The 72,089-nt window shown below is 43.7% G+C and overlaps 1 protein-coding gene across 1 annotated transcript; it reads left to right on the top strand.

The window, feature by feature from the left end:
* Positions 1-23,150: 23,150 nt before the first annotated feature.
* Positions 23,151-49,830, top strand: efhd1 (EF-hand domain family, member D1). The gene is made up of 4 exons (XM_034028128.3): positions 23,151-23,618; positions 42,817-42,964; positions 45,825-45,959; positions 47,189-49,830. Exons 1-4 carry the CDS (start codon positions 23,386-23,388, stop codon positions 47,321-47,323), a joined length of 651 nt encoding a protein of 216 aa, XP_033884019.1. The 5' UTR covers positions 23,151-23,385; the 3' UTR covers positions 47,324-49,830.
* The last annotated feature ends 22,259 nt before the right edge of the window (positions 49,831-72,089 follow it).

Below are 72,089 nucleotides of genomic sequence, written 5' to 3'. Positions count from 1 at the left end.
TCCCGGATTTTATTAAGGAGGTGCAGTCCACCTGGGGAGCCCCGGCCTCCGCCCCTGCGACTTCTCGCAAGGCTTCGGCCTTCACCATGCACGGGGCGAGCGAAGCTGGGTTAGCGTTTTTTCCGCCAGTGGGCGCCGCGTTCGCCGCGCTAGTAAAGACGCCGACACTATCGGGGCTGGCTAAGGACCCTTCCTGCCCTAACAAGCAGTGTAGGATTACGGAGGCCCACCTAAAAAAGGGTTATGCCGCGGCTACAGAGGCAGTTAGACTGTCTAACGTGGCCAGCCTCCTGACAGTCTACCAGGCGGCGCTGATTCGCGACCTGCCTGAGTCCCCATCCGTCGGACTTAGAACCGAGCTGGGTGCAGTTGCACAGCTTTTGGTTAAGCTGGCTCAGCTGAATGCGCGAGCACAGGGCAGGAGCATTGCTTCCCTTGTAGTGGCAAGGAGGCAGCTATGGCTCTCACAGGCCAGGGTACAGGAGCCTGATAAGGCCCCGTTGCTAGATGCTCCTATATCCCCGGGGCACACGTTTGGCCCAGCGGTGGAGGAGATGCTGCAACGCTCCGTCAAGGCGCGTGAGGCGTCGCAGCAGTTGGCTAAGATGTGGCCAAGCAAGCCTTTCCAGCCAAGGCGGCCGCAGGAGCGCCAATGGCGCAGGGCGCCGCCGCAGCAGCAAGCGCACCCACAGGGCAGTAAAAATGCCCCTTTGGGGGTTTCAGCACGCAGCCAACCCGCGTTTGCAAGACCGCAGCGCGGAGGGTGGCGCCCCAGAGGAGGTAGCAGACCACGCCCTCGTGGCTCTGGTCAGGCCCCTCGTGAGCGAGTGCAGCCTAAGCAGCCCTGAGAAACCCCGGCAGCCATTAACCCACCCCTACACTGTTCCACAGCTTCTGTTCTGGCAACAATGCACCAACGACATCTGGGTGCGCAAGACTATACTCACCGGTTAAACCCCCCCCACCTTCAGGGGAGTGGTGGTAACTGCAGTGAAGGACTCGGTTCAGTCCTCAGCTCTAAATGCAGAAATACAGGCATTGCTCAAGAAGCGTGCCATTCAACTAGTAGACCCTGCTCTGACCGACCAGGGGTTCTACTCCAAGTACTTCCTAGTGCCAAAAAAGGACGGCGGGCTCCGCCCTATTTTAGATCTGCGACTACTGAACAAATACCTACGGGTGTTGTCGTTCAAGATGCTTACGCACAGGCACATTGTCCAGTCTGTCCGGCGGGGAGCGACTGGTTTACCACCGTAGACCTCACAGATGCATACTTTCACGTTCCCATCTGTCCGGGTCACAGGAAGTACCTACGTTTCGCATTTCAGAGCAGGGTCTACGAGTTTTGTGTCCTGCCATTCGGCCTGTCTCTAGCTCCTCGAACCTTTTCGAAGTGTATGGACGCCATTTTAGCCCCCTTGCGGGTTCAAGGCATCCGACTGTTGAACTATCTGGACGACTGGCTCGTCTGCGCGCAGTCAAAGGAGCAGTTGGCACAGCACACAGTGATGGTTACAGACCATCTTCAGCGGCTAGGTCTGAAGGTCAATTCAGAGAAGAGCCGCCTCGTGCCGAGCCAACAGACCGAATTCTTGGGTCTGCATCTGGACTCTGTGTCCATGGAAGCGACCCTGTCGACACAAAGAGTTGCCTCACTGGAGCAGTGTCTCTCCCTGTTCAGGTTGAGAGAAACAGTCAGCATGGAGCTGTGTCAGCGCATGCTGGGTTTGATGGCTGCCGCCTCGCAAGCCCTTCCTTTGGGCTTACTACACCAGAGACCTCCGCAGGCCTGGTTCAATGCCTTCGCGTTGCATCCGCGGAGAGTATCCCGAACCTGCTGGGAAGCACTGCGCTGGTGGAAAGTTCCGTCGAACATCCGCCAGGGCGTACGCTTGGGTCCCATCTTCCGAAGGGAGGTTATTACGACCGACACTTCCAAACAAGGTTGGGGAGCAGTCTGGAACGGGTCGGGGACTCGCGGAGTGTGGTCAGGACCCTGGAGGTCGGCCCACATCAATACTCTGGAACTCAGAGCGGTGGACCTTGCCCTGCGGCACTTCTTGCCAGTGCTTCTAGGCAAGCACGTGTTAGTGCGGTCAGACAACACCACGGTAGTGGCGTATATCAACCGCCAGGGCGGCTTGCGGTCCCCCGGTCTTCACCGGTTGGTAACACGGCTGTTGCTTTGGGCTCAACCGCGTTTAGCCTCTCTGCGGGCGGTTCATCTACTGGGCAGAGTCAATTACGCAGCGGATCTCCTATCCGGAGGAGGTCCTCTTGCAGGCGAATGGCGTCTTCACCCTCGGGTGGTAGAGCGCATTTGGGACTGGTTCGGCACAGCGCAAGTCGATCTCTTCGCTTCGCGAGAGACCACGCACTGCCCCCTATGGTTCTCGGTGAAGGACCTCGACAGCCCCCTAGGAGTCGATGCACTGGCTCACGAATGGCCGCCAGGGCTCCTGTACGCATTTCCACCGATTTCGATGCTCCCCGCCTTCTTGGAGAAGGTCAGGGTAGAGCAAGCGACAGTGATCCTGATCGCTCCTCGGTGGCCTCGGAGGATATGGTTCCCGAGTCTAGTGCAGTTGTTGCACAGTCGCCCGAGGGAGCTCCCTCTGCGAGCGGACCTGTTGTCCCAAGCCCAAGGAGGGCTATGGCATCCGAACCCCAAGCTCATGCAGCTATGGGCTTGGCCCCTGAGCGGGAGCGCCTGTCAGCCTTAGGGCTTTCAACGGCGGTTATATCCACCATTCAGAGTGCCAGAGCGCCCTCTACTCGGTCGCAATATGCGTATAAGTGGCAATTGTTTCAGAGTTGGTGTCTGGCTGAGGGCCATGACCCGGTCTCCTGCCCTATGGCAGTGATATTACAGTTTCTGCAGAAGCTGTTAGATGAGGGTAAGTCTCCCTCTACACTTAAAGTGTATTTGGCCGCTATTTCGGCTTGCCATGTACGCATTGACGGGTTACCACCTGGTTGCCATTTTTTGGCATCTCAGTTTCTGAAAGGCGCAAGACGCTTGCGGCCTCCAAGAACGACCAGTTTGCCGTCGTGGAGCCTTGATGTGGTGCTAGAAGCCCTTGCTAAGGCACCGTTTGAGCCTCTCCACAGCGTGGATATGAAGCTCATATCTATTAAGACTGCATTTTTGCTGGCTGTGGTATCAGCAAAACGCGTGAGCGAGTTACATGCACTTTCAGTGCATCCTTCTTGTACTCGTTTTGCAGGAGACGGTTCTAAGGTCTCCATGCGCCCTAATCCAGCCTTTTTACCAAAGGTTATATCCCCGTTCCACATGAACCAGTCAGTCGAGTTGATGGCGTTCCATCCTCCTCCTTTTTCTTCCCCAGAGGAAGAGCGGTTACACATGCTCTGCCCCGTGAGGGCATTGAGGTGTTATATTGACCGTACAAAGACTGTGAGGCAGACAGAACAGTTGTTCATATGCCATGGTTCTAGATCTTTGGGTCAGCCGCTGTCTAAACAGCGCATTTCCCACTGGATAGTGGATGTTATTAAATTAGCGTATGAATCTGCAGGCCTTCCACCACCAGGGCAGTTGAAGGCGCATTCTACCAGGGGTATGGCGACATCCTGGGCCCTCTTTCGAGGGGTGCCGGTGTCTGATATTTGCGCGGCAGCCAGTTGGGCTACGCCGCATACTTTCATGAGGTTTTACAGGTTAAATGTACTAGAATCCTCTGCTCCGTCATTTGGAGCATCTGTGTTGCACTCTATGACGCATCAGGTTGCGGACGTCTAGAGTGGTTGACAATATGGTGTGACTATTCCACCTTGGGACAGGTGTCATTGCGAGCATAGACGCTGAGGCGCAGCTCCGCATATGTGTAGATGTACTGCCTACGCAGTTGCGTTATGACGTAAGGCTGTCCTACTGCCGAGAATCCTCCCTCGCGACGGCTTGGGTACACTGTTCCCATACCTTGATGGTTATTTTCGACTTGAAAGGGAACGATAGGTTGCGGATGCAACCCCGGTTCCCTGAAAGAGAAAATAACCATCAAGCCGCGAGGTCGCTCTGGAGGCCTTCACGGCCTGAAGGGCAAAAGAGGAAGTGACTCTCCGCACGCTGCGTATAGTAAGCTCCCAGGGGGGCGGGCTTACACGCCAGCTTGCGCGGAGGCCTATCGGCAGCTTTGACATAAAGCTCAGCCAATCCCTGCTGCCTGACGGCAATGTCCCATACCTTGATGGTTATTTTCTCTTTCAGGGAACCGGGGTTGCATCCGCAACCTATCGTTCATGTTCATAGGACAGGTAGGAGGTTATCTATTTTAAAAACGATTGTTTTGTTATATGATTTTATACCTCAAGTTAATACATACAATGTACTCATGAGCCTATGTGCAATAATTAAACTACACATGTTATTTGGGTAGCAGACGTTCTCCTTTGTTTTTTGTCTTGCTAAATTGCATTTCTTGTACATTTTTATTTAAACAAATCAAATTGACGTTGTTTAGAAAGCATCGCTGTATTTGTATTTTGTGTCGTATTTGTAAAAGGAGATTTTTTAAAAAAGAGTTGAGGTCTACACCATTTTTTAGAACCACGCCATACCGTTTTTGTAAAGGAGGGCTATATAAAATTCTATAAAATGAACATAACATTTTAAAATTACTCCAATAATTTATTGATGTACAAACAGCAACTTTTCTTATAAACTTGAATTTGCTGTAGCCTGTGGTTGGAAAAGAGTAAATACAGTATTGAAAATCGTGCTCGAAATGTTAAAATTTGAAGCGGGTAGTGAGTCTGAGTCGTGTGTAGTGACGCGGTCTAATCCAGCACAGCAGGTAAGGACAAATAAAAAAAAGTATAGCAGGGTATGTAGTTATGTGTTGGCTACCTTGATTCATGTGGATTCAAAATTTGCGATGATCATTTTTTGGAATTCCTTATTTTATGGACATAACTCTGAAAATAAAGCATTTTTTCTGTGTATTCATAGTAATAATATAATAATTAACATATTAATAACAGCTCAACTTCACGCTGTTTTTCATGACATTCAGTAACTAAGAAAAATACAAAAATCAACGGGGAACTTGAATACTACATCCTCAGTAGTGTAGAGAAACGAACGTCATATCACACCGAGTCCGCCTCGTGCTCTAAATTAGACAAAATTTGGACCGACATGCAGGATTCGGTATGCAGTTTCATAACGTTATAAATGAGCTGATCCCCTACAACCTATCTGCTGCAAAAAGTGCAAAATAGCCCTGACGCAGGAATAGCACTGCAGATTTTTTTTTATTCTAATTCTACAACTTGTCAATGGATACAGTATTTAAACCTGTTTTTTTTTAAAAATTTTATATTGATATCAGTAGGCCAATGTTGCTGTTTATATTTATATAGGGGTGCGTCAAAGAGGGCTGGCCTCATATCTCCACAGACAGCCACGCGGAGCGTCCGTTCGCCACCCCCGTGTCCCGGGGCGGCGACGAGGGTTTTCCCCACTCATGTGTGATGATCTTCCAGTGGCGGGTTTCCTCTGGGTCTGCTTTTAGGGGAGCGGAAGTCCCCTGCGACAGCCCTAGCCGCGCCGGAGACCCCTGCCGGGCAGGTGATTGATGGCAAAACGACCCTAAGGCAGACGTAGCTGCCAAGTGCATTCAAAGTGTTGACGATCAACGTGTCCTGCAATTCACATTAATTCTTGCACAAAACACTTTTTTTTGTTTCTTGGCCCGTCACACACATTGTACTGCTTATGAAAAACTTTGAATTGGGAGATTGGTTTTAAAAAATAATACAGCCCAGAGAGTTGGCTAAACACCTGTAGCATATTTGCTACATAAATGGGTATAATAGGGTTAAAGTGCCTTTCAGGGCAAAACTTAAAAGTAAATAGCAAATAAAAGATGAACACTATTACGCCTAAATCATGAGCTGAATTCATTGACAAAAATAGAACACTGGTAAGGAGGGACAGTAGACTACTAAGAATTGTATAAACTGGTACCTTGAGTAGCACTGAGGTGTTTAACTGCTCACTACAGTATGGCCTATTTGAAATAATATTATCTTGTTGATTTTTAAGCTTAAAAATGTTTTATGAGGAAATTTAGGAAATAGGACTCCTATTACATGTATTTATTTAAGTAGGTCTGTGAAGAACATATGTATCTATTATTAACATCATAGGGTTACTATTTTACATGTTACATATTTGGGTATTACCGGTATCTCAATGTATGCCAGCATAAAATGTGCGTTTCTAATGATATAATTAAGAAGTGTTTTCAATGTACTGTAACTGATAAAAATTTAGAATGTATGCATTTCTTTCTTAATATTATACATGTTTTGTTAGGGTGCGTCTACTTTTTGTGATGTGTTTGGTTCACCCTTTTTATTTGATTCTTTTTTTGCTACATTGGTTCGCAGAGTGCCTGTTTTTTCCCTGCAATGTCAATCCTTTCAGTCTTACATATTTCTGAATTTAGATTACAAATCATTCCTATACCTGTGTTCTCAAATGTGAGTGCAGCTGTCTATATATTTAGACAAATACATCACTTCCTGTCCATTTCCATACATTATAATAATCTGCCTAGACAGAGGACAGACAAATGTCTCACACTCTTAAATCGCATCAATTGCTAGTCGTTTAAATCCAATGTAACCGTATGGCGGGTCTGTCTGCTCAAATAGCACCTCTAGACATTATAAAAGTCACTTTGAAAAATCGCAACTCCAATAAGCCAGTCTAAGAAAAAGTGTAACCTTAGACTTCTGGCTAAAATTTAGTAACCTTTGAAAATTTACCCAGTTGAGTCTTGTGGTTCACGTTAGTTTAGTATATGCAATATGGACTATAATTAGCTGCAGCAGCAATGTTCTCTGTTCTTTCCATCTACGTTATCCTCAGAAGTATTCAAACTGTATATACATGCATGTGTAATCTTTCTCTTTTTCAGCTTTGCGCAATGATGAGTATTTTCTTGCTGGTGTGGCTGTTTCACTATCATTAGTGCACGGTGGGCCTGCTCCAAATTTCATCTCTCCAGTTTTATACCATGCTCTCACATGTGGTTCAAAAAATGCTACCCTTGCATTACATGGTCTTGGAAATGTGGAAGCAATTGGAAATGTGGAGATGCTTTTTTGCTTTTTATCATTGCACAGTGTTACCAAGTTCCTGCATAAGTGTTTATATTTATTAACATGTTTTTAATATTTTTTGCCTAGAGATAATCTTTGAATTAAGATTTATTTGAGATGTTCAGCATTTTATCTTAGAATTGCCTTTTTGCTTCATTCTCAATTGTAGGGCCAAGAAGGCCACTTACCACATTAGTTGAAGGACATAACGCAGTCTTCACCTTAGGATTTACACTAAATGACTAATAAACTCATTTTTTAGTAATTTGTTTTTAATGTAGATTATGAATGCTTCTCTTTTGAGATGCTTCGAGAAGAAGTGTATGAAAACAGCACGCTCCTTCATCTTGCTGGCTGTATCCGTGTAATACAATGAGTTGAAGACAAACACCAGTTGATTCAGGACTACTTGCATTGGTATTTACTAGACAGAACAATGCATTCCCAAAAAAGGTAAATACATTCTCACACATTTATATAATGTAATTTATGGAGTTTTCTATGCAAATAAGTCACTTTTGATAAAGGTTTTAGCCAAATTTCTACATATTTTAGGTACATTTTGGTAAAGGTAAAATTGTATATGTATTATAATGAAATATTTACAAGACTAATATGTATTCATGATTATATTTGTATGCAATATTTTTGAAAGTTTAAAGAGGGACTGAAGACACTAGGTGTGCTTGATGCAATGACTGCGCATCCTGAAATGTTCAAGAATGCATTCATCTGGAAGAAGGTAGTGATGACTTCAGAAATTATGGCCAGTCTCTTCCAAATCACCTACAGTCCACTGGGCAGCAATGGGAGAATACTTCAAGAGAGACTTATTGGCTACTGGTGAGATTTTCTACAGGATTGTGAAGGTTGGTTTTGGAGGGGGTAAAGTTTGTAAATTTAGACTGTGACAGTATTGATTATACTTACCAGTATTTAAAGGGATGGTAAACTCATTTTACACAAGCTATTGGGTTGATAGATTATGACATTCATAATCGATACATACCAAATGAAAACATTTGGTCATTCATAATATATATATATATATATATATATATATATATATATATATATATATATATATATATATATATAGGGGATTAAATAGTGCATTTGCATTGGTAATTGGAAGCTGACATGACAGATAGTCCGTGACGTCTTGTCGGTACAGTCCGGTGATTGCAGCCTACTGTAGCACAAGCAAGCATGTTTCAAGTCGGGAGCTCTATTCCAATAAACTGATGACCGATAGATCTATGCTTGTGTTTTGGTGCTTTTGGCTAAAAAATAATCTGTCAAACTAGAAAAATATAGGTCTGACGATAGCTTCTAAACATTTGGAATTGCACTAGCTGCATTGTAATTGATGCTAGCTAGGACCTCTGGCGAATCATGAACTAGCATGTGGAATGTCTGATTGGTTAAAAAAAATAATGGCTGTGCAAATGAAAGTGAAGCATTTCCACAATATTTACACATTCCAGACCAAATATCTTTCTGTGATAGGGTACACCTCGTCCCTGTATTATTATTTTTATATTTCGTATTATTATTATTATATTTGTATTTGACGGTGGGAAAGCCGTGTTTTCTTATTGTTCGTTTTGTTTATTAATTTAAAAAACCTGTGTGAATGTGGCTGGAGCCTCAATAAGGTAATTGTTTTATTGATAATTAATTAAGGCTCCAGCCACAGCTTAAAAGAACGAGCTCCAGGGTAATGGGGGAAGATTTTCCTTTGAGTTAGAGACGGGAGGACGGTTTAGAACGAGATCATACTTCCGAAGCAACTGCTACCGCTGTACCACTCGGTATTTGTTTCTTTATGTATTTTTGGCCATCGAGCCCTTTTGTTTGATGTAAAGTGTTTTGTTTATTGTTTGATTTATTATTAAAACCCGAGCGCAAACGCGTCTCGTTTTCCCTACCTACCTTTGCCTTTGTTTTTGTATTGCTTCTTCCTGGTCCGGGACGTCAGTACTGCAACCGCTCTGTCACATATGGTGTCCTGCGTGGGATAAACGCCTCCAGGAGCCGGACCAGGAAGACAAAGGGCGTTTTTTTTTATTATTTTTTTCGAAAATTGTTTTTTGTGGAAAAGTAAATAAAAAAAAAAAAATGGAAGGCTGGAACTGGAGAGACGGCTGCAGTGAGCTGGAAGATCTCCTCGGCAGGTTGGAGGACCAAGGTTGGTGCCTTGCCTGCGGGGTGTATGGGCACACGGTGGCTGTCTGCCCCTTCCAGGAAGAGGAGGAGGAACCAGCCCAAAGGAGGAAGGTGAGCAGAAGGAGGCAGAGAGGGGGAAAAGTAAGGAGGAAGCAGAGGGAGCCAAGGTGGTGCACCATGTGCATTGCTTATGGGCATGAGGACGAGGACTGCCCAGAGCAGGAGCCAGGGGAGGAGGAGCCCGAACGTCCTGCGCCTGAGTGGGAGGAGCCCGAACGTCCTGCGCCTGAGTGGGAGGAGCCCGAACGTCCTGCGCCTGAGTGGGAGGAGCCCGAACGTCCTGCGCCTGAGTGGGAGGAGCCCGAACGTCCTGCGCCTGAGTGGGAGGAGCCCGAACGTCCTGCGCCTGAGTGGGAGGAGCCCGAACGTCCTGCGCCTGAGTGGGAGGAGCCCGAACGTCCTGCGCCTGAGTGGGAGGAGCCCGAACGTCCTGCGCCTGAGTGGGAGGAGCCCGAACGTCCTGCGCCTGAGTGGGAGGAGCCCGAACGTCCTGCGCCTGAGTGGGAGGAGCCCGAACGTCCTGCGCCTGAGTGGGAGGAGCCCGAGCGTCCACGTCCCGAGAGGGAGGAGTCGGTGCGTCCACGGCCCGAGAGGGAGGAGTCGGTGCGTCCACGGCCCGAGAGGGAGGAGTCGGTGCGTCCACGGCCCGAGAGGGAGGAGTCGGTGCGTCCACGGCCCGAGAGGGAGGAGTCGGTGCGTCCACGGCCCGAGAGGGAGGAGTCGGTGCGTCCACGGCCCGAGAGGGAGGAGTCGGTGCGTCCTGTGTCCGGAGGGGAGGAGCTGAAGGCCCAAACCCCTATTTTTTTTTGGGAGGGACGAGGGCGTGAAGCTCAGGCTCCACAGCAGCCGCTGTTTTTGCTGCTGAAGGGAGCCCAGCGGAGACGCCCGCCACCAGCCCTAACCCCGCTGGCGAAGGAGCCAGCAGTGCCACCGGAGGGAGATGAGCTGCTGTTCCCGCCGCCACCACCCGAGGGAGAGGAGCAGGAGCTGCCTCTGCCTCCACCACCACCACCACCCGAGGGAGAGGAGCAGGAGCTGCCTCTGCCTCCACCACCACCCGAGGGAGAGGAGCAGGAGCTGCCTCTGCCTCCACCGCCACCACCCGAGGGAGAGGAGCAGGAGCTGCCTCTGCCTCCACCGTCACCACCCGAGGGAGAGGAGCAGGAGCTGCCTCTGCCTCCACCACCCGAGGGAGAGGAGCAGGAGCTGCTTCTGCCTCCACCACCACCACCACCCGAGGGAGAGCAGCAGGAGCTGCCTCTGCCTCCACCACCACCACCTGAGGGAGAGGAGCAGGAGCTGCCTCTGCCTCCACCACCACCACCCGAGGGAGAGGAGCAGGAGCTGCCTCTGCCTCCCGAGGGTCCGCTGCTGCTGCCGTCGCCTGGGGTCGCAAGGGATCCTGCTTCGCCTGGGGTCGCCAGGGATCCTGCTTCGCCTGGGGTCGTTGAGGGTCCTGCTTCGCCTGGGATTGCTATACTGTGGCCGGAGCCCCACGGAGGGGAGCTGCCGGCCATGAAGAAGGGGGGGGAGGTCAGGAGACCAGTTCCCCTCGCAGCAGTTTCGCTGCCGGAGATCGTGTGGTCGGAGCCCCACGGAGGGGAAATGCCGGCCATGAAGAAGGGGGGGGAGGTCAGGAGACCAGCTTCCCCAGCCGCACGTTTGCGGCAGGATAGTGTGTGGCGGGAGCCCTGGAAGAGGGAGCTGCCGGCCACGAAGAGTTGGGGGGTGCCGGACCTCCCACCATGGCCACCCCCATGGACACTGTGCTTCCCCCTCTTCCGGGACGTTGAGACTGAGGGGGGAGGTGGCCATTGAGGCCATGTGTGCTACGCACAAGGGGGGGCGTGTGTGATAGGGTACACCTCGTCCCTGTATTATTATTTTTATATTTCATATTATTATTATTATATTTGTATTTGACGGTGGGAAAGCCGTGTTTTCTTATTGTTCGTTTTGTTTATTAATTTAAAAAACCTGTGTGAATGTGGCTGGAGCCTCAATAAGGTAATTGTTTTATTGATAATTAATTAAGGCTCCAGCCACAGCTTAAAAGAACGAGCTCCAGGGTAATGGGGGAAGATTTTCCTTTGAGTTAGAGACGGGAGGACGGTTTAGAACGAGATCATACATCCGAAGCAACTGCTACCGCTGTACCACTCGGTATTTGTTTCTTTATGTATTTTTGGCCATCGAGCCCTTTTGTTTGATGTAAAGTGTTTTGTTTATTGTTTGATTTATTATTAAAACCCGAGCGCAAACGCGTCTCGTTTTCCCTACCTACCTTTGCCTTTGTTTTTGTATTGCTTCTTCCTGGTCCGGGACGTCAGTACTGCAACCGCTCTGTCACACTTTCATATAAAAAAATTGGAAAAAAATAATCAGAAAATATCGCTTAATGTGCATACTATAAAATATATTTTTTGTTTATTTTATTATTGTTTCAGAGGAGGAATGCAGCACCCAACTACCAGATGTTCTGTCTTTCGTGACTGGAGAAAACCAGATTCCTCCACTTTGTTTCGATCCTCAGCCTTCAATTGAGTTTATCCAAAGTAAGGATGGGAATGATGAGCTTTCCAAGTACCCAGAGGCAAATACGTGTGCCAGTGAGCTAAGACTACCTTTTTCGAAAAGCTATGAGCAGTTCAAAACTAACATGGATTTTGGTATTCAGAACTCTCCAGGATTTGGTCGTGCTTAATTTTGGTGTTGGTTTTATGTAGACTTGGTACTTTTACAGTTTACAGACCTAGGTTGTAGCAATTCCCATGCTACATAATGTGGATGTAAGTCTCACCCACCTGTCCCTTTAAGTAGGGTCAGTAGCCTGGCCAGGTTAAAACGTCATTTCCCATAGTTCCTTGCAACCACCCTCTGTTCATCCTCTCTCCCCATTGGCTCATTCAGATTTCCACCCCTCCAATCTCAGAGCTCCTTAGTAGCCAGCACTTGTATTAAGCTGGCTAATCAGGCCTGAGAGAGACTCCCTTTCTCAGAGGAATCCATTTAACTACAGCATTTTCTCTACTTAAATTTCAGTGAATCCATTAACATCCTTAGATAATTCCAGTGCATCCGTTCATTTTCTTTTGTCGCTGCGCTTTGTCTAAACTGCTCTTTTTGTTTTCACTGTTACTTGTTTAAGTTTAGCTGTTTTTCTAGGTCTGTTTAGTGTTTGTTGTTTTATGTGTGACAGTCTCAATTTTTTCCTGATCCTCCTGATTTTTTCCAAACAACTGTTCACCATTCAACTCAACACTACTGGACAGTCTCAACAATTTCAACGTACTCAATGTTTTTAACTTTCTGCAATCACCATCATTTCGGGACACTTTGCTGGACTGCCTTATTTGTGGGTGAGATCATTTCTTTTTTGTTTGGATTTTTTCTACTTTAATTTGATACTTTGTGGCCTGTATTTTTTGTTATTTTTACTTTGTATGGATTTAAATTACCCTGCTATTACTGGACTTGTTGGGCCTACCTGTCATTTTCCCACCATTGCCTGTTAAATGTAATTGTTTCCACAAGTCACTGTTTTTCATCAGTATCTATTTATTTATCCTTGGTCTTTATCTGTGTGTGTTGTGTTTGTGAGTGTGGGTTTATTGGAGACCCTCCGGACACTATATTCATTTCTGTTTGGTGATACCGTTTAGCCTTCTGTTTGTCCCTACCTACTTATCTGTACCAGCTTTTCTTACCTGTTACCTGCAATTATTTGAATTCCTTTCTTATCATTATTCATCTCATTCATTTGTTCATTTTTTCATTTGTTGACATTATTGCTCACAATAATAAACCGATTGTTCGTGAAATTGACACCTCTGACGTCCCTGCTTTTGCTGTCTGTCACTCTTGCTGACTTATTTAGCTATAGGAATAGGGCCAGTAGTATCTCCTTAGGGAGGACAGTGCAACTGCTTCTCAGTTGTGCAGAGTGATCGTTACAGAATTGGTGGCCCGTACGGGGACCCTTTGTGTCATTAAATTCAAATCTAAATTTATCAGTTTAAATTGTTGGGAACTTAATGTCAGAAATGGAAGATCAGACCTTGACTTCGCTAAACTTCTCTGAGATTGGAGATAGACCCCATGTGACTATCAGAGAACCTATCAGAGAGAGAACCACCCGCATTAGTGACCTGTACAATACACAGGAAGGGGCAGATCTTTCTGGAGGCGATGATGATGAAGGGAACCTTACTGACAGTGTTGTGATAGGGCAATTGACTGAGTACTGTTCCCATCTCCCTGACCGTGTTGAGCAACTGGAAACACAGCTGTCTGAGTTACAGGAGAGCAGCATTAATCGTGAACAGGTCCTGCGAGGTTACATCAAAGGACGCTTCACAAATATGGAGAATCGAAGGCAAGAGGCCCTTGACGAAATGGATCTGGAAGTGGTGAAGTGCCTGAAACGCCACGATGTGCTGTGGGGAGAAGAGCTGAAGAAACTCTTCAAAAAGACCAGCACCCCTCGTCTACCACTTTCTTTGCCGTCTCCCTCCTCTAGAAAGCAGTCTGCACCACAGCAATTCTCCTTTGACGGTGGGTCTGCTGATTACCATGGCTCCACAACTGAAGGAAGTCTTTCCCAAGCAAAGCTGCCCATTAAAATCAACTTCCCAGAGTTTGGCGGGGAGGCCAGCAGCGATGCCATTGACTTCCTGGACAAATGTGATGAATTCCTAGCGCTACGACCCATGACACCAAATGAGATCATGGCAACCATGTCCAGTGTGCTGAAAGGCTCAGCAAAGAGCTGGTGGTTTGTAGAGCGCAAGGGAATCCACTCCTGGGAACAGTTCAAGACTGTCTTCTGTCAAGCCTTTCTGCCATCTGACTTCCAGACCGAAGTGGAAGACCGACTCCGCTCCAGAGTCCAGCTGCCTGACGAGCGAATCCTTGACTTCGCCTATGACTATCGTGCCCTATGTCTGCGCTGGAAGCCAGACTTGGAGGAGTCTGAAGTGGTTCGACGGATTCTCAACAGCTGTAATCCCAAAATGGCAAGCTGTCTGAGGGGAACGGTGAAGACAGTGAAAGAACTGGTGCGCATCGGGACCCAGGTGGAGAGAGACAACGCTGCTCAGCGGGAATACTGGGTCAAGTCAAACTCCAGCAAAGCCGTTCAGGACAAGAGGAGCCAGAAAGGAGCTACGAAGAAGCCGGCAGAGGTCAGCATGATGAGAAGCCAGGAGAAGAAAAATATAGTTCCTGCTGCAAGCCTGACTCTGCTGATCGTGGATGTAGGCGTTCGAGGGCTCCAAGGGCCTGCAGTCCTGGACACTGGGAGCACCTTCATTCTGATGAGAGAGAGTCTCTGGAGGAAGATCGCTCATCCAGGGGAAGAGCTGGAGTCTGCACAGGACCAGTATTTCATGCTGGCGGATGGACAGTCACACCAGGCCAAAGGTCAAGTTCGCCTCACTTACCTTCTCCACGGAGAGATCTGGTTTCTAGGCACATATATCCTACAGGATCATCACCTGACGTTTCCCCTTGTTCTAGGCTTGGATTTCTTGGAGAAAACTCATACCCAGATTGACATTGTCAATAGGCAGTATGGTGTCAAACATCAGAAGGATTTCTCCTACCATCCTTTTTTGCCACGGTATGAGGGGGAAGCTTCCTGGGACAGGTCCTTATCGAGTGTCAGCCTCTACTTCCATACATCTTGCCAGCCACCTACCACCTCTGATCCAAAGCCATGCCAACCGGCGAAGGTGACCATGACCATCACTTCAGCTGAACCATCTCCAGTTGAGCAACAACTCCAGAACCTCCAGCAAAAGTGGTCATTGGTCTGCACTGATCAGTTGGGAATGACCACCGTCACCCATCACTCCATCTCCACTGAGGACGAAGTCCCTGTTCGGGGTCGACTGTATATAGCGTCTCCACTGAAGAAGGCTTTAATCAAGGAACACGTCCAAGACATGCTTCTGGATGGAGTTATAGAACCATCTAACTCCCCATGGTCCTCTCCAGTGGTGCTCACAGAGAAGAAAGATGGTGGTTACAGGTTCTGTGTGGACTACAGAAAGCTGAATGCAAAGACTGTCTTTGATGCATATCCCATGCCCCTCATTCATGACATCCTGGAGTCCCTGAGTGGTGCTGCGGTATTCAGTTCCCTTGACCTACGCTCGGGTTACTGGCAAGTGGCGATGGACTCAGCAAGTAGAGCGAAGACTGCGTTTACTACACCCTTTGGTTTTTATCAATTTAATGTAATGCCATTTGGGTTAAAAAATGCTGCAGCCACTTTTCAACGGCTGATGGAGAGAGTGTTAGGAGACCTCCGAGGGAAGATCTGTTTTGTCTACATAGATGACATCATTGTCTATTCACCAAACTCAGCGCAGCATCTTCAAGACCTCGAAGCTGTCTTCCTCAAACTTCATCTGGCCCGTCTTACTCTCAATCTCAAAAAATACCACTTCTTTAAACACACTCTCCATTTCCTTGGTCATGTGGTTTCAGGTGAGGGTGTAGCTGCTGATCCCCACAAGCTCCAAGCCATCCAGGAATATCCCATTCCTACCAACTTGAAGGAGGTTCAACGGTTCCTAGGTTTGGCAGGGTGGTACCACAAGTACATCCCCAGGTTTGCGGATATTGCTGCCCCACTTAACAACTTGAAAAAGAAAGATGTCCCCTGGAAATGGACAGGAGAGTGCCAGAAGAGTTTCAAACTCCTCCAAGAAGCTTTGATCAGTCCTCCAGTCCTCGCTCACCCGGACATCAACAAGACGTTCCGAGTCTTTACTGATGCCAGCGATGTAGGACTAGGAGCAGTTCTGACTCAGCTAGAAGGAGATGATGAGAAGGTAATAGCCTACGCCTCAAAATTACTGAACTCTGCCAAAAAAAACTACTCCACATCCGAAAAGGAGTGTCTCGCTGTCGTGTGGGCAGTAGAAAAATGGCGGCATTATCTGGAGGGGATAGAGTTTGAGGTTGTCACTGACCACGCTGCACTCTCCTGGGCATTCAATAACCCAAAAACCTCTTCCAGACTGACCCGCTGGACTCTTTGCCTACAACAATTCACTTTTACCGTTATTTACAGGAAAGGTAGTCTGAATCTTGTACCTGATGCACTCTCCAGAGCTCCACTTGTACCACCTTCAACTCCTTCTGCATCAGTATGTGCTAGCAATGCCCCTGCGAGTAGCATGGATCTTCCCACCACCATGGACCAGATTGCGGCCGCTCAGTCCAAAGACCCAGCTATCTCTGACATCATCAATGACATTGCTCCCAATACTGCCAATGATAACCGCATCTCCTTCATCCAACAGCAGGGACTTGTGTATCACCGGGTGCCCATTCCTAAACAAGGATTCCGATACCAGCTGGTTATTCCGGAACAGCTGACGGATTCCTTCCTCCACCACTACCATGACAACCCTTTGGGAGGTCACCTGGGCAGGATGAAGACCCTGTTGCGCATGTTGGAGGTTGTATGGTGGCCCTCCATCCGTAAAGATACATGGAGCCACACAAAGGAGTGTCAAACCTGCCAGAAGTACAAACCGTCCAACACCAAACCTGCAGGTCAACTCCAGTCCACTACTGTGAAGGAGCCCGGAGAGATGCTGGGTCTGGACCTAATGGGACCTTTCCCAAGAAGTAAAAAAGGTAACACTTACATCCTAGTCATTGTTGATTACTTCACAAAGTGGGTTGAGCTGTTTCCATTGCGGGATAGAAGACCACCAAAATTGTGAACATTTTGACGCAGGAAATATTCACTCGATGGGGAACACCGCAACACATTCTTTCAGACCGTGGACCTCAGTTCACGAGCCAGCTACTCGCAGAGGTGTGCAAGACCTGGGGAGTAGTACAAAAACTCACCACCAGCTACCACCCACAGACCAACCTGACAGAACGCGTGAACTGCACCTTAAAGACCATGGTTGCATCTTTCGTCGGGAAAACCCATCAGCTGTGGGATTAGTGGCTACCCGAGTTTCGTTTCGCCCTCAACACCGCCAAACATGAAACCACTGGTTTCTCTCCTGCAATACTAGCGCTCGGAAGGACCATCAGAGGCCCATTGGACCGATTAATCGCTGTTGCTCCTGCTCCATCCACCGATCCCTACCAACTGCTAGATCGCCAGCAGCAGATTGCCGAAGAGGTGAGGGATCACGTTGCCAAAGCTCAGAAACGGCAAGCTCGGAATTACAATGCCCGGAGAGCACACTGTCAGTATGAAGAAGGTGAGTTAGTCTGGATAAGATCTCACCCCTTATCTGATGCCTCCGGAAAGTTTTCCGCAAAACTTGCCCCTAAATGGTTTGGGCCAGCTCTTGTAACCAAGAGACTTGGACCCAACAACTACAAAGTCAAGTGGTGGGAGCCAGATTATTTCAAAGAGGATACCATCAATATTGTTAATTTAAAACGCTACTATGGCGTTCGTCCCTTGCACCTCCAGTGTGGGGGGGGGGGGGGGGGGATATGTAGCAATTCCCATGCTACATAATGTGGATGTAAGTCTCACCCACCTGTCCCTTTAAGTAGGGTCAGTAGCCTGGCCAGGTTAAAACGTCATTTCCCATAGTTCCTTGCAACCACCCTCTGTTCATCCTCTCTCCCCATTGGCTCATTCAGATTTCCACCCCTCCAATCTCAGAGCTCCTTAGTAGCCAGCACTTGTATTAAAGCTGGCTAATCAGGCCTGAGAGAGACTCCCTTTCTCAGAGGAATCCATTTAACTACAGCATTTTCTCTACTTAAATTTCAGTGAATCCATTAACATCCTTAGATAATTCCAGTGCATCCGTTCATTTTCTTTTGTCGCTGCGCTTTGTCTAAACTGCTCTTTTTGTTTTCACTGTTACTTGTTTAAGTTTAGCTGTTTTTCTAGGTCTGTTTAGTGTTTGTTGTTTTATGTGTGACAGTCTCAATTTTTTCCTGATCCTCCTGATTTTTTCCAAACAACTGTTCACCATTCAACTCAACACTACTGGACAGTCTCAACAATTTCAACGTACTCAATGTTTTTAACCTTCTGCAATCACCATCATTTCGGGACACTTTGCTGGACTGCCTTATTTGTGGGTGAGATCATTTCTTTTTTGTTTGGATTTTTTCTACTTTAATTTGATACTTTGTGGCCTGTATTTTTTGTTATTTTTACTTTGTATGGATTTCAATTACCCTGCTATTACTGGACTTGTTGGGCCTACCTGTCATTTTCCCACCATTGCCATAGAGACTGTTAAATGTAATTGTTTCCACAAGTCACTGTTTTTCATCAGTATCTATTTATTTATCCTTGGTCTTTATCTGTGTGTGTTGTGTTTGTGAGTGTGGGTTTATTGGAGACCCTCCGGACACTATATTCATTTCTGTTTGGTGATACCGTTTAGCCTTCATACATGCCAGTTGTAGGAGCTGTTGATTTTGGTGGCCGAGCTAAGGAATTTCAGATGCTTTCAATGCAATTCCTGTGAAGAAGCAAATTATTTGAAGGCCCAGGGAACAGAAAGACATTAACCTGTGATGTATGATATATTTCATTACACTTTATTTTGAATAGTTTCAGGGAAAGTAGGATTTAGATCTAGGGTGGGGGTGGGGGTGGTGAGGATGATTCATTTATTTGTAATGTCAGAGCATTTCCTGGATATTTTATTTTATTTTTTTAAGTGTTCAAATATTTGCCAGACTGATGCTTTAGTTTTTTTTTGGAATTCTTTATTTTAATAAATGGAGTATGTAAACTTTTGAATTTTGTATAGGAATCACCAAAGTATATTACATTTTTATTAACCCTTTCAAATTCTGGTACCTTAGGTTTGTCTTCATTTTACATAGTCTGTCAGTGATATAACAAAATGGGCACGTGTTATGATGGTTTAAATGTTACAGTGATGTTATTGAAACTGTAAAGTATGTTTTAAAGTGTGTGGCCACTGAAATAAACACATTTTGCCTTTTATTGCCAACAGTGTTCTAATTTTTATTTGTGTAAATCTTCAACCATTGTCAATTTACAAGGATGGGGATCATGTAATAAATGCTGAATTCAGTCATATCTTTATGCAATTTTTTTACTGCGACATTTTTATAGGACTGTGGCAATGTGCCCCGCCCCTGTGTGCTTATTATGTGTTGTATGTTGCGTGTGTTAATGTTGGTGTATAGTCATTGGTACACGGGATATAAACGGGTCTGTGTTTCACGTGTATTTAAAAATGTAGATTTGTATTTAGGCACGAGGAGGGCACAAATCACTTCATGTGCTGGTTAAATGTAATATGTGAGCACGGGGTTGCACAGAATTAATTCACGTGCTGGGATTCAAGTGAATAATTAATTAGTAATTGAATCCCAGCACAACAGTGTATATATAGACACATTTTCATTCACTCAGTGTTGGGTGTTCGGTGAGTGGAGAACGGGATTGGAGACAGAGATATTTGTGAAAGTAAGAATAGTTAAATCTGCTCACCATGTTTTGTCTGTGTAGTCCGTTTTGTTTGTCTTTTTATTTTGGCGCAAGTGCCGTGTCCTGTTTTGTGCTTGTGTTTTTGTGTTTAAAACCTTTTATTTTCTGTTCTGTCTGTTAATTATTAAATGCTGAGCGCGATCACGTGCTCAGCCTCACCAAAACCCCAAGTCTCTGTTGTTTATTTCCTGCTTCTGGTCTGACGCCACCCACTCCGGCCGTCTTTGTGACAAGGACATAAATGTAAAAGGTTTTTAATTACCTCCATGACTGATTAGGTTTGTAAAAAAAAGGCGATTGATTTAAAAAGTGGTCCTACAATGACTAAAATCCCCACTCAATATATTGGTCTCAGTCAAAATGTCTAATTTCCCCTATGTCATTTAGCCTTTCAATAAAATTGCAGGTATTCAGAAAATTCCATGGTTAAAATAATTTGTTGTGGGATCAATTTGTTGACGAAGTTGTACCATTTCTTCATCGTCTAATATAAAGTCATTGCCTGGCACGACTACATTGTTATTGGTTTCTATTGTGGTTGTATATCCATAGTTATCAATGCCATACTGATCAGTGTTGACTTGTGTGTCAAACGTTGGGTTACGAAGCTTTCCAATTGTCCATAATTGCATAGGAGAATGAGTTCCTTCAGTACTCATAGGGTGGTGATTCCATTGTTCCACAAACTCAGTTACTGCATTGTTAATTCTTCCTAAATATACATAATGTAATGCAAAGAGATGACATTCATTGTGTGGATCAAGTATTCCTCTTTGTTCCAGCCATGAAAACAAAACTTTAAAGTAATAAACAACTACTCGGTTTAACTCTGCCCATAAACGTTCAATACGTTGGTTATGAATGCTTCGACCAGTTAAGAAGCTGCCCATGTTAGGTCCCCTTGTACTAATCATGTAACGTGCTATATTAACATTTTCAACACCCATATCTCCTCTTACTCGTAATGGGACACCAAACCTTGATACCCCTTCTTGAAACAATTGCAGTGCTGTTGCTGCGAGATTGTTTGTAGCAGTCTTGAGATAAATCACATTTCTGCTGAAGCCATCTATACAGCCATGAAACACAAATCTCCAAGATATGAGCTTGTGGTTACTGTCAATATGCCTGAAAGAAGAAAAATTGATGGTGCGTATTATGATATAGCAACATGTTGTATTTAAAATTATGTAATAACATTATTACTCAAGAATATTCTAGATGACAGTAGTACTTGAAAGAAGTACATGAACTTCAAACAGCTCTAAGAATTGTCTGTTCTCTCATGTTTTGAAAATAAACTTACATTTTTAGATTTGTAATATGACCGGGTACCTAAAATGGCAATGCTTGTACTTTGTTCTTTACATGTTTTGCACTGAATCCCCAGCTCACCCTGGTCACCTTTTGCATGGACACCACAATAAGACTTCCTTGTGACCCCATTTTCCTTTGTTTTAAATCTAAAATTTCTCCCCATAATTTTCTCAAACATTTTTAAATGTTCTCAGCCTAAACAGCTATAGATTCCAGTGTAGGGTAGGGTGGGACAAGATGCCCAATAGGGTAAAAACACCTATGCCCAAAAAACACACACATGCAACCATAAGAATAAGCTAGCAGTAAACAAATACAAACTGTGGGGTAAAACAGCACAAAACAAGTGTATATTTTTGTCATTCAGTTAATGCTTAGTTATCTTTATATGAAGTATTAAAATAGAGCAATGTTATGTCAATATTCTAAATATAGTCCCATTTTGTAATGGAGTTACTATACAAAAGGTATGGTGCTTAAGGTGACAATTTTGCCCCACCCTAGCCAACCAATACAGCGTTATAAGCAATTTGAATTTTGTTATAAAAGCCAAATCAATACTTTTATGAACATTGCGATTATTATATGTGGCTTTCCACAAGTTAAACATTTAATTAAAGCAATCAGTCAATCCATAAATGTCACCATACTAAAATCCTCATTGCCTAATAGCTCAATGCATAGTAAAACAAAAGCCGTATGTAAAAGGAAAATATGTATGTGCTCTTACCACAAGTGATTTGGGCCTGGTACACTATATACTCTGTGTCGAATAGCTCTTCGTTGACGAACTGCTCTACCAACAGGATCCAAAAGTTGCAGCCTTCTTCTAATTCTCCACCTCTGTATTCTCAATGCCCGGCTTCTTAGGCTTCCTTGAATATAACTCTCCCCAGCTTTAGGTGTAGAACTTAAAACCCTAAGATGTAACGATCAAGATCTTCATCACGCAAGTTGTTTATTTAAATTTAAATTTTTATTTTATTTTATTATACAATAATTAAATAGAGAAAAAAAACTTACCTTGGCCTGCCTACCCCATGACTTAAAAGTGGTGCAGAAAATTTGGGTGTCCGAGAACAGGCGGTTAAACTATTGATCCTGGCCTGGAGATCTTCAGTTAATGAAACTGTATTCCTACATATTTCTTCTAGCATGGATAGCAAAGAGGTATCTGTTCTTTGAAAAGTGTAACATGCAATAAGCATTGCAATTAAAATCTCTAAATGGCCTTCAAGTTTTCTGTGTAGATGTTCCATAAAATTAAGATCAACAGAAAAAGCAGCTCTTTCTACCATAGTACAGCATGACTTTAGTGAAAGAAAATATTCATGGATGTCTTCTACTGCCTCGGTTGACACTAAATGAAAAAATAAACAAAGGAAAACGCATGACATGTAAATCAAAGCCATGGCAAAAAGAAAAGACCTGGAGTAAGTTCAATATTTAGTTGAATTAGCAATTTTCCTACAAAGGTAGTGAAAATGAACCTCTTCTCCTGTGTACAAGTAGTTTTATTCCACCGTTTATTGGCACACAGAAATGCCGTTCCAAATCAATTTGTATACCTAATCTGTAATTGGCCATTAATGTAATGTGATTCTTTGTATACATTATGTGCATTTCAGTATATGCCATATTCATTTCAGTATGTGAAATACTCATTTCACTATATGTTTTATTCAAAAAGCTGTAATTTTGAATTGAACGGCCTCTCATAATTTTACTCATGCGTAATACGCCAGGGATATAGATTTTTGAAGGGGTACTGAATTGGTTACAACATCGGGATGATGTCTGCTTTACATCTCGGCAGAAAGTGCAAGTCGTGGTGCAGACCTGCAGGTGAACCAGACAGCAGCAGATACGGTTTAAATAGAGCACTTGCTTTGAGTTGCGGGGGGTTTGAATTATTCATTTCACTCAAGTGTCATATTTTCAGATATATCTCGCTTTATGTAAACAGACGCCTTCATTCGGCAACGGGGTTGGTGGGCACTCGAGCTGGCTTTCCTGCACGCCCCCTCCCCGCCCCTCCTGAGCTTGGCAACCAGTAAAAAGTAATGTAAAGCACGCCGCTATTGAGAGGCAGCCGGTGTGTGTTTGCTAGTGTGTGAGACCAGGGGACGCGCTCTTAACAACAACAACAACAACAACAACAACATAACACACCACACAAGAGAAACATTGCATCAGAACGGGCACAGAAATTCCAGAGCATACTGAAAATGAATTCTGAAGTGTCGGAGCTGAACAATAATAACTTGGTAAGCGCGGGAGAGGTGGAGGAGAAACCGGCGACAGCGAACGCCAATTGGGAGCTGTGTGCTAAACTGACCAGGCGGCTGGACATTAACGAGGGACTCGCACTACCGAAGCAGGCGAAGTATTTTAACGCTTACACCGAGTTCAAGGAATTCAGCAGGACACAGATCAAAGACATGGACAGCATGTTTAAACAGTAGGTTCAATTTGTTTTTCTTTTTTCATATGTTGAAGTTGTCCTGCTGCAGTAGTGTTCATCTTGTATGCATCAAAATAGAATGTAAATTTACATCATCCTGCCAATGTTCAGGGTTGTACACCTGTGTTAATATTCAGTTTGTCTGGGGGGTTTATATGATGTTTTGTATTCATAGCATTTCTCAGACAGAAGCCCCTCCATGTCTCTGGGGACACGCTTCTCCCCCCACCCACCAAGAGCAGTGCCCCCAGCAGTAGCACAGTTCCATTTCAGTCCATTGAAAGCGGTGACACTGACCAAGCACTGCTCCTTTCCATCTGTCTTGGCAGGCTGGCACATCTTTTGAAACCTTTCAGATTGTCCAGGCCGAGTGCAGTGTGACCATTTTCAGTGTTTTTGAAGTCTGTGCCGATGCAGCCAGGAATGGTTCTGTTTTTCTGTCTGTGTGCACACAGAAGCATCATTGTGCTGCTTTAGGTTTTCTGGGACAGCAAGGACTCAGTCTTGCAATTCAATCTCCCAGTGAATAACCTGATTTCCAATATCCCTCTCTCACAAATTCAAGTTAAAATGGTCTGTATTGGCATGACAAGCCAGACAAGTTAATGTAGTAAATGTACAGAAATATTGAACATGTTTTTTAATCTGTATGTACTGAGGTACTAGTATTGAAAGGCCTGCAGTAGTCTGTACTCTGTACTGTGAATGAGGTGGCTGCAGGCTAGAGGCTGCAATATATGTGCAGACATTTCTGCTACCTCTTTCTTTTCCCCCAAAAAGATTTTTAGTTTTTCTTCACCCCCTTTCATAAGAAACCTCCTTCTTTCTCTTTCTCTCTCTCTCTCTCTGTCTCTCACACACACACACACTCTGTGTCTCTCTGTCACACTCTCTCCCTGACAATCACAGCTTTGTGTCAGGGAGAGTGACTCGTACCATGAGAAAAGCGAACAGAACTTCACCTCCCTGTCTCTCTCCTGCCATCCCTGCCTCACCCCTCCCTCTTCTCCCTCTCCCCCTCTGTCTCTCTTCTCCTTCCCTCCCTGCCTCTCTCCTCCCTCCCTGTCTCTGTCTCTCCCCTCTCTCTTCTCCCTCCCTCCCTGCCTCTCTCTTCTCCCTCTCCCCCTCACTGTCTTCTCCCTCTCCCCCTCACTGTCTTCTCCCTCCCTCCCTACCTGCCTGCCTGTCTCCCTCCCACTCTTTTCCCCCTCTCTTATCTCTCCCTCCCTGCCTCTCTCTTCTATCCCTCCCTCCCTGCCTCTCTTTCCACCCTCTCTCTTCCTCCCTCCCTCCCTCCCTGCATCTCTCCCTCTCTCCCTCCAAATATTTAACAGAGTAAACTTGTGATGGAATGCTGTATCCTCAAGCAAAATCCACAGGCAACAATTTATGCACGTACTTGCATATTGGCAAAATCAGTCACTAAAATTAGTTTTAATTAATTGTTGTTCAACTGCCATCTCCTGTAGATGTCCTGATGTAGGTTTTCACTCTTCAAAACTGAGAAGAATCTTTCATTGGCAGCAGTGGACTGGCAAGATTAGGGCGATTTTGATTACCTTCAGAACTTCTGAATACGCCACAGACAATGTCTGCAATTTGTTAAGCAATGCGAGAATGTCGCAGTCCTCTACATTTGATAGACCTGAATGTAAATACGCTTTTGCCGCACAGGTTTGAGATTTCAAAACAACCTCATCAATGTGAGTGCTGTACAATTTCTAAAATCCATGAACTTAGGCGACTTGGTGTCAAACGGTTCCATTGGCTGAAGAAGTTTTTTTGTTATCATTAAAGTGTTGATTGAATTCGGCAGTGAAGTGATCAATAATTGCATAGTAAGCCCATCTCATCTTGTTGTGAATGCTGGTTGGCTCGTCATCGTTGTTTTGTTGTCCAGTATTGGAGTTGGTAAAATAGTCCACCAAGAGGTTTGATACTGTGTGGATTCTTGTTGGTCTGGATGTAGATGGAAGTGCCAGGGTTGAAATCGATCGCAACACTAACACTTTCAGCAAAGCGTTTTGCTTTTGCCAATGTAGCTTCCCATTCTGACTCAGATCGTGCTGTATGCAGCTGATTACCGGTAATTTTGATCAAGTCTGCTGTTCGCAGCAACACAAGACCGCTTTGTTGTAGTTGCTCGGAGAATGCATTTGTTATTCCCAGCATCTTTTCCAGCATGTGAAGGTAGAGGATGAAGGGGGCAGATTCTAACCTAGTTTTCAAACCAGTAGCATTGGTGGAGCTGTCTTTTTGCAGTGAGATAGTTGCTTGCAGTACAGCCAGAATAGGTTCGTAATGCAAAATTATCTTGTCGATTTGCTCTGTACCAATACAGCCACCCGTTTGTTTAGCAGTTCTCTCTAGATGAAGGACAGTTTGTTTTAAGTCCTTCTGCGCCTGTATAAACAACTCATGTCTGGTGTTACTGTTTGCTATGAAGTTGTACAATGACTGCACTACGTTGAAAAACTCTGAAAGATCACATATCTGAAATGCTGTTGACAAGCACCAGGTTCAGTCTATGTGCATAGTAGATACAGCATGAGGTATTTTTTCCTTTTTTTGCCTGCACTCCATTTGCACAGCCACTCATTACACTCGCACCATCGTAACACTGCCCTACACAAAGCTGGAAATTGAGTCCCATACTGCAAATATTTTCATAAATGAAATTAGCTGTAGAATCAGCACTTCGGTTATGCATGTGTTATGTATTCGCTCACCAAATATCTGAATCAGGTCGTTTTGGTATTCGCCTGATGAATAAAGTCCGTACCTTCGCTCCATTTTTTAAAAAAGGCTCATGTGGTTCAATGACACAACTCGTTTAATTAAAAGTATGAGGGTCGTAAAATAGAACGGAGATGGCAGGAATCTAAATTGCATGTTCATTACTTCGCATGGAAGGGCCACCTGGTTAAATATAGGAAAGCTCTGGTATTGGCTAGATCATCATATTATTCTAATTTAAATGAAACAAATACAAATAATCAGATATTTAGTTTTGCTACCCTAGATAAATTAATTAATCCTTCCCCAAACAGGCCTACCCTTGACATTAGCTCCTCTCACAGCTGCAGTGACTCCTTACATTTCTTTAAAAATAAAATACTAGACAGAAATCAGAAATGAGATTCCACAGACACCTTCTATTAGGAGGGCTACAGCACAACTGTTTTCAACTACACTTATTAAGGTTATTATGGGGGCTTTTTCTTTTGATTATACCTTACAGAAACTGACAGAGCTAGTTAAGAACATAAGAAAGTTTACAAATGAGAGGAGGCCATATGTTCAACATATGAGAGCTACTAAGTGCTCTCTTGAGCCTATTCCTACAAAACTATTAAAAGATGTTCTTGGTGTTATTAACCCACATTTAAAAAAATATATAAATGGTTCGCTTTCCTTCGGTATAGTTCCCTCAGCACTTAAGGTAGCTATGGTAGAAACACAAGTTGGACCCTAGTCCTCACTAACTATAGATCAACCTCCAACCTACCATTCTTAGATAAGATTCTAGAGAGAGTTGCTGCAATTCAGTTACAGTCAACCCTTTTTATACTGCCAGGTAAGGGCCATGGGCAAAAACGGGCAATAAGTGAGGGTGGCGTTTATAGTGAGGTCAACAAAAAACAAACAAAAAAAAACCAAAAAAACACACACACACACAACCTACTATGTTTGCAATAAATTCAAACATTTTATTTTTTTAGTTATACAATTGCAGTATCTCCAGGCCATTTTAATAAAACCATCTTTTTAAAAACTAAAGTACTAGTTATTACTCAACAGTTTTATCATCTTTTCCCATCTGTATGAAACCTACATGGTTACTTTTGAGGAACAGTTTATACTTAAAAAAATAAATAAATAAATAAATCACCCAAAAGACAGTTCCATAAAAACAAAAAAGCATGCCACTTTATTATTATTATTATTATTATTATTATTATTATTATTTTTTTTTTTTTTTTTTTTTTTTTTACTGTACTGGTCATTTGAACTTTACTGTTTGTGGCACGACTACAAGCCTGCTGAATACTATCCCAGATTGAACGATGCCATCCATTTATTTCACAAAGCAATTTAAGCTCAACAGCATTCTTTTTTAAGCAGTTAAAAAAAAAAATGTTGAATATGTACAGGCAAACCATTTTTTTTAAATGAAAAGTGAAAAAAAAATATTCTGCTCTTTACAAAACTGCAGCTTTAGTTTAAGTCAGCCTTCATTTGTGCAAAACTTGCACGTAAACAAACAAATCTCTTACCGTACTTTTTTTTTAACATTTACTCTGGTTTATAAAAGTCACTTATTTTAGACTGCGTCAAGCCTTTTTCAGGTTAAACAAATCGACCCGTTCCATCAAGATAAGCCATTTGTTTTTATCCATTAGAATGTCTCTGATTGTCCTTCGATTAACAGTATATGCCTCATTTAGGCGAGAAAACATTTGCGATGTCTTGCTGACTTGCTTTCTTATTTTCAGATGCATACATGCAGATTTTTTTCTTTTGCTCTGGTGTTAAATGTAGGGTCGACTCGCCATTTTGTACTTTCTGTTTTGCTTTAGGAGTGGGAGTGTTGATGACATTAGTATGAACGTTCAGTTAACAACGAACTAGTAAAGCGAGTCAAAGGTTAACTGATAACTTAGTTGTTTTAATTGGTCATGACTATTTTGCTGGCGCTACAATGAGGGAAAATACAGTGCTTATATTTACGTTTGCTCGGCTGGGGAAGTTGGCGGATGGTAGACAGCAGGATAGCGATATAACGGGTAAAAATAGCACTGTTTTATATTGGTGACATTTGTTCAGAGAGAATAGATCGCGGTATGCGAGGGTGGCGTTATAAAGGGGGCGGTTAACGTGGGACAACTGTACAAAAATTTCTAACTCTTAATGGTATATTCAAAGTTTCAGTCTCGTTTTTGTGCTGCACATAGCACCGAGACCCTTGTCAGAGTCGTGAACTATCTGATGATAAGCTCTGACTCTGGCTTTCCATCAGTTTTAATTATTTTAGATTTAAGTGCTACCTTTGATACTGTAGACCATTCCATCCTACTGAATCGTCTTGAAAGCACAGTAGGACTGTCTGGCCTTGTCCTATGCTGGTTCAAAACTTATCTTTCTGACAGGTTTCATTTCGTCTCTATTGGGGAGGTAAAATTGGCATTATCGGAAGTTGTCTGTGGTGTTTCACAGGGCACCATTCTAGGTCCCTTGTTTTAATTATATAAGCTACTGTTAGGTGATATTATCCGCAGACACGGAGTGAACTTCCATTGCTATACTGATGATTTCTAACTATATTTGTCCCTAAAGCCAGGAGTTTCTTCTGCCTGTGTATTAGCTACTTTCCTTACAGACATCAAGCAAAGGATGCAACATAATTTTCTAAGGTTGAATTCAGATAAAACAGAGGTCATGCTAGTGCTAGTGCTATTATTTGAGACTCACATTAGGGAAGTTACTAAAGTATCTTTTTTCCATTTGAGAAATATAGCCAAACTTAGACCAATTATGCCTGTATCTGATGCCGAGAGACTAATGCATGCCTTTGTTTAATCTAGAATTGATTATTGTAATGCACTTTTTTCTGGTGCCCTAAAACGTGTGGTATCCCGCTTGCAGCTTGTTCAGAATACCGCTGCTAGAATTCTGACTAAAACCAGGAAAAGTGAACATGTTACCCCTGTTTTGGCCTCTTTACTTTGGCTCCCTGTGCAGTATAAAATTGATTTTAAGATTTTGCTTAAAATCAATCAATTTCTGTTAACTTACAAGGCCTTGAATGGATTAGCACCTAGTTATTTGCAGGAATTACTGACCCCGTATCTTCCTGCAGGTTATTCCTAGGGTTAACAAAAGCAACACGGGAGGTAGGCTTTTTCTTGTAGAGCTCCTACATTATGGAATGCTCTGCCTTAGTTTGTCAGGGAGGCTGGGACCGTTACAGTTTTCAAGTCAAGACTAAAACTGCACTTTTATAAAATGGCTGTCTTATCTTAGTGGGTTTTAATGTAACTTTAAAATTGCTGCTTTTGTATTATATAGTGTATACTGTTATTTAAATATGTTATTTAAACGGTCTGATTATGGCGTGTGACATGCTATACAAATGTATTGTGGTTTGTTCTTTTTTTTGCTATGTACTGTACAGTGCTTTGTGATATCTTTGTATAAAACGCGCTATATAAATGCAATAAATAAAAAAAAAAAATTTCTTCTAAGGTTTTCATCAGTCTCAGAAAACACATCCAACAGTTTGACAAAGTTTCCTCTATTGTTAGATGTACTTGATTCATCGTGCACTCGGAAAAACAATCCTTTTTGGCAAAGAAATCTTGCTCCTCTAAGAAGAGCTTTAACGTAAGCTCGGTTTTCTTGGACATCTGCTGACCTCCCTGTAGATAGCTGTTCACCCTAACATATGACCCAATACTCCAACCATGCAACGCTTGAGCTTATGACAGCCACTTTCTGTATGTTGCCTGAAGAGAGCATGCATATCCTTCCACTTAGAAAATCCTTTATCAATAAATGTTCTATTTCTTATATTTTCTCCTTTATTTAAAGAATTCCCTGCAAAATGACAAAAAGAAAAACAATAAACAGCACCTTCTTTGATAGAATATTCAATCCGTCTAGTCCTTTTTTGCCTACAGGAAAGCTCTGTAGTCTTGGGTGCACAGGAGAGTAATTTTTATTTTTACTCGCATCATTCACTGTAACTTCTACAGAATGTGTTGGAGTCTCCACGACGGTAACGGTGGCTAAATCTTCCGAGGCAGTTACCGTCTTGAAACATGTGCTTGTTTCTTCTTGATGGCTTACTGGAAAGGCATCTGTGTCAGCATTGCTGTCATTTTCAGATTTTTCCCTTCTACTTCTATTCTGGAAAAAACTATATAAGGTACTTTGCATCCCTGTTCTTTTCATGGTGAGCACTTCCTCTCGTATATAATATATATATATATATATATATATATATATATAAACAGGTTTATTAATTATTTCAATAGCTGTGAGAATAAGATTTGACCTTGGGGGAGGGGGGGGGGGGTATTGTATTTTATTGTATTGTATTGTATTGTAATTTATGGAGATGGAAGTGTGATAAGCTGTTCTACATTGAGCTGGATGATCTCACTCCGAGCTCCTGCCCCAGTTTCTCAGTCTCCTGGGCTGTACACAATCATCTGATACACACCGTCTCCCTGACCTGGATCGACAGCTTCGCTCTCTGTACTGCTTGGAATAGCAACATTGTCTCTAGCCTACTTGCTGTTATGTTCAATCTCTTTATCGGTTTTAGCCCATTTATCCTGCCACAACACTATGTACACTTGCTTCCTGTGTTACAGGTAAAAGGACCCCACCAGCTGTACATAGGAGACTGGGTTGGGTGGGGCCCTTTTACCTGAGACTTCATATTGATCACTGACCTCATATGGCTGTCTGTGGGTAAGTGGTATGTGCAGGTGCAGGGGTGATGCAGTTAGAATCCGGTTCGGAAATTGTTTTTATTTAAGAACATAAGAAAGTTTACAAACGAGAGGAGGCCATTCAGCCCATCTTGCTCGTTTGGTTGTTAGTAGCTTATTGATCCCAGAATCTCATCAAGCAGCTTCTTGAAGGATCCCAGGCTGTCGGCTTCAACAACATTACTGCGGAGTTGGTTCCAGACCCTCACAATTCTCTGTGTAAAAAAGTGCCTCCTATTTTCTGTTCTGAATGCCCCTTTATCTAATCACCATTTGTGACCCCTGGTCCTTGTTTCTTTTTTCAGGTCAAAAAAGTCCCCAGGGTCGACATTGTCTATACTTTTTAGGATTTTGAATGTTTGAATCAGATCGCCGCGTAGTCTTATTTGTTCAAGACTGAATAGATTCAATTCTTTTAGCCTGTCTGCATACGACATGCCTTTTAAACCCGGGATAATTCTGGTTGCTCTTCTTTGCACTCTTTCTAGAGCAGCAATATCATTTTTGTAACGAGGTGACCAGAACTGGTCAGGTGAGGTCTTACTAATGCATTGTAAAGTTTTAACATTACTTCCCTTGATTTAAATTCAACACTTCTCACAATATATCGCAATATATTGTTGGCCTTTTTTATAGCTTCCCCACATTGTCTAGATGAAGACATTTCTGAGTCAACATAAACTCCTCTGTCTTTTTCATAGTTCCCTTCTTCAATTTCAGTATCTCCCATATGATATTTATAATGCACATTTTTATTGCCTGCATGCAATACTTTACACTTTTCTCTATTAAGTTTAATTTGCCATGTGTCTGCCCAGTTCTGAATGCTGTCTAGATCATTTTGAATGACCTTTGCTGCTGCAACAGTGTTTGCTACTCCTCCTATTTTTGTGTCGTCTGCAAATTTAACAAGTTTGCTTACTATACCAGAATCTAAATCATTAATGTAGATTAGGAATAGCAGAGGACCTAATACTGATCCTTGTGGTACACAACTGGTTACCTCGCTCCATTTTGAGGTTTCTCCTCTAATCAGTACTTTCTGTTTTCTACCTGTTAACCACTCCCTAATCCATGTGCATGCATTTCCTTGAATCCCTACTGTGTTCAGTTTGAGAATTAATCTTTTATGCAGTACTTTGTCAAAACCTTTCTGGAAATATAAATAGGATATTGTTACCATATAGGTAATTTTCCATTTTGGATCTTATTATAGTTTCCATAAGTTTACATATAATAGAAGTGAGGCTTATTGGTCTGTAGTTACCTGGTTCGGTTTTGTCTCCCTTTTTGTGGATCGGTATTACGTTTGCTATTTTCCAGTCTGTCGGTACAACCCCTGTGTCAAGAGACTGTTGCATGATCTTGGTTAGCGGTTTGTAAATAACTTCTTTCATTTCTTTGAGTACTATTGGGAGGATCTCATCCGGCCCAGGGGATTTGTTTATTTTAAGAGCTCCTAGTCCCTTAACACTTCTGCCTCTGTTATGCTAAAGTTATTAAAAACTGGATAGGAACAGGTCGACATGTGGGGCATGTTGTCCTTGTCCTCCTTTGTAAAAACCTGTGAAAAGTAATCATTTAATATATTTGCAATTTTTTTTTCTTTGTCTATGATTTTGCCATTTGTGTCTTAGACATTTAACCTCCTCTTTGAATGTTCTCTTGCTGTTATAATATTGGAAAAACATTTTAGAATTGTTTTTAGCCCCCTAGCAATATTGATTTCTATCTCTCTCTTGGCCTTTCTAACTTCCTTTTTTACTTGCGTTTGCAGTTCCAACTACTCTTTCTGTGTACTTTGTTTTTGGTCCTTTTTAAACGCTTTGTAAAGTGCCTTTTTTCACTGAATATTTTTTGTAATTGATCTATTAAACCATTTTGGCCATTTTGTTTTAGATTTAGATTTGTCTACTTTTGGGATGTAATTGTTTTGCGCCTCTAGTACTACATTTTTGAAAAACAGCCATACTTTTTCTGTGGATGTTTTCTCTATTTACTGCAATCTGCAATTTTAGAAAAGCAAACTATGAAGGTATGAAACAGATGTTTCATACCTTCATAGTTTGCTTTTCTTAAATTGTAAACCTTAGCTTTAGTCATTACTTTTGGGGTTTTAAAAATCACTTCGAATGAGACCATGTTGTGGTCTGAGTTTGCCAATGGCTCTCTGCCCTCTGTTTTAGTTATTCTGTCTTTGTTATTTGAAAAGACAAAATCAAGGCATGCCTCCCCTCTAGTCGGTGCCTTGACAAATTGCGTTAGGAAGCAGTCATTTGTCATTGCCACCATTTCAATTTCGTCCGTTGTGCTCCCCACCGGATTTTCCCATTTTACATGTCGAAAAGTTGAAATCCCCCATTAGTATGGCTTCTCCTTTGCTACACGCATTTCTAATGTCACTGTATAACAGATTATTTTGCTCGGCGTCTGAATTTGGCGGTCTATAGCATGCTCCTATTATTCCTTTTGAATTTTTGTCCATTATTCTGACCCATATTGATTTGGCGTTGTTTTCTTTGTCCAGATTTAACACCTGGGCTTCAAGACTATTTCTTATGTATAGCGCTACCTCTCCTCCTCTTCTGTCCTGCCTGTCTTTCCTATACAGTGTGTACTCACTAATATTGTATTCGTCTCCATCACTCTCGGACAACCACGTTTCTGTAACACCTATCACATCGTAGTTACTTGCATGGTTTTAGGAAAGGGAGATCGTGTCTAACTAACCTGCTTGACTTTTTTGAGGATGCAACATTGACAGTGGATAATTGCAAAGCATACAACATGGTTTATTTATATTTCCAGAAAGCTTTTGACAAAGTACTTCATAAAAGATTAATTCTCAAACTGAACACAGTAGGGATTCAAGGAAATGCATGCACATGGATTAGGGAGTGGTTAACATGTTGAAAACAGAAAATACTGATTAGAGGAGAAACCTCAAAATGGAGTGAGGTAACCAGTGGTGTACCACTGGGATCAGTATTAGTTCCTCTGCTATTCCTAATCTACATTAATGATTTAGATTCTGGTATAGTAAGCAAACTTGTTAAATTTGCAGACGACACAAAAATAGGAGGAGTGGCAAACACTGTTGCAGCAGCAAAAGTCATTCAAAATGATCTAGACAGCATTCAGAACTGGGCAGACACATGGCAAATGACATTTAATAGAGAAAAGTGTAAAGTATTGCATGCAGGCAATAAAAATGTGCATTTATAAATATCATATGGGAGATACTGAAATTGAAGAAGGGAACTATGAAAAAGACCAAGGAGTTTATGTTGACTCAGAAATGTCTTCATCTAGACAATGTGGGGAAGCTATAAAAAAGGCCAACAAGATGCTCGGATATATTGTGAGAAGTGTTGAATTTAAATCAAGGGAAGTAATGTTAAAACTTTACAATGCAATAGTAAGACCTCACCTAGAATATTGTGTTCAGTTCTGGTCACCTTGTTACAAAAAGGATATTGCTGCTCTAGAAAGAGTGCAAAGAAGAGCAACCAGAATTATCCCGGGTTTAAAAGGCATGTCGTATGCAGACAGGCTAAAAGAACTGAATCTGTTCAGTCTTGAACAAAGAAGACTACGCAGCGATCTGATTCAAACATTCAAAATCCTAAAAGGTGTAGACAATGTCGACCCTGGGGACTTTTTTGACCTGAAAAAAGAAACAAGGACCAGGGGTCACAAATGGAGATTAGATAAAGGGGCATTCAGAACAGAAAATAGGAGGCTCTTTTTTACACAGAGAATTGTGAGGGTCTGGAACCAACTCCCCTGTAATGTTGTTGAAGCCGACAGCCTGGGATCCTTCAAGAAGCTGCTTGATGAGATTCTGGGATCAATAAGCTACTAACAACCAAACGAGCAAGATGGGCTGAATGGCCTCCTCTCGTTTGTAAACTTTCTTTTGTTCTTATGTTCTTAACACTAACACAGTTCTTTGTGATAGTGAATACGTGCAAGTGGTGTAATACAGTTCTCCGTGAAATGCAGGGGTGAAAGTGATGTCCGGGTTTATGCTGGCTTTCGCTACAGCTCCGGATCGTGCAACTGGTAGTCTATTGAAAACAGACGACGGTTAACAAAACACTAACAAACACAAGACAAAACTCACGGTTCACAAAACAGCACACAGACTCCTTGTAGGTTTTCAACACTAACCATTTACCAAGGAACAGATCACGTATGCTAAGTCCCCTATTTATATACTCGCTCATGACCCCTAGGTTAACTAGCACATCCGCTCCTCCAATCCTCAGATGCCACACCATTTACCGTCTGGGTCACTGAGTTTGGATACTGTAGGTGCGCCCCTTTCCTAAATGACCAACTTCCACCTACCCTACGGAATAAATTGCCGTGCAATTTAGTTAAGGGTACTCTGTTCCCGTTAAACAGTGCCCTCACAGGTCGAGAGGGAGATCTAACACCAGCACCATTCGATCTCTGTCACACTGCATTACCTGAATTGTTGCCTTTGTTTTGATGTGGTCTCCCTTCTGTTTTTTTGTTTTCTCCCCCTTCCTTTCTAGTTTAAATGCTTTTGGACCTCCTCAAGGATCCTTTGTCCAAGTAGATTGGTTCCCTTTTTGTTTAAGTGCAGCCCGTCCCACCTATATAGATAGTCCTTGTTGTAGAATGTGCTCCAGTGTTCAAGAAAGGTGAAGCCTTCCTGTGTGCACTACGATTTCAGCCATGCATTTTGATGTTGTATTTCCAGCTGTCCATATGGTCCTTTGCATGGTGCCGGCAGTATCCCAGAAAATACCATAGTTTTGGTCTTGACTTTTAATTTCCTTCCTAGCTCTCTGAATTTGTCTTGCAGGGATCTTGGCCTGTCTCTTCCAATGTTGTTTGTACCGATGTGGACGATTACTACCGGGTCGTCTCCTGTTTGTTCTAAGAGCCTGTCCACATTCTCAGTGATGTGCTTGACAGATGCTCCTGGAAGGCAGCACACTGTTGTAGTAAGGGGGTCCAAACTGCAAACTGAACTTGCTGTGTTTCTCAGTATGGAGTCCCCAACAATCATGACCCCCCTTCTTTTTGCTGCCTGGCTAGCACTGTTTATAGGGTCCTGGATGTCGCCATGACCAGCACTCCGCTTATAGGAGTGCCTACCTGGTTACATTGTGACTGCATACTTCCGATTGAAAGTGGGATCTTCGGTTGAGTTTGTAAGTTTGGTGTTCGTTACTGTGAGGTTCTGCTGTACTTCCTAACAAACTGTAGAGATTGTGAGTAAGTGTGTCCATTGGAGCTACTCTGTGCTCTAAACATGGTTCGATTGAGAAGTCTGGCCAAGTGCAAAACTAGCCTAGCTGCTAAAAATCTAGACACAAGTATTTCAAAAGGATGCTTTATATTTTCATAGTTCCGCTTTTTTCTTTGATGAAAATCAATAATAACTTCATTGATACAGATTCTTACAGATTTATAAAAAATAACAGTTGGGATGTAACTTGGTAAGGACATTTTGTAGCGCAAGACAATGAGATGCATAGAGTCAAATGGAGGTGTCTGTCCTTGTGTTGAGCTCACTAGACTGCCACCTAATGAGCACCGAGGGAAGTGTGATTAGCAGCTTCAGTTTTTTCTATGTTAGAGTGAAGGCGGGTACACTAATAATATAATAATATATCCAGTATTGTGAAAACATGGTGTGCATGGGATAGCTTCATGCATGACCCATTTCCAGCTACACTCCCAAAACCAAATCTAGATAAACATTCATTTTTAATAAAATGTGTGAAGCACACTGGCAGGATGGCTTGGTGGTGATGTCACACCAGGAAATACACATACAGTATTAGTTTGTTTATTTAGCAGACGATTTTATCCAAGGCGACTTACGAAGACTAGGGTGTGTGAACTGTGCATCAGCTGCAGAGTCGCTTACAACAACCGGGGACCTCCTGGTTATAAGCCCTTTTCTTTAACCACTGTACCACAGAGCCTCCACAGTACTGCGGGATGAGATGCAAATGCGCTCTTTCTTTAATAATAAATTAAATTAAATAGTTGCACATAAACAAAATACTTAATACAAAATAAAAGTCATGATGGCCAAAACCAAATACTAAACAGACACACACAAGTAAACAAGTATTGTGCTGGTCGAAATCCAGCATGAGTAGCAATTGTAGTTATATAAATGTTATCTCTCTCTCTCTCTCTCTCCTCTCTCCTCTCTCCTCTCTCCTCTCTCCTCTCTCTCTCTCTCTCTCTCTGAACACCTAGGCTGAGATGTTTCTGCCCCTTTTTATGCAGCTGTGCTTGAGCTCAATTGCTTGTCAATCATTCAGTCGGGCTCAGGCACATTCTACACGTGAATTGATTTGGCAGAGGAGGCAATTAACCCTTCCCTGCTGACCTAAAGCAACAGTGCAAAAATACATTTAAATAACCGAAATAACACAAATACATTAAATAACAATAATACAAAAGAATACAAAATACGCACAGGGGCAGGGTGTACCCCGTCACACACATAAAGCAAAGTGGGTTTGTGCAGTGTGATGCACTGTCTGGCTCTTTCTGAACTGTTTCCTTCTCTTGAGCTTTCCTTCCTCTCTTCTAATCTTCTGCAGTCCTCCTGCAGGGATTCAGAGTGCTCCAGCTCTCAATGTAGTCTTCTGAATGTGTACCCAGATATACCCACACAAAATATTACTTGGGTCTATGCTCCAAACTGAATCTAGGCAGACCTTTCAAATTAGGTGTGATTCTCTCCTTAAAATTCTACCACCTGGTACCTAATCACTTCCTGTTCTGTAGGTCACACAACCACACCTTGTTAAAATCCTGATGGTGTTGATTTGTATTAATAGAAGTGGGATTGTTGGAGAGGGTATTTCCGTTCCGCTCTGGCCGGGCGTACAGCCATCAGAATTCCTTAGTTGTGTGTGTATATTGTTCTGTGAGGGGCCTGCATTGCATTTTTATGACTCCCTGGCGTGTTGCTGCCAGCCTTGCAGGCCAGGGCATGGGGTGTGTCTGCAGTGTTGGGATACCTGGAGAAGGGGGTGGCAGAGGGATGGGCAGTCACATTCTCAAACACAGCCTGGTACTTTTTTAGCATTCCTCCTGTCCCTCCCAAACCCTCCCAGATGCTGTGAGCCACACCGCTCTCCTAGGATGGAGGTACAACTGGGTCACCTGGGCACTGACATCATTGCTTTGGCGCTCTGTAAATCATGTTTCTGAACTGAGGCTTATACAGAGATACTTTTTACTATCCATAGTTTTATATAGTCAATCCAAATTCATTGTGTAACAGGCAAGTTCCTTCTCCTTGTAGCCTTCCATCTGCAATAACAAGTGTTGCTTTAGTTTCTTTTTCTTGTTCATTACTAACATTAGAAATAGCTGGACAGATTATTCAGCCGAAATTTGTTTTAATTTGTGTCCTTTTAACACCGATGGAGGTATGGAATCTAAATTGTCAGAATCGTTTTTGGATTTGTGTAAATTTGTGTAAATTGATTTAATTAATTTTTTTTTTTTTTTAAATTTTTTTTTTGTGGAATTAAAATGAGGTACTTGCCATTATTTCACCGTTATAACACTACTTGCCCTTATTTCACCTTAGCAGACGCCCTTATCCAGGGCGACTTACAATTGTTACAAAATATCACATTATTTTTACATACAATTATATTATTTTTTACATACAATTACACATTTATACAGTTGGGTTTTTACTGGAGCAATCTAGGTAAAGTACCTTGCTCAAGGGTACAGCAGTAGTGTCCCCAACCTGGGATTGAACCCACGACCATCTAGTCAAGTCCTGAGACCTAACCACTACTCCACACTGCCGATTCGAGTGACATGTTCAGTATCCTGATCGATGAAAGCACATCTGCCTCCAGCATCTCTTGTCTCATAGTTTACAGTCTCAGAGTAGGTACGCATAGTCAATCCTTAACACTGATGAAATAAAAGTTACAAATATGAATTGAAGTAGCCCCTGGGGAGGAAAGGATTGTCTGATTGGGAGGCACGGTAACCATTACTCTTGGCCAAGTCAGAATAAAAGATGGAGAAAACTACTGTGAATACCTACACGGGACCAAACTTTATCAGCGAATTCCAGGGTATTGCTACAGCTATCCCAGTTGTTTCAGTGCCATTCACATTATTCAGGAGCACTCTATACTAACATCACACAAAACAATATTTTAACATCTGAGGATAGAGTAGGAGATATGAACAATGAAAATAAAGTGATAAAAAGTGATACCTGTCCAAAAACATTTCACACAAACATAAACTGCCAAGTTAGAACAAAGGGGCCTGCCATTTCCATCTACAAAAGCAGCCAGGTTGTGTACCATCCATAACTATTAAACACTTGATAATGCGGAATTCAGACATTCTAAAAGAGACTTCATTACTTCAATGACAAATGTTTCGATTAGAGCCTTTCTTCAATGTTTCTTTTAGTATTTCTCTTTCTCACAAGGTTAGCCATGATTGTTAAACAAGACAAAATTGCAGCAAACTTGGCCCCTCTTTTTATGCATCAATGAAAAGAATGCTGTCGAGAAGAGAGTTCTTCAATAGGTAATTTGATGTGGTCTCCAGAGGGTATGTTTTCCAGCTCAGTAAAAAATAAAGAACATTTGAATATTCTATCAGAATTGAATGTTGGAATATTACCATGTTTGACCTGGTACTATCAATAAGGTGTTGCCAGTGACAGCACGGAGCCTCTTCATTTGGCTGGGGTGAGTCTCTGGATCTTGGGGCAGATGTCAAGTGTTGCTGTGCAGGTCAATGCAGCTGTTTGTATGAACAATGGCTTGCAGTGTCCGGACCTGCTGTCAGCTGCTCGCTCCTGTCACTCGCTGCTCCACCCTGCGCTGCTGACAGCAGAGTGAAAGCAGCTATTAATACCCTGGACCACTCTGGATTCCCAGGCCCGGCACTTCAGATGCACAATCAGCCTTCCAGTGTTTTCTTGTCAGGGAGGGAGGGAGTATGGCCCAGAGTGCTCACTGTACACACAAGGCCTTGTGGTTTCAGCACCCTGAACGCTTTTAGAAATATTGTTTCTATATTTTATAGTGTTTAGATTCTGGGTTCCATAGGTGTGTTGGAAAGTCAGAAAAATAAAAATGCTTCCAGGGATTTAGAAATACTAAAATAAACTTAATAAGCAATGACAAACATTTAGACTAAAAGTGTTTCTCATTGTCTCCAAGAAAGTCTTTTAAACTTCAGCTCTATTGGGTGTTTCATAGTTATGGATGATTAGTCTTGTAGGGATGGATTACTTCCATTAAAACAAAATCTACCTTTGGAAGTAAAAATCTTGTGAGGGAAAATTCAGTGTAATGGCAAGTATTTTTTTAAAAGATGTATTTTTCTAATGTAGTTTTTTTTCAATGGCTGGGTTTACATGCACGTGAAAATTGTCATGACTGTGTTACGTTGTCACAGGAATACATTGTGAAACACCAAAAGAATGTCCTTTGGTCAACGCGACTTTAAGGGCAGGGTCAATCGCTTTCTCACGATAAAAATAGCTGTAACAACCATGTAAATCGGAGCAGGAATCGTGCTTGTGTCGCAAGAAATTTCAGCAGTCAAGATCACGTTTTAACTGTCGGAATCTCGCGTTATTCCTCAGCAAAGCCGTACCAAACCACACACACACACACACACACACACACAGACAAGAACGAATGCAAAAGACGCTGCAAATGTAAACCTCTCATATAGCCTATTATTAATGTTTGTATAAATGCATGTTGTTAAGCAAAACTAAACAAACTTTTAGCCTAGTATTAGTAGTAGTCATATTTTCTTCCTATAATTCTTTTAAGATGTCCCAAGAACAACAGAGCTCTACCTCTTCAACATTAGGATGCTCAGCCTGGTACTCCGCCTATAGAACTGCCAGTGCATGAAGCTGCTCAGGAACCTTGTGTGTTTTTTTACATATCCCCCTGTTCTTAATCTTCTATTCATATAGGCCTTCATACCATTTTTTATTGTATTGTAGTGTAACACCCCCCCCCCCCCCCCCCGTGTTCCCACATTTTAAATGTTACGCATATCTATTTTTTAAGTAGTAAAACTTAAGTAATGTGTAATGTAACAAGTAATGTGTGATAATTCGGAATGTGCACGATAACGAGTTAATTCTTTTCTCTTGTTAATTTTTTTTAATCTTTATGGCAACGCTTGAAGCTAGTGGTCTGAGTAATCTGCATTTGTACGGCCGACTTTTTTTCCTAAATCAGAATAGCATAGCAACGCATTTCCTGAAAAGTACCGCAAAAACATTGTGAGGAAAACTGTCATGACTTGTCCATGTAAACACCGCCAGTGTCCTTCATTTGATTTCAGATTTGAATTATAAGGGACCTTTATTTGAAGTGTGAACTCTGGAGGAATGTATTAAAGTAAGACATTGTATTTGAGTGTCACACCGAACACTATTGTGTGACACACTCTGTCTGCAGCTTTCATACCTTAAAGGGGTGCTTGCTTACTTTTTTGCAATAATTTTCTGCCTTTTTAATTTGCTTCAATACATGTATACCTCTGTACCGGTGCCTTCCCAGTACTTTCCTTCAGAAAACGAGTCTCAAAGGCTCAGTTTTCAGTCGGCTTCCCAGTGATCCTATCTGTGTGTGTCAATTGTGGTTTGAAATAATGCTTGTTCTTAATCTTGGTGATCTTGGTAATCTCTCCGGACACTGGGTGCTGAATAATGACTGGCTCAGAGCTGCCTTATTTAATAAACACAGATGTGGGACAGTGACAATGTTAACAGGAAAAACTCATATAATAATTAAACAAGACTCAAATAATAATGAAATAAATAAAATACAAAAATACTTGGTATTTTAATTCTGGCATCAAAAATACATTCATAATTGTACATCACAATCTCAGGTAGACCTTAGTGTTACCTCTGCTACTGCATACATTTCCAATGTTTCTTAATAGTTCTGGTATGTTCTCTTGCTTCAATATTGTATATCTGTATCAGAGTCCTACGGTCCACTCATTAAGGACAAGAAAAAAAAACAAAACATTTGTCGAGATCACAAATTAATTATCTCAGTTTCTGAGCCTGTAGTATCCCAGTTGTCCGCTTATTTTGTGTACTTCCTGATTCCAAATAAATCATCAACTCAGCTGACTCTATAGCTGTGGTTCTCAGAGTTGTGTGTTGTGACAATTGGGAATGCTGCAATACAGGTGTGTCGGTCAGCGAACTGAAGCCATTACAAGTAATGCTATGCTGTCAATCATCTCTTTGTGCCATTTGATAAATTAGTATTAATGTCAATGTATTTTACATTTAGGAATAAGTAGTACGCTTTTAATGTCAAAAGAAAGGATCAAAAGAAAAGTGCCCAAGCCAAAAAACTGTAAGAAAAAAGTTCAGGACCAATGTGCTATAGAAATAGTATGAAGAACGCGGGACTAACTGAGCTGAAAGCTGTGATGTCTTTTGAGTCATGCAATCCTGATGTGTGGGTGCTCTCTCTCTCTCTCTCTCTCTCCTCTCTCTCTCCTCTCTCTCTCTCTCTCTCTCTCCTCTCCTCTCTCTCTCTCTCTCTCTCTCTCTCTCTCTCTCTCTCTCTCTCTCTCTCTCTCTCTCTCTCTCTCTCTCTCTCTCTCTCTCTCTCTCTCTCTCTCTCTCTCTCTCTCTCTCTCAGTTATGACTCGGGGAAGGATGGATTCATTGACCTGATGGAGCTCAAGCTGATGATGGAGAAGCTGGGAGCTCCTCAGACTCATCTGGGCCTGAAGGATATGATCAAGGAGGTGGACGAGGACTTTGATGGGAAGCTCAGCTACAGAGAGGTGACTGTACCATACAAACACTGCACTGGACGAGCACAGTACTGTACCTTACAAGCACTGGACCATACTGTAGGAACAATTCAATAATGTTTATCTGGGTTGACATTTGCGATGCAGCAGTGTAGTGCATCCACAAAACCCTGGTTTTGGAACAAGAGTGTTAAAGGCGGCCTCAAGCTCGACCCTTAAAGCATAAACATAGAGGCGAGTTCTCCCTCAATTATTTAGCCCTAGCTACTTGTACTGGGGTTCCTGATGGTAACATAAGAACATAAGAAGAACATAAGAAAGTTTACAAACGAGAGGAGGCCATTCAGCCCATCTTGCTCGTTTGGTTGTTAGTAGCTCATTGATCCCAGAATCTCATCAAGCAGCTTCTTGAAGGATCCCAGGGTGTCAGCTTCAACAACATTACTGGGGAGTTGGTTCCAGACCCTCACAATTCTCTGTGTAAAAAAGTGCCTCCTATTTTCTGTTCTGAATGCCTCTTTATCTAATCTCCATTTATGACCCCTGGTCCTTTTTTCTTTTTTCAAGTCAAAGAAGTCCCCCGGGTTGACATTGTCTATACCTTTTAGGATTTTGAATGTTTAAATCAGATCGCTGCGTAGTCTTCTTTGTTCAAGACTGAATAGATTCAATTCTTTTAGCCTGTCTGCATACGACATGCCTTAAACCCGGGATAATTCTGGTCGCTCTTCTTTGCACTCTTTCTAGAGCAGCAATATCCTTTTTGTAACAAGGTGACAAGAACTGAACACAATATTCTAGGTGAGGTCTTACTAATGCATTGTAGAGTTTTAACATTACTTCCCTTGATTTAAATTCAACACTTCTCACAATATATCCAAGCATCTTGTTAGCCTTTTTTATAGCTTGCAAGGTGCAAGGTGGCTATTGGCTTAGCCTTGTAGCATTCCAGTTGTTCTGCAATATTGCCTTGTGACAGCTTTGGAATTCATACCCATGAGGTAATGGTTACATTTCATACTTGATAGGGAACGTTAGGTTATTATCATAACCCTGGTTCCCTGAAATAGAAATTAACCTTCAAGGTCGCTACGTTCATTATGATCGTTCATTATGGTAAATGATCTACGTATAAGTACAGATTCTAAGTGTTTATCTGTACTGATCCTTTTAGATCTGAGTGCTGCTTTTGATACTGTGGATCATAAGATATTAATTAATCGTCTTAGAGAATGGGTGGGGCTTTCTGGTAGTGTCCAAACTGGTTCATATCCTATTTAATGAAAAGACTGTATTTTGTTGCCTTAGGAGAATCTACATCTGGACTAGCTAATATTACATGTGTTGTTCCACAGGGCTCCATGTTATTTTCTTTATACATGCTGCCTCTCTGGCAGGTTATTCGTAAACATGGGGTGAATTTCCACAGCTATGCAGATGACACACATATTTATATATCTGTTAAACCAGGTGACACAACAGCTATCAATGTTCTTTTCAAATGTCTAGCTGATATTAGAAGCTGGATGTCTCAGAATTTCTTACAGTTAAATTCTGATAAGACAGAAGTCTTACTTTTAGGCTCTAATCAACAGATGGACTCGACAAATATTGATCTAGGTATGCTAAAATTAAATGTAAAATCTGAAGTGAAAAACCTGGGGGTTATTTTTGATTCTGCACTTTCCTTCGAACCACATATAAAATACATTACTAGAGTGTCTTTCTATCATTTAAGAAACATTGCGAAAGTTAGATCATTCTTGTCTTTGGATGATGCAAAGAAATTAGTACATGCTTTTATTTTTTCTAGGTTAGATTACTGTAATGCTTTATTCTCTGGACTTACAAGTCATGCTGTATCACGTCTACAGCTAGTGCAAAATGCTGCTGCTAGAATGCTAACTAGAACAAAAAAAGGGCTCACATTACACCTGTGTTGGCATCATTGCATTGGCTTCCTGTGCATTACAAAATTCTATTACTAGTTTTCAAAGCACTGAATGGACTATCTCCACAATATCTAAATGATATGCTAATACCTTATCAGCCTGAACGCACTCTGAGATCTACAAATGCTGGCCTTTTATGTATTCCGAGGGTGAATGGTAAAAGGATGGGAGAGGCTGCTTTCTGTTTTAATGCCCCCACACTCTGGAACTCCTTACCCCCTTTTATCAGAGATTCACCTTCAATTGCATTCTTCAAATCTCGATTAAAAACATACCTTTTTAATATAGCTTTTCCATAACATTTTTATGTTTTATTGTTACTTCTGTTTTTAATAACTGTACTCTTTTATTATTGTTTATTATTGTATTTTTGTATTTTTTTCTTCTGTATGTAAAGCGCTTTGAATTGTATTGTACATGAATTGCGCTATATAAATAAAGGTTTATTATTATTATTATTATTATTATTATTATTATTATTATTATTATTATTATTATTATTATTATTATTATTATTATTGCAGCAAGTCTTGAAGGAAAAATGATGACGATGTTAGTGTCAGCAGTCTTTTTATGCCCTCGGGGACAGGCGTGACTGTGTCACTGGCACTCCGTGCAGCTTTGAAATATCTATTCAGGTTAGACTGTATCAAAGGATTAATACCCATGGGGTAATGGTTACATTTCTATTTCAGGGAACCAGGGTTATGATAATGATGACGTTTGATGATGTTTCAACAAAGTCGGCTCAAAAATAAATATGTTACTCTAAAATATGAGTGATTTCTTTCAGTATTTTGTGGAGACGGAAGGTAGAAAGAGAATGTTTTCAGAGTACTGACTCTGTGCTGACGCTGCTCTGTGATGACTCTGTGCTGAAACTGGGCTTGCTGTGTGAGGACACTGTGCTCTGTGCTGACTCTGTGCTTGCTCCTCAGTTCCTGCTGATTTTCCGGAGGGCGGCGGCGGGGGAGCTAGAGGAGGAGAGTGGACTCCTGGCCCTCGCGAGGCTCTCGGAGATCAATGTGTCCACTGAGGGGGTGCTGGGGGCCAGGGACTTCTTTGAGGCAAAGGTGAGAGAGAGGGGAGAGGGGAGAGGGGAGGTTGACATGTCCACCACCAGGGGGAGAGGGGTGGATAGCAGATTGCCATATTAGAGACGGAAAATTGATAGCTTATCGTTTTATACCCAAATGCAATCCAAGAGGAGGATCAGGCAGGCAGTCTGATAAATCTGGAGAAGATTCAAGGCAGTTAATGTTCTATATTTAGAGTGTGACAGACTTAGACAGACATACAGATCAGATAAGTGCAAAAAGGTCCCAATTTTCAAGCATGACTCTAATAAAACTGCCAAGGAGTGTTCAGAGCTTCATGTGGAACAAATCTCCAATTCCATTTATCAGGCTTTGGTGTCACCTGGTGGACATCAAAGCCAGCAACAACTTCATATTCAATGTGTCCACTCCACATAGGCGCCTTTGATAAACAGACCAACCAGACCCTTGGTAAAGTTTACCACAGTATTTTTTCAGTTTTACCAAGCTTTTCCTATGGTTATACTATGCATTTACCATAGTTTATCCTGGTTTGCCATATTTATGAATATGCTTTATCATACTTTGCTGTGCTTTACAATGCTTACCTGTGCTTTACCATGATTTTTACTGTGCGTGATTACACTTTGATATGCTTTTACTATGGTGAACTTTTATAAGGGGAGTCAACCAGAATGTTTGCCTCCTTTAGGGAGAAGCCATTCATGAAATGGTGTGGCCTGGTATAGTGTGTGTGATGGCTGTGTTTATAGTGTGGTGTGCTGTGTGACCATGCTGTGTTTATAGTGTGGTGTGGTGTGTGATGGCTCTGTGTTTTATAGTGTGGTGTGGTGTGTGACCATGCTGTGTTTATAGTGTGGTGTGTGATGGCTCTGTGTTTTATAGAGTGGTGTGGTGTGGTGTGTGACCATACTGTGTTTATAGTGTGGTGTGGTGTGTGACCATGCTGTGTTTATAGTGTGGTGTGTGATGGCTCTGTGTTTTATAGAGTGGTGTGGTGTGGTGTGTGACCATACTGTGTTTATAGTGTGGTGTGGTGTGTGACCATGCTGTGTTTATAGTGTGGTGTGTGATGGCTCTGTGTTTTATAGAGTGGTGTGGTGTGGTGTGTGACCATACTGTGTTTATAGTGTGGTGTGGTGTGTGACCATACTGTGTTTATAGTGTGGTGTGGTGTGTGACCCTGCTGTGTTTATAGTGTGGTGTGGTGTGTGACCATGCTGTTTCTGTGTTTCTGTGCCCAGGTCCAGGCCCTGGCAGTGGGCAGTAAATTCGAGGCAGAGATGAGGGCAGAGAAGGAGGAGAGGAAGAGGCAGGAGCTGGAGAAGCAGCAGCGGCGGGCTGCATTCAGAGAGCTGCAGTCGGCATTCCGATCCTGAGGAGGGAGGGGGGGAGGAGAGCAGAGGGAGGGGGGAGGAGAGCAGAGGGAGGGGGGAGGAGAGCGGAGGGAGGGGGGAGGAGAGTGGAAGGAAGGGGGACGAGGGAGGAGAGCAGAAGGAGGTAGGAGAGTGGAGAAAGGGAGGGAGGGAGAGGAGGAGAGGAGACAAGAGCAGAGCAGAGGACACGGGGAGGATAGCGGAGGGCGATGTGTCGGGAAGCTATTTTATATAGCTAGGCCAGCGAGTGTTCCTTTTCATGACTGGTTGTTAGTTTTAAAGTGAAGGCACCATCTTAAAGTTGCAACAACCATCAGCTTATACAAGACCCTGATTTAGTCTTCTTTATTTCCACTTCGTAGCCCATTTCTCCTGCCACAACACTAGACATGGACCTCCCTGTGCTACAGGCAGTAGGGCCCCTTACACTCAAGTTCCATGCAATCAGAAGGAGGGATCCTATTAACTGTAACTGTTCTACTTGTACCCTCCCCTCCTATTTCACTCAGCCTGCATTCTCGTAGCTCCCCAGTGCTCAGATATTTCATTCATGTTGCTGAGAACATATCTGTTAAAATGCCTTTCATGACCTTTAATAATCCCAGTAACACGTTAGTTTAGGGATCTGTTCTACATAAATGAATTATGTATATTAAGATTCATGTTACATGAATTTATTGCATTTTAATTGTGTTAATTGCAATCATAATCTGTAACTGTTAACAGCATAATTAATAACATGTTTATAGACTGTATTGAACCACTTATAATCATGAATCCCTAAAGGGTTGCTACAGTCTCCCACTCAAAAACTGCAATAAACTCTGTAGGTAAAGGTGTGATAACCAAGGTTTCCCTCTCAGTCACACAGCAGCCTCCCAGGTTCTTGTTGTACACGAGTGTGGCCAGCAGACTCGCAGTTTTCTAATCCACAGTTTTCTCTTTGCAAGTCCACAGTTTTCTGAGGAATGGAAAATGAATCAGTTCAAAGATCAATGGGCGACATCACAGGAAGCTTGAGTTTGAGTACTTGTTTTTCACTCCCCTTTATCTTCCTGCTTCCTTCCTTTGTTTCAGATAATAGAACCCCATCTGGCCATGGAGCTTCGTGGAACTTAGGTTTGAGGCTCAGGGGAGCACTATTCCCTGTAATGCAGGAATGAAATGAATTGATAGCATTGTAGTAGAATGAAGTAGGCTCAGAATGGTGGATTGTCATAAGGAGAGGGAAGAGAATATGTTTGAGAGCCTGGTTGTTGCATCTAGATTTGCCATGATTCTCTACAGGGAGGTTTCCAAGCTGTTTAATATCTTGTGTAGCTAGCCAGGCTGGTTTGTTATACTTGCTGATGTTTTTTAAAGTGCTGCAGGATGGCAGGGTTTTTTCTAATACTCATTGCTTGCGGGCCTCTTTGACCGTTGCAGTTTTTAAAACAAGTTTGACTGATGTTTATTAAGAGTGTGCAGATCCTCAGATTTTCTGAGTATTTTAAATGAAAACAGAAAGAAACCTGATTTAATGACTATCTGTTGACTTAAAACATGTTGAATAAATAAGGGTATCTGACGGGACAGTGCTGTGTATTCCGTCAGGTTGATTTAGGAAATAAAACAAAGACGTCGGCACTCTTCCCTGAAGTGCTCTGGACTGAAATAAACTGCCTAGTGCAACTGAATCTACCAAACCCAGGTTAAAAACACCTCGATGCTCAAACACACTGCACAAGGAGGTATAGGGGGACCATATGCCCTCAAGTTCACCACAGCAGGTTCTGTGGCAGTCAGATACTTTTTAGAGCCATGGCTACAAGTCCCTACGCTCCAAGTAGTTTTACAAGTGCTGTTTTATAGAGCAAGGAGTGTCAAATTTATTTGTTCCATTTGTTCCAAAGCCAGATAAAGACAGATTCAGAGAAAAAACAAAACAACTCACTACCGGAGCAACCGAACCTGAAGCACTCAGAATGAATGCAAAGCTGATAAAATAGAAAGAGGCATACAAAGCTACTTGCTCTTTTAAATAGGTTTTGTTGTTTTTTAAACCCATTTTGATTAATCAAGTTTGCAGTTTATGAAACCTACATGCAGGGTAAAAAGTTCCCATTTGTCTGACCTCTGTTTAATGTAAGAGAAGGTAAATACTTTTCAAACAGTCCTTAATGTTTTGTGAATGGGGCTCTTTATCATATGTTAAAACTGTCTTTACATAAGTTTGAAATGTAATAATGAAGCTTTTAATATTTTGAGGTGTTGCTTCTCTTTGTGTATGTTTCCAGGACAGTGCAAAGACATGGGTGAGGCTCTGAGAAGCCAGTAGCCCAGGTTCAGCCTCTCTTTCAGCTTTCTGTTATTTTTGTTATTTAATGCTGGGTTTGTTCTCCCTGGTGCTCCACTGGTAGTGTCTACACACTTAGGAGCATTTCCAGCAACACTTCTTTTTTTAACGCTTGTGTCTTACAATGTATTAAATAAATAACTGTATTTTTCTGAAATAAATGCAAATGACATGATGAATTGTCCTTTTTTACACATTAAAATAACTTGACACTGGAGCTGTTCAATCAGACTTCCAGTGCTATTACATGACTTGAATATACTCAGATTTGTGATGTGTTTATTGTTGAGCTGGAAAATAAACGGTCCAGTTTACATTCATGATCCAGAACTTAATGAATAAGTACAAAGTACCAAAACAACACAGCCCCACATGCTATTTGTCTAGTTCTTTCTTTGTTTTACCCTCTCAACCCCAACCCTTACCTCTTCATGGTGTTTGCAATCATTAGGAATGGGTCTGGGTTCTGTTTCAATTCACATTGGTTGGCTGCCATTTCGCTTCCATGTCTGCATTTGTTTGCCATATATCTTTGGTTCCTGGTTCTTGAGAAATCATGTTATATTGTGACCTTTCAACCTTTCCTACATCATGGTGTAGTATAGAACCAGGAAGCACTGTCACATGGCAATCTATTCCAATGATGTTCCCCGTAACAAATGTGCTGTGCTGGTAAATCTCCTATTGCCTGGAACACAGTTAGTGAGTTGGATCCCTGTGACAGAGAGCGAATGAATCCTAGTCAACAATCTCCCTCCCGACCTGTGAGGGCACAGTATAACAAGTGTGCCCCGGACTGGATGGTTTGACAGTTCATTCCAGGGTCAGTTGGAAGTCGGCTATCCAGAAAGGGGGTGGAGTCACAGTACCAGAAGTCATCACCTTAATGTGGTAGGCGATGTGTCAGTCATGGATTGGAGGATACGTGATTGCACTCGCTACCGAAGGGGGCGTGACTGAGGGGGGTATATCAGGGGATGTGGCAAAGTAATCTTTCCTTTGTTATGGTTACTGAAAGACCTGTAAAGGGCTGTGGCAAAGTGGTAATTGGTAGCAGGTGTATAGAAGGTGCGGTGCGGATGCAGTGATTCCAAGAACACACAGACAACAAAGTTTGGGTGAAATGGTTTGTTTGATGCTTATAAATCCAATGGTCTGATGATCAGCCAGCAAATAATAAAGAGCTAGCAATACACAACAATGTGTATTGCACAGTAATGAAAAGAAGGGTTGCAGTCCCGCAAACAATAAGCACAGTACGAAACACACACAAATGGACACACACACACGATCACAGGTCCAAAGTGAGTGCTCTCAGTGCTTGTGAAGTACAATATAATACGTGCTATTGGTGAAACAAGTGCTGATAACAGTGTTTAATCGTGATGGTAGTGCAGTGGTGATCCGGTTTTGTGCTGGCCCTTGGCGACAGCTCTGGATTGGTGTTTAGTGCTATATAACAAAAACACAGACAGTTACGAAACAGACAAAACAAACAAAACACTCACAAACTCCTTTCTCTATTTTTATTTTGGGGATACTACCGAGTTATCCGGACATTGCTGTCCTTCATTGTGCTTAACCACTTGAGTGGGGCGTGGTCTGTGACAAGATCAAATGAGTGTCCCAGCAGGTAGTATTGTAAAGAGTGAGTCGCCCATTTAATGGCCAAACACTCCTTTTTGACTACGGAGTAGTTGCGTTCCCGAGGTAGCATCAGGAATTCTACTCCATCTACCTTTTGAGACAAGACAGCACCCAAACCCACATCCGAAGCGTCATTGTGGAGGATGAATCTTTTGGTGAAATCTGGTGTGATAAAAGTGAGTGCCTGTCAAAGTCTATGCTTAATAGTATCAAATGCCCCCTGACACTCAGCTGACCACTTAATTAAATTTGGAGCACTCTTTTTGGTGAGGTCAACTAAAGGATTAACCACTGTGGCATACTCAGGGATAAAGTGGTGGTAATAACCAGCTAATCCCAATCATGACCTCACCTGAGTCTTGGTTTTGGGGATCGCTGCATCAACCAAAGCCTGGCTTTTAGTGACTACAGGTCTCACCCTGCCATTCCCCATTAAAAATCCCAAATATTGAGTCTCTGTCTTGGCAAACGCACATTTTCTCAAGTTAGCTGTCAGCCGGGCTACCCTTAGAGACTGAAGGACGGCTGCAATCCTAGCCAAATGCTCTTGCCAGGTGGAGCTGTAAATGACCACGTCATTATTATTATTTATTTCTTAGCAAACACCCTTATCCAGGGCGACTTACAGTCATAAACAAAAATACATTTCAAGAATCACAGTACAAGTATTAATACAATTAAGAGCAAGATAAAATACAATGACTTCGGTTCTAGCAAGTACAAGTATATGACAAAATAAGATTCAATAACGGAGCAGATTACAGTGTCAGTGATAGTTACATCAGGATATAAATAAATACAAAATACTACAGATGGTGCTGCATATTCATGATGTGGGCGTAAAACCTGGTCCATCAGTCTCTGGAAGGCAGCGGGCGCACCATGTAGCCCAAACAACATGGTTTTAAAGTGAAACGGCCTCTCTGGTGTTGAAAATGCGGTTTTCGCTTTAGAACTGCGGAATGATTTTTGTGCTAGGAGTCTCTGGACAGGGGCCTAAATCATCCTCTAGGTTGCCTGGGGCTATAAACAAAACCTCCCTTGCCTGCCAGGGCTTTAATAAATTGACATGATAAACTTCACGTTCATTACGGTGATTGGGCTGTCTAATTTCATAATTCACCTTTCCTATAGCCCGAATCACTTCATATGGCCCCTGCCATTTAGCACATAACTTGCATTATCTTGTCTCCTGGTCGAAAGGTTCGAATTAGTGCATTTTGATTGTAATGCTGCTGTTGCCGGTGCTGAGACGATTTGAGGTTGTCCTGGGCCAAACAACCGATCAAATCTAGGCGATCTCTTCGTAGGAGCACATGCTTCACTACATTTTTGGATGAGACTTTGTGCTCTTACCACCCCCCTCTCAACAGATCGAGGATGCCGCGAGGCTGTCGACCGTACAAGAGCTCGAAGGGGGAGAACCCTGTCGAACTCTGCGGCACCTCTCTCACTGCAAAAAGGAGGTAGGGAAGGAGCGATGCCCAATGTTTTTGCTCTTGCGTTACAAACCATTTCAGCATCGACTTCAAGGTCTGATTAAAATATTCCACCAAACCATCCGTCTGTGGATGATAAACAGACGTCCTGATGGGACGTATTTTTTATATTTGATATACCTGCTGTAACGTTTTAGACAGAAAGTTGGTTCCATGATCAGTCAAGATCTCCTTGGGGATCCCTACTCTAGCCATAATCTGTACTAACTCGGTGGCTATTGCAGCGGCACTAGTGGACCTCAATGGAACTGCCTCTGGATAGCGCATTGCATAATCTACCACTACTAATATATGCGTATACCCAGAGTCAGAAGGTAGCAGAGGGCCCACTATGTCCATTTAAATGCGTTCAAAAGGAGTGGAAATAATCGGCAGTGGAACCAAAGGGCGGGGCATACTCGACCCGGCGCTACTCGCTGGCAGTCTGGGCATGTGGCTACATATTTTGACACATCAGTATGAAGATCTACCCAATAGAATCAAGCCAATATCCGCTCCCTTGTCTTGTCAGCTCTGAGGTGCTCCCCAAAAGGGATATCATGCGCCAGCCTCATGACCTCCGACAAGACGGGGGAACCAATAATTGTGTTACAGGCTGTCCTGTGCCCGCGACTAGATTTATCCTATATAGTAACTGCCACTTGATACTGATAAGTGTGGATATACTAGCGCCCCAGCACCATCAACATCAACATCCTTACCTTCAACAGACCGGACCTGCCCCTAAGTGTGCACTAGTGACGGGTCATTATGTTGGCCCCACACTATGTCCGCGCTTGAGTACCACATGTCCGGTATATTGAGAGGGACCGGAGTAGCATCTGCCCTGGATGGCCCAGTAACCTTGCCCTCTCTGTCACACTGCGTGCCTGAGCTTCCCCAATCAGGCAGGGTCCCAGCTAGCTTGCCCAGAACTCCCGCGGCCAAGCCGCAGTGGTAGCCAGCCGCTCAAATGCCACCAAGTATGCCTCCGGGTTGTCCTCCGCCGACATCTTCATCACCCGAGCCTTCTGTGCCGACATCGCTGGCGCTGCGGTAGGGGCTGGCACTGTGGACAATGCCAGCCCTACCCGTTCAATGAGCGCAGTGTAGTGCTCCTCTCTCCTTCTCTCCTCTGCATTCCGTCTGCTCTCCAGTGCCTCCAGCAGCTCCGCTAGTGTGTTGCGATCTATCCTGTGTCTGACACCACGTGTGGCAAAGTGGTAATTGGTAGCAGGTGTATAGCAAGTGCGGTGCGGATGCAGTGATTCCAAGAACACACAGACAACAAAGTTCAGGTGAAATGGTTTGTTTAATGCTTATAAATCCAATGGTCTGATACCAGCCAGTAAATAATAAAGAGCTGGCAATACACAACAATGTGTATTGCACAGTAATGAAAATAAGGGTTGCAGTCCTGCAAACAATAAGCACAGTACGAAACACACACAATTAGACACACACACGATCACAGGGCCAAAGTGAGTGCTCTCAGTGCTTGTGGTGAAGTACAATATAATACGTGCTATTGGTGAAACAAGTGCTGATAACAATGTTTAATCGTGATGGTAGTGCAGTGGTGATCTGGTTTTGTGCTGGCCCTTGGCGACAGCTCCGGATTGGTGTTTAGCCGTCAGAGCTATATAACAAAAACACAGACAGTTACTAAACAGACAAAACAAACAAAACACTCACAAACTCCTTTCTCTTTTTATTTTGGGGAAATCTCCAGGTCCTTCCAGTTTCCTCGTCCCTCTGAAACCCAAGCAAAGGAAAAAACTTACAATTCCCCGGCCCCTTTTATGCAATTATGCATGACCCCTTGGTAAACGATTGCAGCTGATTCTATTGCCTGCAGCTGCTACCTCGTTTACCTTCCAAGTCAATACGTTCATGCACCGGAGTCTTGCTTTCTTCCAGGTTGACTGACTTCCCGACCCAGCGAATGAACTGTCAGGCCAACCTGTCCAAAGCATTTCCCTTTCGCTACTTAGTACCCTCACAGGTCGAGAGGGAGATTTACAACCAGAACATATTAGATTTCCATCACAAAGACGTACTTTTCTAAAAAGAAACCGTGAGTTTTTGTGTTTTGTTTGGTCTCTTTATTAAACTGTCACGGTTGTCATTTATAGAAGGATAAACTCCGGGAGCTGTAGCTAAACAGCCAGCAAACAAACCTGGACTACACATCACCATTGTGCACATTTAAACTTGTAATTCACCACTTACACTAATAGCACTCACTCTGGTTGGGACCGTGTTTGTGTTTGTGTGTGTCTTGTTCATGTGATTACTGTTATTATTTCGGGACTGAACCCCATGGTTTTGACTGGCTTTACACATCGCTGTGTATAGCCAGTATTAATATTTAAGCAAATAATAAAGCTTTGTTTTTCACCATTGAACTGTTGGATTGTAAATACTGAGCACTGCATCACCTCTACACACCTGCGCACTGCAAAACACTTTGCCACAATCCCACAATAGGCCTCCTATCTGGTGTGTATCGTAGGATACATGCAGTAATGGATTAGAACAATAGGAGTCCTAAAGTCACTTTTATATTTACTTTCAAGAGAGAATGATATAACCTCAACATAAACTGAACCAATCTGACCTTAAAAGCGTGGGCACCTTCATCTATATCTATTCAGAAGCCAATCCCTATTAAACTGCGCTGTCAACCTAGATTCCTATTGGATAACTCAAAAACAAATGATGCAGTCATCAAAAATATATAAAATACATATTTTCTTTTGTGGTTCTTCCATGCTTGTATTTTCTCTGCATTTCGATCTTTACTGTTTGAGGTGGTGAATGAAATTGTATTTTGCCAGTAGTAGTAGGAGCCACTGCAGTTGAAAACATGAAAATAGTCTTATAACACACAAACTCCCCTGCGAAGCTGTGCAGACACAGAGACAGGCTCCCACACACAGTCACACACTCTCCCGCAAGGCTGTGTAGACACACAGACTGGCTCCCACACACACACACTCCCCCGCAAAGCTGTGCAGACACACAGACAGAATTTTATTTAGATATTGTGGTAAACTGACCATGTTTAACCACATTGTTGGGTCGAATCACAAACACAACACACAGGGAAAATGAATACATAAAAAGGAATTTATGTATTCATTTATTTAGTTATTATCGCAAATCCGTTACTCTGTCACCTGCTCAACACAAGGAAACGACATGGTGGTTGAAGTGAAACCTTTAGTTCCCTTTCAATTCCAAAATAACCATCAAGTATGGGTTATCGCCGTCAGGCAATAGGAATTGGCTGAGCTTTATAGCAAAGCTGCCGATAGGCCTCTGCATGAGCTGAAGTGTAAGCCCACCCCCCTGGAAGCTTACATTACGCAATGCGCAGAGACGCCCTTCCTCTTTTGCCTTCAGCCTATGAAGGACATTGAGCTGGTAAATGTTCTCTCTGAGAGATTTACATCACTGATAGTACTTCTTTCAGTTTATTTCAGTGTTCACTCTACTCAGCATTTAAAATATCTATATTTTATATATATATATATACATTATCTTTCACTCTCACGCTTTGCTTCGGCATCGCGTTCTTTCCGCGTTGGCCTCTTCGCCACCCGTCTTCCTTACATATTAATTATTATTATTATTATTATTATTATTTATTTCTTAGCAGACACCCTTATCCAGGGCGACTTACAGTATGCATTTTGAGAATCACAGTACAAGTAATAATACAATTAAGAGCAAGATAAATACAATATTACTGTATATATTATATTTTGGGGTTTTTTGTCTTAGGTAGTAGAATAGAGTTTAGAGGACGTGCTGTGCGCTTGGCCTTAGGTCGCACTTTTTTCGCATTTTTGCAGCCTCAGTCTCGCCTGCAGGTAGACCCAGTGTGGAGTCTGCAGCTGCAGTCACTCCAACTAATACCACTCGCGGATTGTGAACACCTCACCACATAGTAGCGGTAAACTGTAGCCCACCTTACAGTCATTTGCACTAGTTACAGTGCTGCTGCAGTGCCTCTAAAAAAAAAATCCCATTTAATACATAAGAAAGACAACCACCAAGTGCACCTATACAGTTGCCCCCTTGATACATACAGGTAAGTATAGCACAGCGCCATTGTCTTTTTAGACTAAGACATTGTACTAGCACTTAGCGTCTCCGCTCTGTGGGTCAGCTGCGCTTCGGCGTCTAGTGTATAGCGTCTCGACGCTCAGTACTTGCACTTCGGCGCTTTGGTGCAGAGCTTCGGCATTCGGTGCTTAGTGCTTCGGCGCTTGGGGTTCGGTGCTTGACGCTCGGTGCTCGACCGTCCTCGCAGAAGGGGACGGTCCCGTTCCCATCGCCGTCATAGAGAAAAGTCCAGCGTCTCTGAGCTGACTTCCAAGATGTCCCAGTTCATGGATGTCATGATGCTTACGTCTCTGGCCAACAGAACACCACGAGACACGGACGAACTGGTCGGGCCAATTGTCAACCAGTCGCTGGTCCCTCCGCAACCTCTGTCCGTCCCGGCTGTGATTCAACCCCAAGGTGTGTGGGACGTGGATGCCATCTCAAGGGATGCATCAGAGGGAGATCCCATTATGGATGAGGATAGCGTAGCTCACCACTCGGAACAGGAGTCTGAGACGGAGGTGTTGGATACTAATGATCCCTGGTGGTCACTAGTGGAGCGAGCAACTCGCCATCTAGGGATTGAATGGCCAGCTATGGAACAACCACGACGGTCACTTTTCGAGTCACCTTCAGCGCCATCTCAGCAGCCCAGGATGCTCCTGGCCTTCCCCAACTTTATTAAGGGGGTGCAATCCACATGCGTTCGCAGCTTTGGTGAGAGCACCAATGCTTTCGGGGCTGACAAAAGACCCTACGTGCCCTAATAAGTAGTGCAGGATCACTGAAGTACACCTTAAGAAGGGTTATTCAGCCGTGACAGAGGCGGTTAGGCTGTCCAATGTGGCCAGCCTCTTATCGGTGTACCAGGCAGCGCTCATAAAAGATCTCCCAGAGTGCCTTGCGGTGTCTCTTAGGACTGAGCTAGGGCTAGTTGCACAACTCCTGGTGAAATTAGTGCAACTAAACGTGCGGGCACAGGGTAGAAGCTTTGCATCATTGGTGGTGGCCAGAAGGCAGCTCTGGCTCTCGCAGGCGAGAGTTCAGGAACCTGATAAAGCCCCTCTGTTAGATGCGCCCATCACACCAGGGCACACGTTTGGCCCAGCAGTAGAGGAGATGCTGCAACGCTCTGCTAAGGCTTGGGAGGCATCGCAGCAGATGGCTAAAATGTGGCCACACAAGCCGTTTCAGCCCAAACGCCCGCACGAACAACAGTGGCGTAGGACACCACCGCAACACCAAGCACGCCCAGGGAGTACAAAGACCCCTCCTGGATGTATGACAGCACACGGACAGCCTACCTTTGTGAGGCCACAGCACGGAGGGTGGCGTCCTAGAGGAGGCAGTAGACCGTGCCCTCGTGGCTCCGGTCAGGCCCCTCGTGAGCGAGCACAGCCAAAGCAGACCTGAAACAATCAGGCAGCTTTCAACCCACCCCTATTACCTCCCGCAGCTCCAATTCTGGCAACTGTGCACCAACGACACCTGGGGAGTGGTGGTAACTGTAGTGAAGGACCTCACTCAGTCCTCAGTTCTGAATGTGGAAATACAGGCAGTGCTCAACAAGCGTGCCATTCAGCAAGTAGACCCTGCTTTGATCGAGCAAGGGTTCTATTCAAAATACTTCCTAGTGCCCAAGAAGGACGGCGGGCTCCGTCCCATTCTAGATCTGTGAATACTGAACAAATACCTATGGGTGTTATCGTTCAAGATGCTTACGCACCGCCACATCATCCAGTCTGTCCGTCACAGCGACTGGTTTACCACTGTGGACCTAATAGATGAGTACTTTCACGTTCCCATCTGCCCAGGTCACAGGAAGTACTTGCGTTTCCAACAGACCGAATTCTTGGGTCTGCATCTGGACTCGGTGTCCATAGAAGCGACTTTGTCGACACAAAGAGTTGCCTCGTTGGAGCAGTGTCTCTCCCTATTCAGGTTGAGAGAAACAGTCAGCATGGAGCTGTGTCAGCGCATGCTGGGGTTGATAGCTGCCGCCTCGCAAGCCCTTCCTTTGGGCTTACTACACCAGAGACCTCTGCAGGCCTGGTTCAATGCCTTCGCGTTGCATCCGCAGAGAGACAAACACCGCAGGTTGAGGGTATCCCGAACCTGCTGGGAAGCGCTATGTTGGTGGAAAGTTCCGTCGAACATCCGCCAGGGCGTACGCCTGGGTCCCATCTTCCAGAGGGAGGTCATCACGACCGACGCTTCCAACCAAGGCTGGGGAGCAGTCTGGAACGGGACAGGGACCCGTGGAGTGTGGTCAAGACCCTGGAGGTCAGCCCACATCAATGCTCTGGAACTCAGAGTGGTGGACCTCGCCCTTCGGCACTTCTTGCCAGTGCTTCTAGGCAAGCACGTGTTAGTGCTTGCCTAGAAGCAGACAACACCACAGTTGTGGCATATATCAACCGCCAGGACGGCTTGCGGTCCCCCGGCCTTCACCGGATGGTATCACGGTTGTTGCTATGGGCACAACCATGACTAACCTCTCTTTGAGCGGTTCATCTACCGGGCAGAGTCAATCACGCAGCAGATCTCCTATCCGGAGGAGGTCCCCTTGCGGGCAAATGGTAGAGCGCATTTGGCAGTGGTTCAGCACAGCGTGGGTAGATCTCTTCGCTTCAAAAGAGTCCACGCATTGCCCACTGTGGTTCTCAGTGAAGGACCTCGACAGCCCCCTAGGAGTCGATGCACTGGCCTACAAATGGCTGCCAGGGCTCCTATATGCATTTCCACCGATACCGATAATCCCCGTCTTCTCAGAGAAGGTCAGGTTAGAGCAGGCGACAGTGATTCTGATCGCTCCTCGGTGGCCTCGGAGAATATGGATCCCGAACCTGGTGCAGTTATTGCACAGTCGCCTGAGGGAACTCCCCCTGTGAGCAGACCTGTTATCCCAAGCTCAGGGAGGGCTATGGCACCTGAATCCCGAGCTCATGCAGCTATGAACCTGACCCCTGAACTGGAGCGCCTGTCAGCCTTAGGGCTATCGACAGAGGTTATTTCGACCATTCAGAGTGTGAGAGCGCCCTCTACTAGGTCACAGTAAAGTGGCAGTTGTTTCAGGATTGGTGTTTGGCTGAGGGCCATGACCCAATATCTTGCCCTATGGCAGTGATATTACAGTTTTTTCAGAAACTGTTGGGCGAAGGGAAATCTCCCTCTACACTTAAAGTGTATTTAGCTGCCATATCGGCTTGCCATGTACGCATTGACGGTTTATCATCAGGTTGCCATTTTCTGGCATCTCAGTTCCTAAAGAGGAGCAAGATGCTTGCGACCTCCACGGACGACCAGTTTGCCGTTTGGAGCCTAGACGTGGTACTAGAAGCCCTTACCAAGGCCCTGTTCGAGCCTCTCCACAGTGTGGATATGAAGCTCGTGTCTATGAAGACTGAGTCTCTGCTGGCAGTGGTATCAGCGAAACGTGTGGGCGAGTTACAGGCACTATCGGTGCATCCATCTTGTACTCGCTTCGCAGGAGACAGATCTAGAGTCTCCGTGCGTACAAATCCGGCTTTCTTGCCCATGGTCATATCCCCGTTCCATGTGAACCAGTCAGTAGAGTACATGTGCTCTGACGATTACATGTGCTATATTGACCGTACGAGGAGCGTGAGGCAAACGGAACAATTGTTCATATGCCATGGTTCTAGGACTCTGGGTCAGCCGTTGTCTAAACAACGCCTTTCCCATTGGATAGTGGATGCTATTAAGTTAGCATATGAAATCAGCAGACCTTCCGCCGCCAGGGCAGCTGAAGGTGCATTCCACTAGGGGGATGGTGACATCTTGGGCCCTCTTCAGAGGGGTGCTGGTGTCTGACATTTGTGCTGCAGCCAGTTGGGCTACACCGCATACTTTTACAAGGTTTTACCGGTTGAATGTACTGGATTCCTCTGCTCCGTCATTTGGAGCATCTGTGTTACACTCTATGACGCATCAGGATGAGGACATATAGAGTAGTTTGACAATGGTGTTGACTATTCCACCTTACGACAGGTGTCATTGCGAGCATAGACGCTGAGGCGCTGCTTCGCATATGCTTAGATGGATCGCCTACGCAGTTGCGTTATGGCGTAAGTCTGTCCTACTGCCGAGAATCAAAGGTCATTCAAAATGATCTAGACAGCATTCAGAACTGGGCAGACACATGGCAAATGACATTTAATAGAGAAAAGTGTAAAGTATTGCATGCAAGCAATAAAAATGTGCATTATAAATATCATATGGGAGATATTGAAATTGAAGAAGGGAACTATGAAAAAGACCTAGGAGTTTATGTTGACTCAGAAATGTCTTCATCTAGACAATGTGGGGAAACTATAAAAAAAGGCCAACAAGATGCTCGGATATATTGTGAGAAGTGTTGAATTTAAATCAAGGGAAGTAATGTTAAAATTTTACAATGCATTAGTAAGACCTCACCTAGAATATTGTGTTCAGTTCTGGTCACCTCGTTACATAAAGGATATTGCTGCTCTAGAAAGAGTGAAAAGAAGAGCGACCAGAATTATCCCGGGTTTAAAAGGCATGTCGTATGCAGACAGGCTAAAAGAATTGAATCTATTCAGTCTTGAACAAAGAAGACTACGCGGCGATCTGATTCAAACATTCAAAATCCTAAAAGGTATAGACAATGTAGACCCAGGGGACTTTTTTGACCTGAAAAAAAGAAACAAGGACCAGGGGTCACAAATGGAGATTAGATGAAGGGGCATTCAGAACAGAAAATAGGAGGCACTTTTTTACACAGAGAATTGTGAGGGTCTGGAACCATCTCTCCAGTAATGTTGTTGAAGCTGACAGCCTGGGATCCTTCAAGAAGCTGCTTGATGAGATTCTGGGATCAATAAGCTAGAACAACCAAACGAGCAAGAGGGGCTGAATGGCTTCCTCTCGTTTGTAAACTTTCTTATGTTCTTCTTCTTAAATCCTCCCTTGCGACGGCTTGGGTACACTGTTCCCATTCTTGGTGGTTATTTTTGAATTGAAAGGGAATGATAGGTTGAGGATGCAACCCCTGTTCCCTGAAAGAGAAAATAACCATCAAGCCGCAAAGTCGCTCAGGAAGCCTTCACGGCCTGAAGCAAAAGAGGAAGGGCGTCTTTGTGCGCTGTGTAATGTAAGCTTCCAGAGGGGCGGGCTTACACGTCAGCTCGCGCAGAGGCCTATCGGCAGCTTTGCTATAAAGCTCAGCCAATTCCTACTGCTAACGGCGATAACCCATACTTGATGGTTATTTTCTCTTTCAGGGAACCGGGTTGCATCCGCAACCTATTGTTTTATAACTTATTATTTCTAATTTATCATTAACTCCTTAATACTATATACTCAGAGTGATTTTTAGTTATTTTACTCTATAAAATAACAGAGCTATAACATGGCTCTGTCTACGCTAGCTAGTAAGAAAATGATGAAAATTGTAGATTCAACAATGAGTGGATCAATAAATACTTATTTTGCCAACTGTACCGCATGCAAAGCCAATGTGTTTATTGTGCAATTAATGTGTGTCAGTAGTTAAGGAATACAATATGAAAAAGATATTTTGAAACCAAACGAGGAGATTTTGGAAATACGTATCCAGAGAGCAGAGTAGTTAGAAGCTCAAAAGTAGACGCTCTGATCTCTTCTTAACAGTTATACTATTAATATGTCTGTGACAGAGATCGAATGAGTCTTAGTGTTAGATCTCCCTCTCGACCTGTGAGAGCACGGTATACGAGGAACAGAGTACCCTTAATGAAATGGCACGACAATTTATTCCGTAGGGTAGGTGGAAGTCGGTCAGTTCGGAAGGGGGCGGAGCCATGGCACCCGAGCTCAGTGACCCAGACGGTAAGCGGCGTGGCATCCGAGGACTGGAGGAGCGGATGCGCTCGTTAACCTCGGGGTCATGGGCGAGGGTATAAATAGGGGGCATGGCTTGAGTGATCTGTTCCTTTGCATATGGTTAAGTTAAATAACCGAGAAGGAGCCCGTACTGTGAGTAAACCGTGAGTGTTCTGTGTCTGTGTATTAACACTGTGTGTCTTGTGTGTTATTTGTCACAGAAGATTACTGAGCACGATCCGGAGCTGCAGCCGCAGGCCAGCGAAAAACCCGGACTTCACCACTCACCTTTCACTACCAACTGTCTTTGTGTTTGCACCTTTTAGCACTTGAATCACGCACTGTCTTTTGTGTTCGTGTTTAGTGTGGGTGTCGGAACGGGACTTTGGGGTTGCGGGTCAAACCCGCGGGATTATAAATTAGAAGTGATACACGCCGCTGTATCACTTCCAGCACTATTATTATTTACAGGTTTTGCCTTGAGGCTCTGGACATTTACTAAAATAAATAAACACCCTTGCACCTGTACCAACGTCTGTCTGTGTAATTATTCTGCACTGCACTCACCTGCACGTCATTACCACTTTGCCACACGTGGTCGTCAGAAGTAGGAGATGGACTACGCAACACTGTCGGCGCTGCTGGAGCAGCTGGACAGCAGATGGGAGGGGGAGGAAAGACGGAGAGAGGAGAGGTACACCGTGCTGATCGAGAGGGTCGGGCTGGCAATACCTCCCACAGCATCAGCGGAGCGCGGCTTCATAGCGCCCAAAGCCAGGACGCATAAAATGACGGCGGATGATGATCCAGAGGCATACCTGGTGGCATTTGAGCGGCTGGCTACCACCGCGTCATGGCCCCGACAGTTCTGGGCAAGCCAGCTGGGACCCTGCCTGATTGGGGAAGCGCAGGCAGCATACCAGGCAATGGGGGATGACGACGCCGCTCAATATGACCTGGTAAAGCTGGCTATTCTCCGCCGTCTGAATATTACGGAGGAAACGCACCGAGTGAGGTTCAGGGAGTACAGGAGGTCCCCGAACGTACGCCCCGGGGTGGTCGCGCAGAAGCTCTGTGACCACATGATACACTGGCTCACCCCGGCGCTAAAAACAACTGCCCAGATGGGGGAGGCCATCGTTATTGAGCAGTTTTGTCATGTGGTCGGCGCCGAGACCCAAGGATGGATACGGCGCCACAACCCCGACACCCTGGAACAGGCAGTCAAGCTCGCTGAGGACTTCGAGGACTCCCTGGTATCCGCCCAGACCGGGCTACTCACCCCGCTACCTCAACGGAGCAGCCGAGCCCCACCTCCTCTCTCTGCTCCATCAGCCCCACCACCAGGACCGGTTCAACGACCTCCAAGAGCACCAACCCCAATGGGCGACCTTGCCTCCTCTTCATGGAGACCAAGGTTGGCCCCCAGCTGGGGTAGAGGTGCTGCCCCTGCCCCGTTGCCATACCAGCAGCGGGACAGACCATTTAATACTGTGCCCTCCTTTCCCCCTACCTGTTTTAGGTGCCGCCAGCCGGGACATCAGGCTAGGTCATGCCCATCTGCGATGGAGTGTGACGTGGCCGTCTGTAATCTGGCATCTGAAGCGGGTAAGCGAGGGAAAAATGGTCGTGAGGGGCCTTGTATTGTTAAGGTGATTTTTGGAAATGTGAAGACCCATGCATTAGTGGACACAGGGTGTGGTCAGACCTTAATTAGAGCATCTCTCTTGGGCGGTATGGTGTGGCAGCCACAAGGTCAGGTGGCGATCTCCTGTATCCATGGAGACACGGCAACATACCCCACAGTAAAAGCATATTTATCGGTCGGTCCGATGAAACGTTCCCTGGTAGTTGGGGTAGCGGAAAGGTTACCACATCCCATTATTCTGGGTCGGGACTGGCCCAACTATAAAGATTTATTGAAATTAAGGGCAGTCCCGGCCATACACGCAAATGTGGCAGAAAAAGAAGAAGGGGAAATAATTGGTAATGTTTTTCCCTTTCAAGCGGAAATGTTCTCTTCCCTGTTCCGGCCGAAAAAAACAAACAAAGAGAGAAGGCTGCGGAAATGGGAGGGAGCGTTAATGAGACAAGGCTGGGGGCTGGTGGGAGCCTGTTATAACGGTGAAAAACGTCAGTCAAAGGGGTTCGGAACGCAGTGTGACCGAGAGGGCGAGGTTACTGGGCCATCAAGGGCAGGTGTTACTCCCGCCCCGCTCAATATACCGGACATGTGGCACTCGAATGTGAACCTAGTGTGGGAGCAGGACAATGACCCATCACTGGTGCACATTCGGGGACAGGTCCGGTCCATTGAAGGTAAGGATGTTGAAGGCGCTGGGGCACTAGTATTTCCACACTTCATTATCAAGGGGCAATTACTATATAGGGTAAACCTGGCCGCGGGCACAGGACATCCTGTAACACAATTATTGGTCCCCCCGTCTTGTCGGCTGGAGGTCATGAGGCTGGCGCATGATATCCCTTTTGCGGGGCACCTCGGAGTTGACAAGACAAGGGAACGGATATTGGCTCGATTCTTTTGGCCAGGTGTTTATAAAGAAGTGTCGAAATATGTAGCCACATGCCCAGGCTGCCAGAGAGTAGCGCCGGGTCGAGTGTGCCCCGCCCCTTTGGTCCCACTGCCGATTATTTCTACCCCCTTTGAACGCATCGCAGTGGACATAGTCGGCCCTTTGCTACCTTCTGACTCCGGGTATACGCATATATTAGTGGTGGTAGATTACGCAACGCGATACCCAGAGGCAGTTCCATTGAGGTCCACTAGTGCTGCTGCGATAGCCAAAGAACTAGTGCAGATTATGGCAAGAGTAGGGATCCCCAACGAGATATTGACTGACCATGGAACTAATTTCTTGTCAAACACGCTACAGCAGGTATATAAATTACTAAAAATACGTCCCATCAGAACGTCGGTTTACCATCCACAGACGGACGGTTTGGTGGAACGTTTTAATCAGACTCTAAAGGCGATGCTGAGACGATTTGTGAATCAGGAGCAAAAACATTGGGCATCGCTTCTCCCCTACCTCCTTTTTGCAGTGAGAGAGGTGCCGCAGAGTTCGACAGGGTTCTCCCCCTTCGAGCTCTTGTACGGCCGACAGCCTCGCGGCATCCTCGATCTGTTGAGAGAGGGGTGGGAGGAGCACAAAGGCTCGTCCAAAAATGTAGTGCAGCATGTGCTCCTACTGAGAGATCGCCTAGATTTGGTCGGTCGTTTGGCCCAAGACAATCTCAGATCGGCTCAGCATCGACAACAGCAGCATTACAATCAAAATGCATTAATCCGAACCTTTCGACCTGGAGACAAGGTAATGCTGCTACTTCCCTCAGCGGAATCCAAACTATGTGCTAAATGGCAAGGGCCATATGAGGTGATTCGGGCTATAGGAAAGGTGAATTACGAAATTAAACAGCCCGATCGCCGTAACAAAAAAGAAATTTATCACATAAATTTATTAAAGCCCTGGCAGGCAAGAGAGGTGTTATTTATAGCCCCAGGCAATATAGAGGATGATTTAGGGCCCGAGCTAGAACCCTCTAGCACAAAGAACATTTCGATGGGGGAACAGTTACTTCCTGATCAGCAACGTGAACTACGTAGGTTAATTGAGGAATTTAGCGATGTTTTTTCTAACACGCCCGGTAGAACTAACCTCGCTGAATATGACATTATCTCTCCCCCAGGTGTCACAGTGCGAGAGAGACCTTACCGGATCCCGGAAAGTCGACGGAGTGGCGTTCGCAAAGAGGTATGGGACATGCTCGAACTTGGGGTGATTGAGCCTTCCAGGAGCGAGTGGTGCAGTCCAATTGTGATAGTGGCCAAAAAGGACGGGACCAACCGCTTCTGCGTTGATTTCCGCAAGGTAAACGCTATTGCCAAGTTTGATGCGTATCCCATGCCTCGGGTCGACGAACTCCTAGATAGACTGGGGACGGCGAGGTTCATCTCCACTCTAAATCTGACGAAAGGATATTGGCAGATCCCGTTAACTCGTAGGTCTAGAGAGAAAACCGCATTTTCAACACTAGAGGGGCTGTTTCATTTTACAACCATGCCGTTTGGGTTACATGGTGCGCCTGCTGCCTTCCAGAGACTGATGGACCAGGTTTTACACCCACATCGTGAATATGCGGCAGCGTATATTGATGATGTGGTCATTTACAGCTCCACCTGGCGAGAGCATTTGGCTAGGATCACAGCCGTCCTTCAGTCTCTAAGGGCAGCCCGGCTGACAGCTAACTTGCGAAAATGTGCGTTTGCCAAAAGAGAAACACAATATTTGGGATTTGTAATGGGGAATGGCAGGGTGAAACCCGTTGTCTCCAAGGTCCAGGCTTTGGTAGACGCGGCAATCCCCAAAACCAAGGCTCAAGTGCGGTCGCTACTGGGGTTAGCCGGTTATTACCGCCGCTTTATCCCCGAGTATGCCACAGTGGTTAATCCCTTAGTTGACCTCACCAAAAAGAGCGCACCAAATTTAATTAAATGGTCAGAAGAATGTCAGGGGGCGTTTAATACTGTTAAGCAGAGACTTTGCCAGGCCCCTGCTCTCATCACTCCAGACTTCACTAAGAGATTCATCCTCCACACCGATGCTTCGGATGTCGGTTTGGGTGCAGTCCTGTCTCAAATGGTAGGCGGAGTAGAACACCCTGTTTTGTACATAAGTAAAAAAATGCTCCATCGGGAGCGCAACTACTCCGTCGTCGAAAAGGAGTGTTTGGCCATGAAATGGGCTACTCACTCTTTAAGATACTACCTGCTGGGACACTCATTTGATCTTGTCACTGACCACGCCCCACTCAAGTGGTTAAGCACAATGAAGGACAGCAATGCCCGGATAACTCGGTGGTATCTGGCATTGCAGCCCTTCATGTACCATATGGTACACCGTGCAGGGAAAGACCACCAAAATGCGGATTATTTTTCCCGGGAGGGGGGAGTAATGGGAAAGGTAGGTTTAGCCGAGTGTTCCTTCGGCTCCACTCTGAGCGGTGGGATATGTGACAGAGATCGAATGAGTCTTAGTGTTAGATCTCCCTCTCGACCTGTGAGAGCACGGTATACGAGGAACAGAGTACCCTTAATGAAATGGCACGACAATTTATTCCATAGGGTAGATGGAAGTCGGTCAGTTCGGAAGGGGGCGGAGCCATGGCACCCGAGCTCAGTGACCCAGACGGTAAGCGGCGTGGCATCCGAGGACTGGAGGAGCGGATGCGCTCGTTAACCTCGGGGTCATGGGCGAGGGTATAAATAGGGGGCATGGCTTGAGTGATCTGTTCCTTTGCATATGGTTAAGTTAAATAACCGAGAAGGAGCCCGTACTGTGAGTAAACCGTGAGTGTTCTGTGTCTGTGTTTAACACTGTGTGTCTTGTGTGTTATTTGTCACAGAAGATTACTGAGCACGATCCGGAGCTGCAGCCGCAGGCCAGCGAAAAACCCGGACTTCACCACTCACCTTTCACTACCAACTGTCTTTGTGTTTGCACCTTTTAGCACTTGAATCACGCACTGTCTTTTGTGTTCGTGTTTAGTGTGGGTGTCGGAACGGGACTTTGGGGTTGCGGGTCAAACCCGCGGGATTATAAATTAGAAGTGATACACGCCGCTGTATCACTTCCAGCACTATTATTATTTACAGGTTTTGCCTTGAGGCTCTGGACATTTACTAAAATAAATAAACACCCTTGCATCTGTACCAACGTCTGTCTGTGTAATTATTCTGCACTGCACTCACCTGCACGTCATTACCACTTTGCCACAATGTCACATACATTTTAAAATGTTTTTAATAATACTCTGTTAAATTCTCCCACTGTACTATTATTAAAGTACTATATTCATATGGTAAAATGTGTAAGCCTTGTTCAATGTATAAACATTAAGTTATATAATATTTATTATTGCTAAAAAATGTGCAGAGTAAAATACTCTGGCCAGCCTACTCCTAACTTTTTTCCAGTCTGGCCCCCTTAAATTAAAAAAAAATAGTTTGTTTGTTGAGTGACTATCACACGGCTGGCTGAGTGGTGACATCAGAACCAGAAGATGAATAACACAGACCGGACAGATGAGATGAAATGATGAAGGTGCTTGCTTGCGCCGGTTTATTATAAATAAAAAGGTTTCAACAAAACACAGGATACGGCACTTTAGCCAAAATAAACAGACAAACAAAACTAACAGACACTAACACACAGGGACGAACACTAAACAAACAAGTACAGTGCTGGTCCTCCAGCACGACGTAGCAATTGGTTATTTACTTTTTTACTTTACTCTCCTCACTCTCTCCCGTTCCTAGAAAGGAAGGGGGGAGAAAACAAAAAAACAGAAGGGAGACCACATCAAAACAAGGGCAAAAACTCAGGTAAGACAACTATTAAATGTATTTATCTTAATGCTAGAAGTCTCAGAAACAAAATGTTAGAACTTGAAGCTACTGCACTAACAAGTAACTACGATGTGATAGGTGTTACAGAAACGTGGTTGTCTGAGAGTGATGGAGACGAATATAATATTAGTGGGTACACACTGTATAGGAAAGACAGGAAGGACAGAAGAGGCGGAGGGGTAGCGCTATACATAAGAAATAGTCTTGAAGCCCAGATGTTAAATCAGGACAAAGAAAACAATGCAAAATCAATATGGGTCAGAATAATGGACACAAACTGAAAGGGCATAATAATAGTAGCATGCTATAGACCGCCAAATTCAGACGCTGAGCAAAATAATCTGTTATACAATGACATTCGAAATGCGTGTAGAAAAGGAGAAGCCATACTAATGGGAGATTTCAACTTTCCCCATATAAAATGGGAAAACCCGATGGGGGGCATGACGGACGAAATTGAAATGGTGGAAATGACAAATGACTGCTTCCTAACACAATTTGTCAAGGCACCGACTAGAGGGGAGGCATGCCTTGATTTAGTCTTTTCAAATAACGAAGACAGAATAACTAAAACAGAGGTCAGAGAGCCATTGGCAAACTTAGACCACAACATGGTCTCGTTTTAAGTATTTTTTAAAACCCCAAAAGTAATGACCAAAGGTAAGGTTTACAATTGACAATGTCGACCCAGGGGACTTTTTCGACCTGAAAAAAGAAACAAGGACCAGGGGTCACAAATGGAGATTAGGTAAAGAGGCATTCAGAACAGAAAAAAAGCTGCTTGATGAGATTCTGGGATCAATAAGCTACTAACAACCAAACGAGCAAGATGGGCTGAATGGCCTCCTCTCATTTGTAAACTTTCTTATGTTCTTATGTTCTAAACCCGGAATAAATCTGGTTGCTCTTCTTTGCACTCTTTCTAGAGCAGACAAGACTGGTCTAATTGCTTCTCCTAACTTGGACTTTTGTGTTTGATATCACCCCTTTAAATGGCTGTTTTCTAACTTGTTTTTTTACATTGACAGTTTTTGTTATATATGTCACTTCTTTTTTTACTTAATCAAATAATGAATAAAGCGAGGGAAAGATATTTGAGAAGGTGTATGGTAAATAGACAGACAGACATTACAAGAGAGTAATAAGTAGAGTAATATAAGAGAAATGAGAAAAAGATTTGAAAGTAAAATAATGGTAAAAGGGACTTTTGGACAGTATTGAAAGTGTAAACATTGTATTCTTATAGCTGCATGAGTGGTGAAAACAACATGTCTATTTTGGTAGGTATTGATATATTGATATTTACGTAGGTACAAAACTAGAATGTTATAAATGGTTCAAAAGGTATATATATGCATGTCTGTGCTAAAGGGTAGTATACTAACACATTTTAAAGCTGGAAAAAACATTATTCTCCTTGATATAGTGGTGTTATGAACTTAGGCTAAGGCATTTGTAAAGCATTAGATCTCTTCATAAAAGGCCATATACATTTCGTTTGCATTTCTTGACCATGGTTTGACTTCAATAAGTGCATCATTTGCATGCACCCATTTTCCAGTAGCACCCACAGCAAGAACAGACACAGTGTCCTGAAATAACATCCTGTCCTTGGTGTATGATAATGGAATCTAATTGGCAATTCCTGTTGTCCACAGTAATTGTGCTCTTCTGCACAGCATTAAACAACATTGTGTCACTTTGTAACGGTCCTGTCCGGTTTGGTTTCCCAAAGCATAAGTTGGACTGCAATCAGTCTCCCTGCTGATTGAATAAGTTCATGTTTCATGATTGGAGAAGTTTGCATTGCCTACATTTGCTACCAGGAATCATTGCCCATTTGTCATTTCAATTAATTAGTTCTTCCAAACACATGGAATCTGTACCAGCAGGTACATGTAGAGGATAAACATGCAACACCTCTCGGTTTGATGCGCGGTAGTTACATGTAGTACATAGAATGTCATGACTTACTGTGACTGAAACCATGCGAGATACTTCAGGACAAATTTCAGACAATTTGGTGAGAAACTCTGCAACATGTTGCTGCTCACCTCTATTGAAAGGTTCTCCTAAGAAGTGACAAATATCCACAGTAGTTAGAGACGCAGTGGATTGCAAGTGATCCTATTTGTGAACAAAGCTCCTGATAGCCTCTTGTTGTGACAAATGCTAAATGGACTTCAAATACTTTCCATACAACAAATGTTAATTTATAACATGATTTTGGCAGAGGCCTTTATCCAAGGTGACATACAAGGAAAGCAGTTTGTATAATAACAACATAAACACAGTAATCACGTAGTTCATAATAATTAACAGGTATGTACCGATATAGGAATCAAGTTACATAAAACAGTGTTTCCCAATCTTGGTCCTGAGGACCCAGTGTTTGCTGATTTGTGTTCCAACTGAGCTTTAAATTACAAATTCAACCCTCAATTAAATGAATAAAATGTCTAATCAGAGCATTTGAATTATTTGTAGAAATGGCTGGCTGCACAGGACTCAATTAGCACTAATCAAGGACTACCTAATGTTAACTCAGGTAACGTAGTCCAAGATTAGTGCTGATCAGGGTTTGTGAAAGCAGCCAAAGAGTTGGATATTTCAAGTTATTTCTAACATTGCATTAAGTCACTAATTGTTAGTTCAATTGGGGGATCAATTTAATAATTGAGAACTCAGTTGGAACACAAACAGCAGACACAATATTGAAAAGTCTCTCTACTTTACTATTAGCATTATTAATGAAAAGTGTTTAAAATTGAAATATTTTTGAAGCTTTCCCATAATTTGAAATTCAAATGCAAATTCATATATTTCAGAATATACAAATACCAAGTCAAATGCAAATAGTTCAGCAGATTGCATTTAAATTATTATTTATTTTTTAGCAGACACCCTTATCCAGGGCACCTT

The sequence above is a fragment of the Acipenser ruthenus genome, chromosome 12, assembly GCF_902713425.1.
Source record: "Acipenser ruthenus chromosome 12, fAciRut3.2 maternal haplotype, whole genome shotgun sequence".
In the NCBI taxonomy this organism is placed as follows: Eukaryota; Metazoa; Chordata; class Actinopteri; order Acipenseriformes; family Acipenseridae; genus Acipenser; species Acipenser ruthenus.
This window is presented reverse-complemented; position numbering and strand designations above follow the sequence as displayed.

Coding starts and splice junctions, on each gene's coding strand:
- efhd1 (XM_034028128.3), top strand. CDS start 23,386: ATGAATTCTGAAGTGTCGGAGCTGAACAATAATAACTTGGTAAGCGCG. Junction 42,965..45,824: donor GGAAGCTCAGCTACAGAGAG/GTGACTGTACCA, acceptor CTTGCTCCTCAG/TTCCTGCTGATTTTCCGGAG. Junction 45,960..47,188: donor GGGACTTCTTTGAGGCAAAG/GTGAGAGAGAGG, acceptor TTCTGTGCCCAG/GTCCAGGCCCTGGCAGTGGG.